The following is a 72,089-nucleotide window of genomic DNA, read 5'->3' as shown; positions in this document are numbered from 1 at the left end:
TCAATCGAAAATATGCTTCCTGGAGAAAAATTATGTCCAATTATATGTGGAGTGTGAGTTTGCGATTATTAATACAAAACGAACCTTCGTCAGTCATTCGTCACTGTCGAAGGAGCAACGGGGGGCAGCGATCAGGACTTCCTCCTCATGGCGCTTGCCCGTTTCGTGAGCACCGCACGATGTTATTTTTCGCAGGAAATTACCCACTTTCCTCTCCTCATTCACCGCAAGTATACCGTGCAGTCGCGTGTACATACACGTCGCTGAAATAAATCAGCTGGCACGTTGATCGTATCGCAGCACGAATCGCGATTCCATCGCGTCGATATTACTTCGTTTACCGCCAAAACCGCCTCTCTGAAACAAAAGCTAATTTTCGCCCTTTCTTCTTTGCCTTATCTTTTACCCTTTAAAGTTAATTTCGCCGGTTACTTCCCAGTCTCTATCCAACCCTGCTATCTTTACGACGCGATTCGTGCCGATTTACGCGTGCCTCAGGCGCGCTATCTACCTAAGGACGGACGCATAAAATACGGAAAGGTACAGATAAGAACACGCCGATCGATCCCATGGGTAAGGATCTTCGAAAAAAATTAGGGGAGTGTATAGCGGAATGTAAAAACAGAAAAGAAAGCACCCATTTTATTGCATGGCTGGATCCTTTCGAATCGCCCTTGAACAATGAGTTCGTTCTTACGAGAGCGAAATTTCGTCTATATTTTCTAGAAGTTTACGAGCCGATCTCGATCGGGGAATATGAACCACAGCTTTCTGTATTAAGTCTCGGGAAACTTATAACTAAACTTGATATTTCAGCATATCTTATTAACCTGTGATCTATCTTATGACTAATACAATTCTTCCTGTGATTTACAGTATACATTAAAAACTATGAAAAAATATTACATTTAAATTGCATCAATATTTATATTGCTTATAATATTACTAAGAGAATTTAATAATAGATTAACTATTATACGATCGTTTATATTATAAGATCTTGTTGTTATACGATCAGTATTAGTTATTACAAATAAAACTATTTTTAAATATAAAATAAAATAAAATTAATTAAATAGATTTAATTAGATCTGACTATCTTTATATTAAGTGATAGCAAAATACGAAAAATTTGAAAAACAAATGAATGTAAAGTCTAAAATACGCTTTTTATCAAAAAGATTATAAAAAGCAACCGAATCATCGAGCGTTAAACCGTGACTTCAAACAGATGCAATAAAATCCAATGGATATCATCCTCTGCTCGCCGAGGGGGATATTATACGGAGGTTTTCGCGAACTGTGAGAGAAAGAGATGAAGAGAGAGGGTCCTCCGTAGCCCTTTCGGCTAAAGGACTTGCCGCAGCTTAACCTTTGACCGATGTACCCTTCAGTTACGCCGAAAACCGAAAGCCGAAAGCCGTCGAAAACCGAAAGGCGCGTTTTATATTCGTTTCTTCTCCAACGTTTCTCGCCGGCGGCGGCGGTAACGAGAACGAGACTTATCCGGCTTCAAAATCTCCGGCGCGAAATTGCGAAAGGCGGACACAAAGAGGCTGCGTGCAACCGGCACCGGACGAGAAGAAGATCGTATCTTCTCGTTTCTGTCATGTCAGCGGCCGAAACGCAAAGAACTAACGGACAACAGGACTGGCACGAAATGCACTGCGTGAGTGCATCATGCACACGGCATTCTTGCTGTTAAGTCATCGATCTCTCCTCTCGCTGAGTACAGCGGATTGCGCGTTCCAGAGGATGTGCAGACTCATCCAACGGATACGAGAATCAACTGCAATCGCCGATTTCAACGAGACTTCCGTCATGTGTGCGATGGACTAGTAAGGACCGCTTTGATATTGAAAAGTCTCATTGAAACGACGACTCTCACAAAGATGAAATTACTATCTTTTTGTGTTCTGTGATGTATATTTTATGGACTATATTCAAAAGTATGAGCGAGACGTTCGATATAAAACTTTCACAGGCAGAATTAAAGTCCATTAGGCTACGCAAACCAAGTTTTGAGAGAGAATTCGCTTTCTTCAGAGGGAAAAATTTTAATTGTGAAAGCAATTCCTTTTTATTCTCTAAATTGCCATTGTTTTCACCTTCTTCTCTGTAAAAGTATTTCATACGTGGTACGACTTTTCTTACCATATTTTGTGTGACTGAATTTTTGGTTTCTTTTAAAGATTCGCGTTTGTCTCGCGGAACTTTTCCTTTACAGTTTCACATTTAGAAGATGATACTAAAAATTTTCTTGATATCGAATATCCCGCTTTCCTTAACAGCTACAACAGGGAAGCATCTTTTTCATGTACATGTACGCGATCTTCGCTTTTCCAAATCCATACAGAGGACAAATTTAAACTTTTTCTATTCTTCCACATCTAATTTTTCGTTGCGATATTACGTAACTGTAACAGACTTCGATGTCGCTCACAATTATGCACATTTCACAATTTTATATTTCACAAATATTCTTACGTTGCATCATAAAAATTTTGAACATTTTTAGATCAATTTCAGAATTCTTTTATAACGCGACAACAATGATAAATTATATTTATTATTTGATAACGAATAATTAAAATACAACTATTAATTTGAGAATTTGGTAGGGTGGATAACGACATGGAAATTCTATAATTGTGACCATTTCACTAAAAACATAATTCGCTGAGCTTTCAAGATCAATCTGGGACCGCACGAATGTAATCTGCAGGAAATTATCTTTGTATGCAAACAAACACATTTAGTACGTATGAGACAACGATGACTCACGTTATGAACATTTGCGTGGTGTGATAGAGTTCCGAGAATTTACAGCCATCTCGTAATTGAATACGACGGTCTCTGAATATCTAACTTTAAACGTTTTTACGATGTCTCCGAGACTTTTGCATTGCTCGGATGTTTATTTCAGTACTTACAAGAAACAAATAGAGACACGGCGCAGCGGTTGCAAATGAATCGTTAGAAAATAATCCATTTCCGTTTATAAAACTGCCAGGAACAGAATTTACCGGTGCGCCATGGATTCGCACTATCTTCTTATTCCGCTTATCATTCTCTTTATACCTCAGCGCATCGCATTTATACCTCCGAGGTTTCCAGTTTGGCATCCATCAAGCTCGCTATTTTTCTCGTTCTCCGGCACAACGGAACCTCCGCGAACACATGAGACAATATGTGTATATCTTCGGTCGGGATAATCCGCTGAACAAAATAATCGATCCTCACCACGTCTCTTTCTCTCTGTGTGTGTGTGTGCGTGTGTGTGTATGTGTGTGACAAGGATATATCTCTTTTCCTTACTCATTTGGGAATTTATATTAATGTCGCTGGTACACATCGTATAACTCGTGACACTGGTGCGCAGCGATCCGTACAGAAGAACCGAAGTCTTTTTCACAGAGACGCGCATACAGCATCCGTCTGTCTGTCACATATATCAACATAATTACAGAGCATTTGCTGTCAGATTATTAATGGAAAGGGGTTTAAGTTTAAAAGATTCATTTAGGGCGGAGGCTGGGAAAGACAGAGTGCAAAAATTATTTTCAGGAAATTACCACAGTCATCACATTATTTTGGACAAAGAAAGAACGAATCGCCATCGTTAACTTGAAGATCAATTAACGAGCTGAATAATGAATAGAAATCGAATAGATATCAAGCTTCTGCTAGCAACATACATATATTCTTGAAACTTCCATCTCGTTCAGTGAATATATTACAAAATTACATTTAATTAGAAAGCAAAATAATTAAAATAATCTTTTCACGTAGATCCGTCGTAGAATTATGACTCGGGACTCGGACGTTATTTGTAGCGTTTAACATTTCTGCCAACGATAAATTTTCTCTATATCGGTCGAGGACCGATATAACGAAAGTAATGGCCATATAATTTTTAGGCACTCCGTACGACAGCAAATTGGTGCAAAGTACCATTGATAATAAAGTACACTGAATAGCCTGGCGCAATTTCAAGCGTTTGGAGAAGAATCCCAGGATATCCAACACCCGGGCGAAGATATCTTTCGACGTGGAGCGCTTTAACGGCGCCGTCCTTCGTCGGACATATCGCCGACCGTCGGGACCGTCCCCGAGAATTCTGGTCCTGACGTTAATCTCACTGGTGATTTTTCTGTTTCAAGGAGCCGAGCACAGTGTCGACGACTGCCCGCAGGATAGTATGCCGAACGAGAATGGCGGTGGTTGCAAATGTGCGGATTGTCCACCCCACAAGTGTCGACCGGGTCAGCAGGCGGTGCTGGTGAGGGGGTCATTTTCCGGGACCCCCGGTAACTGCTGCCCGCGCTACAACTGCGTTCCCTCAGGTAATAGAATCCATAAAAGGGGCCGTGTTCGCAGCGGAAAATAATGTTTACCGAGTGTAACGAATGGCCGTGTGCACGGGGAAGATCGGACTGTGTTGGCGGAACTGAGAAAATGATACGACGGTGGTGGTGGTGATGGTGGTGGTGTAAATATCATGCTTTTCCTTTGATTAAACCGTACCGTTTGAAAAACATCAGGTTGATGATAACGTTGATTTTAAACAACCGACACGGAACACTTTATATAAGATAGCACTTACATGTTTTACCGAAAATAAATAAAATCTTGGAAATAAAAGTTTCATTGCCGTTGGCACACAACGTTGACTTGATCGCTTATAAAGTTATAAAAATACAATTCTCTCACGCGAACGTAAAATACCGATAATTAAGAAATACAAGTATAATTACCATATAATAATTAGCGGGACAAGCATAGAAATAGAATGCGTCTTTTTATTTAACGAGTACCGAGTCGGTAACACAAGTCGATGGCGTCCAATCACACCGATTTTGCAGATCACCATCACCGGACCGAGTCGTTCTGTCCCGAGGACAGCGTCCTGACGGACGATGGCATCTGCAAGTGCGTCCCGACGTGTCCGCCGCCCAAGTGCCGATCTGGTCAACGGCCGGTCGAGGTCCGGGTGGCCAAGCCGGAGACACCCGGTAGCTGTTGCCCCCTTCACGACTGCAGACCCTCAGGTAATTACGTAAGGTCGTAATCGAGGTTGGCTCCTGTCAGGCGATAGGAACGGCGCGCGGCGTGCGGAATACTCCGCGCCGTATATCGGATCGATATCTCGGGGATATCTGCTTTTCTCTCTCCCGGCCCTTTCTCTTTCTCGCTCGCTGCTCTCGCGCTCCGAATGCTCCGATACGTCCTCTCTTCCCTTCCCTCCGTCTCTTTCTCCATCTCTATCTCTTTCTTTCTCTCGGATGCTCGAATTGCAATCTGGCGAGGCAAGCTCGTTCGTTGAGTTTGTAGCCTCAATGTACTTCAGATATCGGCACGAAGGACTTCCTCAATCGTAATCAACGCATTTCCTGTGGACGCACGGCATTCCGTTACCGAAAGAGAGAGGAAGGGCTGAGGGAAATAAAGTGTGTATACGTTATATATGTGACGGAATTACATATATATACATATATATATATATATATATATATATATATATATATATATATATATATATATATAATGAGGTTCTGAAAGAGCGAAGAGATTTTTACGACAAAATGAAGAAGATTTCCCCCCTCTCTCTCTCTCTCTCTCTCTCTCTCTCTCTCTCTCTCTCTCTCTCTCTCTTTCATCGTTTAAAATCCACCAAGACGTTTTCAGAACTTTTCACTTCGATTACTCAAAAGTGTATCTTTTAATTCGCCGATCCTATTACTTTCAATTATCGGTGTCACATATAAAAAAATATTTAGCACATAAATTTCTACGTAGTTTTTATAAAATTACGTGGAAATTAAATAGCCTTCTAAATACCAATGCTACCATTATTTTCTGAAATTCGTTCTAGAATCTACTGGCATTATAAATGCTAGTCGCGCAGATTGTAAGCAGAGATAATGCTCAAATGCGATATTTCAGCGAGCGGCGGTTTTTAAGTTACGACGTTTAAAGTTACACCATCGCCGTTCTTGCTGGAACTTTCGATCTACCTGTTGAATTTTAATGAAGTCATTCTTATCTCGCGAAATCGTTCTCTCTCTCTCTCTCTCTCTCTCTTTCTTTCTCTCTCTTTCTTCCTCTATCTCTCTTTGTTAAAATTTAATAGTGCTCCGTGCTTGTTTTTAAATTTAATAACATTTCTACCCCAAGTACTCTATGGACAGCTACAAATCATTACACTAGAAATATTATTATCGCGGCCAAGAGATTATTCTTCGTGGCTCTCTTAATGATATCGATTTATTGTGCTCGATTATACTTCATTTTCGCATTTGGAAGTGAACGCGTTGCCTCGATGTATCACACTCAATGAATGCTGAATTTAAGCAGCAAAATTTTACGAGAGAAATGATTAAAATATTCGATTGCGTCAGGAAATAAAAAATTAAGTACGCGTAATATTTAAATACGTTTAAATATATTTCGATCGATTAAATAGGTCTCGGACATCGCGGATCTCTTTCAATCGATCAAATTCTCGACAACTAAATACCAGCATTTTACATCATACGGTAAATTCATTCCAGTTCTGTGTACAGGACGGTGTTTAAACAGCTATGCGACAGTTAAACAGCGTTCTACCTTGTTAACAATATTCATTAGCTTATAGTCCGCATTATCGTTCACGCGTACATAGTTGTTGCCTCGTTTAATTAATACGCTTTCGTCGAAAAGTACACGCGATAATAAATATTGACGTAAACCCTGATACCGCGTTGAGGTAAATAGCGATACAATCGGATTAAATTATACAGATAAATGTTCTCACACACCGGTTTTCGCTGTAAAAGTGTATTTTACATGTTAATTACAAAAATAATTTAATTATACTTCGTCAACGATTTGATGTCCTAATCGAAGCTGTTAACGATATTTACAATTGATTTGCCGTAAATGTTTTTCTAGATGTGTACAATTATCTTCCGTTCAATTTGTCCGGAATATTAATTCGAGCGTAATTTTTCCTATTATCTTTACGATATTGGATCGGATATTCGTTTCGCAGCTCGTAGAACTTACAATTCTTCATTTAACACATCTTTCTTTTTCCTCTCGTTCTTCTCGAACTCCCATTCTCTTTGCTAAGAGAGATTATATCTTTAATATTTTCTACAAAAGCGCGCGCGCGCGCGCGCTTTTATTATTGCCCTCAATTTCGGCCGTCGATATCGTCCCCTCGCCGCAGTGCAGATTACAAAGAGTAATGAAACATCCAGAATAATGAAACGAAATAAAAAAAAAAAGTTCTTCGGGCACATAAAGGGAACACCCGCTCTTTCATATTTCTTACAAAAGCTCACGAATTTAGTTTTTTTCCGGCGGTGTAAGCTATATGTGGAACGGTGGGGAAAAGATATTACGCGAGGGACCATCGACAGCCAGTCAGCCAGTCAGTCAGCCAGCCAGCCAGCCAGCCAGCCAGACAACCAGTCGGTGAACGATGTATCCGATGAAAAAAATTCGTGCAAATTTTTCCCCTTTCAACGCGAACGTACGTCCGTACGTGTGTCGCGACAAGGAAATAATGGGGAACTATATACGAGAGTACGTCGAGTACGAGCTCGACCGGCCGACCGCGCGTCAGCGGAGGCTCGCGAAAGTTGTTTTTGCCTCTTTGCGTTACCGAGTCAATTTTTCACGGGAACGCGCCACTTTAAAGTTCGGGAGGCGTTATGAATGAACGCTCGCAAATGAGACGCAGCTGGGGATAGAAATAATATACCCGCATCTACGGTCGACCGCCTGACCCACATGTCTCTTTCCACGATGCCGCGATGTAGAATTGTAGAGAGCAGACGCGTGCTAAAATCGACGTCAATAGCGAGATAATAATCAAGGTAATAATTGAGGATTTTTTGTCTCGGGCGGCGACACGTGGGCGGAGATCGCAAAAGCAGCGCCTAATATAACTTGTATTTACAGCCGGTTAAGTTGCGTTAAAAAAATGGAATTCTTTATAGAACGGAACAATGCACTTGCCTGATTATAATGCACATACCATTTTCAGCGCGACGACAAATTCATCTGTTATATCAGTGCTGACGCGGCGATGCGAACGTGGCGACTTAAAAGCAGCGCGCGTATAGAATTGTCTCATGCAGAAAAGATCAGCGCTCAAGGGTTTACTATCCAGCTGGAGCGTACTTGGGCATGTAAATTTCACGTACAGGCACTCGGTTGTGTAAAGAGGGGGGGAAGGAGAGGAGAAGAGCGCATAAATAAAAGCGCTCTAAGCGAAATACGACGCGCGACGCTCGCGTGAATAGCCAAGTCATCCCGAGAAGCTTAATCGCGTGTTTTACATCAAGAACGCTCGACAGCTTTAATGCCAGCGATACCATCCTCCCCGATCGTCCGTGTAACGAAATAATGTCGCAGATAATTAGATTTTCGCGAGTTATTAACGGCGACGAGAGGCGTAAGACGGCTTTGTGGCAGGCGTGTTAAGGGCGCTATGAATATTAAGCGAGATTGCAAATCTTTGTGAAATTCTGCAATTTCCGGCGCTTTGATGATTACCGGACGAGCGCTTGTCGCCGCTGGAAAATCGTCGAATAATGACTTGATCGTCGAAGAGGAGCGCGTAAACGCGCGCGGTTGCCGACTATACGCGCTCGTAATCTCGTATGCATAATTAACCGGTTGCCTCGCTAATAATACGGCGATTCTTCGTCAAGATTGAAGGATATCTTAAAAACGTGATCGCGTTTGCGCGTGGAGCGAACGAGATTGTGCCAATGACGCGCTCAGTGCGACGTTGAAAAATCCGTTGCAACAGTTTTATGCAAAAGTTCGCTAACTCCGGGAACACCGAGACACTCGCCCAAGTTTTCCCTCGTTCGCTCGCAAAACTACCATATTTGGGTTAGCGACTCTTCCCGGCGGCGGTACTCCCCGTGAGTTATTTATAAACTGTCTTCAGAAAATATTTCTTATATTTTTTAGCGTATCATCAAAATCTCAGTGCGATGGAACGATGTTGGTACGATTTAATAGTCTTGTCAAGAAAATGTCCTTAAATATTTTTTTTCATCCGATAGTTAAATGACATTTCAATATACCTACGTGACGCTGTGATAAGGAATACTCCAAGTTTTCTACTCTTGCTCCTTCTCTAATAGGGTATATAAATTAAATCCGTATATAAATTTCAATTCTTCATTTTTCTTTATATCTCACGGAAATTTTTTTAACCGCTAATCCCATTTAGTTCCGTTGAAAAATAAAATGTATTCCTACGTATATGTATATAATATATGTATAAGTTAAAGTGTCAATGTATGCCGATTCATCTAACTTTCTTTTTATTCGTCTCGTCCTTTCTAGATCCGATCTCCTGGGCAAAGGTTGAAGAGAAACCGCAAAACTGCATTCACGAGGGTGTCTCGAGGAAACTCGGTGAGGAATGGAAACAGAACGACTGTATCACTTGCATCTGCAACGAGGACGGAATCGCGTCCTGCCAAACGACCATGTGCAAGTCCTGCGAGAACGCGATACCACCTGATCCGGGCGAATGCTGCCCTCACTGCCCACAGCTGACGAATAGCACCTTCGATCACCGTCCTGACGAGTCCTGTAAGATGTCTCTAGACGATTGCAAGATGAAATGCTACCACGGCTTCCGAACGGATAAGAATAACTGCCCGATCTGCGAGTGCGCCGATGACTTGGTAAGGGTTAAGAATATGGAAAAGCCATGTTACTTAACGTTGAAGATATAATACAAATAGGAAACACAAAACTACAAAGAATTGCGTTAAAACAATTACACCTACTTTTATATTTAATCAACATTTTAATTTGAAAAATTGAATAAATTTGGAAATAATTTTCGAATTAATAGGCTGTAGACTTGTAATATCCAACATATTACAATGCAAACACAAAACTATGCAATCTAGAATATGATATGACGAACAAGACCTGCTCCGGGTTAGCCGACGATTACCTACGATAAGAATACAATCTCCCGCGTAGTATCTGCTCGTCCACCACGAAACGTTCTCTGTCAACCTTAGCTAAATGCAACCGTCTGCAACAACGTCCGCCGCGCGGATTTTTAGTCGTGAATGTCGTGATCTAGCTAGGAGGTAGAGACACAGTTCCCTTATCTCTGAAACGCGCGCGTACCTACCTGCAACTGAAGACGTTTTCTTCTCGGAATCTTCACGCGCAAAGCGAACTTGGCGAATAAGAGGAATTCCGGTGGTTTCCTCTCAGCAACGCTGCTCCTAGCTTCTATCTCGCGAACTGACGACTCTACTCTCGTCTTCTCTAGGAGGTCGACCTCGCGCCGGATGTGCTACCGGAAGATTACAAAGTTTGCCCGGAACTGCCGCACTGCGGGCTCAACTGCGACCTCGTCAAGGACGAGGACGGCTGTCCGGTGTGCGCCTGTCAGACGCCGAATGTCACCGCCCTGGACACCACGGACGACAAAAGAATCTGCCCCGAGGTCAAGTGCGACCTTCACTGCGAGCTCGTCATGGACGAGAACGACTGCACCTTCTGCGAGTGCAAGCCGCCCACTGCCGGCTGTCCGCCGCTCGTCGGATGCAGGAAGAGGTGCAATTTCGGTTACAAGACGAACAAGCGCGGCTGTCCCGTAAGTACGACGATCGGAACTCCGTTATACTATTTCACGAGAGGTATAAATAAAAAAATAGAAGAATGGAATAAATGAATTAAAAAAACTGAAATGCAAGAATATCAGAATAAAAAAACTGCACCTTTTGAAATATCCTACGGCAATAAACGAACTTATTTTAATTGGACACTGATGGGATTTCTCCTTGCAGATATGCCGCTGTCGAGCTTCGTGCATGGACCATTTGAACGAGACGCATCCGGAGGGATCGACTTGGCATCCAAACAGCTGCACCACATGCACTTGCGAGTCCGGTGGGCGACTTAATTGTAAAGAAACCATCTGTTCGGTGGCCTGCAGTAATCCGCTGCCACCGAAACTGGGCACTTGTTGCCCCACATGCCCGATTACAGTGAGTTTTATGTTTTATGTATAACGTATTTCTTTAACCCATACTTATCGTTAGTACCACATTATACGATATATTAATTATACGCATTTTGACAAAGTAACTTGTAAGTTTTTTCAACTATGTATATCGGAAATATTTGCGAACGCTTGAGTTGCTCTCGAATCGCGAAAAATGGTATTATTAACAAACTTATCGAAAGAAAAAGCAATCTAAGAGTTACCATTATCACGTTTGTTCCAGACGATCAAGGAGAACGATATGATTAATCAGATCACCAGCCGGGGCTGGGGCACAGTGCCGATTACGTTAATCGTCGTACTCGCGCTACTGTGTCTGCTACTGATAATCCATATCGTGCGCAGCCGATTTCGCGGCCGTCTGTCACCCTCGGAAGCGTCGTATGCATCGTATCCACCGCAATATTACAAGTGTGTGCCCGTGTACGATACCCCGGTACATCGGAACGAGAAGATCGTACCTTTGTAAAAGACTGTTATTGTGATCCCCAAAGAGAGCGCGCGTTTGTCGACGAGCAATGCGCAAAAGCAACTTTTCAGTTTGCCAAGACTGTTTTATATACGATCGTCAATGAGATTTCGCGAAACTTACAAGACGATCATGATTACATTGATTACGTAACGTCAATCGTTAACTCTTAAATAAATCTTTTATTTAAGAGTGTAAATTCAGATTGATTATTTATGGACGGAAAAATCTGGCAAAATATTTCGTATCGTATAAAAAATTGTAGAAATTTTTCAAAAATTTTTCAAAAATTATTTAAAGTTTTATTAAGAATCAGAATTATATTAAATATCTCTTATTCTTATGAATGAAAAAGATTCCTTTAAGAGTTAATAGCAGAGGACGATCTGCAACTCATCGATAATCTTACAAGGAAAATTAATTGCCAGACATACGCACGTGAAACTGCTAACATCTCGCTAATTCGACGTCGAAGCGAATACCGACACGAGCGGAGAAGGTTGTGGAATATTGCGCACGATACTGCATAAGGATGTGTGTGTCTCTCTTTGGGTGCGGCTGAAAATACTTGGAGTAGATTCAGTATTATTTGTAAGCGGCAGTGAGTGTTATAAACTTTGGAAGGGAGAATGAGAAAAAGAGAAGCAAGAGAGAACCAATTCGCACCAACCTCGTACTACGTTTGCCGAATCTTCTTGAATCCCTTAACTTAATATGACACATTGCGTAACTTGTAAATTATAACATAATTAAAAGCGTAGTGTAATTACGATTAATTAAGATATAAAATATAAGAATAAATGTATTAATGTTAACCCATCGTAGGACTAACTTAAATGAAAAATCATAAAAGAGACAGGTCTACACCATAGTATTAGTTTCCTTGATCTCTGGACCATCATTATTATCTCGTATTATATTAGTGAATGTTTGTACGAAGTAAAAAGTATTCATTTTTTGCATGCGGATATTTTCAAGTTCGGAGCGATTTGAAGTGATTATTGAATATATCTTATCAAGTTAAAAGATATTTTTTCTATTAGTTTTTTTTTATTCTTATCTATTATTAAAAATTCTCGTTCGACGCTATTTCATTTTTCATATGTTTCTCCAAAATTGTGTATTTTTGTCTTTTTAGCTACTAATTCGCAATTTATCTAAAGTTTATTTAAATCGCCTTGCCGCGGTGAGAACAAGTTTATATAGACTTAATCGTAGATTAGCTGTTAACAACTGTGTTATTAGACTGTTCCTATATTATACGTTTTTATTTTATTAATATAAATTCTCGTTCTCTTACTCGTCGCGAGTACAACGTGTAATATTTATATTTGACGAGAATTCCTGATTCAGTTGTCATAGAGATGAAGCAATCGCACCCGCGACCGTACCACGCGAAGGGAGAAGGAAGGGACATGTACATATACCATAAAAGTCTAGATTAAGGTGAAATTGAAATGACACGAGACCCCCTCGGTTTCTTCGAAACTCTGTCGCATAGTACGATCAACCGATTTTAAGATTTATATTCGGCGCGATGCAAGCGACAAATATCCCAGTGCGCGGGTCGCGGATAACGTTACATAATACATAAATACATGATTACGTTCAGTAAATTCTCGGTTGCTTGTACATACACGCCTGGACATTCATTCTCCGGCAGCTTGCAAATTCTCGGGTGGTAAACCCGAATTATATTTTCAAATGCTAACTAACGGCACGCTTAAATAGACGCATATCTCTCCTGTTCGCACATATTTCACGCTGCGGTGGAGCGTGCGACAACAATGATCGATGACAAGATAATGTAGCGCTTGATAGAAACGCTTGTGAATGCGTGTAAACAGAGATAAAGAAAAGAAGGACGGAAATATAAGGAAACAAATTCGAGAGATAAAAACGAATAGAAAAAAAGCTGAAATGAGAATGATGTAAATGTGATTAAAATTCGAGAATTATATCAAAGGAGAGAAGTTACTTCGAACTCGAACGACGTCTTTTTGCACGGCCGAACAATTGATTCCTCGCCACCGTTAATGAACCATACATATCCATGTGCTTACACAAACGCACGTAGCTTACCCTCTTCTTCCTCTCCCTAATTAAAACACATACATATATTTTTTCAATGTAACTTGTCCTATATATTGTATCTTGTATCTCGTATGTATAACCGTATAGCCTATATATTAGATTTATTTATACACACACGTGTAATCGTGTAAAACACGTGCGCGCATACCATACGTTTATTGTCTATAAACTGCAGGCTGTATTTCGCACGTGTGTATATGTACTTGAGAGACAATATGTACGTAGTATATCGATGAGACAGACCCGGATAGCGTATATATATCTGTAAGAATTATTTCTTTCATTGTTATCGTACGCAGGATGTTAACAATAATAATAACGTCGACAGTAACAATAACAATTAATGATAACAATAGTAGTAATAATTTAGCACACAGCGGCAGTCAGTTCTTGGCGATGATCCCAAGCGGACAATGCATACAATAAAATTTGTGATAAACGGGAATTGGATATTCGTCTGCGCTTCGCAAAGAAGAAAAAAAGAAAAAGATTCGTAATCTTCTCGAAAAATTTTATAACGTATACGCGCCCACGGAATATGTGATCTAGTATTGCGACGCCGGTCCAACGTATTCGAATTTATCCCTGACTTCCAGTTTCGACCCTCCGCGGGGAGGTAAATGACGCCGTTTAATCAATCGTGCCGGGAAGGAGCGGATTAAACGTGGCTTGCTTTTTTGTCGAGCACGTGGGACAAAAAGACGAGGCAAATCGCGGTCGTTTGCGGCAAAAAATTATGAGGAACATAAATGTCACGTTTGACGTCGATCGATTCCATTGGTATAAAATCTGCCAGTTAAACGAATTGAAATTTCAAATTATTTACATCATTGTTATTCGTATCGTTTAAAAACAAAGGTAAAATGTCCTTCACGTAAAAATTGAAGTACGTCATATTTATATAGAAAATTTTTATCTTAAGACATCACACGAATGTACGATGGGGAACATATTTTATATCCCGTGCTAGATATCCGCAATTGTTCGCATAAAAGATAACGAAGCCTAACGCATAGGGTGTCCTGAACAAGATATACAGAATAATTATTAAAATATTATTATAATTATTAAAAAATGCAGATGATTTTACTTATTTTGACAGAAGAAATACAATTTGTTCTTAAGTCAAAAATTAATTTTATTTTTACAAAAATTTAAACCAACCTTTTATTCCTTGAATTTTTTGGCATTGAATATTTTAAATACGCGATACGATCAGATCTTGAGAATATTTATTATTACAAAATGTATCGATACTTCAGAGATTTGATTTATTCAAATAAGGAAAATGATGAAAAAAATACTAAAGTTATTCGCGTACGTTTCTTCGTGATTACATCCTCCAGAAGGACATCAGGATCATTATCGCTACGACGTAAAGAATAGATGAAATGACTAACAGTTTTTTTAATCGAACGTTATTACCGGTTTTTGAATGCAGTTACGAACAAATCGAGTAGTTGTACTTGTGCGCTCTTTGTACAAATACCCCGGCGTAACGCGATCATATCAATGTAACTTAGATTTACTTATAACATATACGTATGTACATTATACAGCTATACATACTGGACGCGCAACGTTAAGAAACAGCTCTTGTACGTTAAATAAACCGAGATTAAATAAAATTGTTGATTATGTGACGTTGTGAACGGAAATTTGATGCAAAACAGGAAACTTTTCGTCATCTTTCTTTTTTTTTCTGTGGACGCATATTGGAATTATGTATACATTGCCGTATCACTAATAAAAATAAATATAATACGGCTTTCTTATCAAATATATTTCATTTATTTATCCATTTCTAATTTTATATATATATATAAAACTACCGCAAGATCTGTCTACATTAAAAAAGAAAATATTAAAATATAAGTTGCCGATGAAATAATATTAAAATCAATCATAAAAAAAATGTTTTTGACTCACCAACTTGATGCGCAACGGACGGAGTTTTGCAGCCAAGTAGCTACGGAGATGACACTGTAACGTACAAACTTAAGATTCAAATTTAAAAAATGCTCAAAATAATCAACATTTCAAAAGATAATTTTTACGCCTCTCTAATTTGTCTTTTAATGAGATTAATTAGCAATAATTAGTTATTTACCGGAAAATATTTTTACAAGAATAAAATTTTGAATAATTTCTCTTTTTGTAATTATTTCTAATTTATCGAGATAACAATTCGAATAAATAAAAAAAAACTATTAATTTTTATCAGATATAATGGATGATACTCACACCCCAAGGTTGCTCCGGCGATGCTCGATGCCTCCCTAGGGGCCTCCTCCTTCTTCTCCTCTCGCCGCACAAGACACTCGCGGATAATAAATAACAATCGCGCGCGGACTAATTTCAGTAAACGTCTTTCTCGCGCGATACTGTACGGCACTCCCGTTTAAAAAAGTTCTTTAGTCCGATTATTATACTTGAACGGCACTCCCGAAGCAAACGCGACGAACCGGCTGCGGTTCGTTCATTCAATTAAATCGGCGGACGAGGGTACACACGGTACGTTATTAGCTTCCCCGTCTTTGGATTTTTATCCAAGTAGAACAAGAGTTTTGCTTGGGTAAAAAAATCCATGGGCCTTCCCATCTCGCCAAGGTCGTACCCGCATGGGAAGGAAGTACTTTGTCAAGCACGTAAATAAGTATTATTATTTATCAATACATATGCTTTGCACAACGAGGAGTCGCGATTACGCGGCACGAAATACACGAAAATAAGAAATATTCATGCGTTGTACATGTTGTGTCACAGCGCGCTATTACTTGAATCACGATACGATTTCACGTTGTCACTCGGCCCTCTTTCCGCTCTTCGAAAAGAAATCGGAGATAATCGCACGACAATTCCGCGACGGCAGCAAAGCACGACACGATTCGAGATATGCTGCGCAAATGAATGCCATAATTGCCGTGCACATTCGATAGTCCAGACATATGGCGGCTCGGGGCGGGACGAGCGATTATCGCCCGCGAATATCATCACGATAAAAATGAATATCACTCACAACTCACATTTGCCGTACCAGGTACCTTCGCCTCGACATCTCCGCCTCGAGCGAGCGATTCGATTCGCGCGACACTTGATAGATGCAAGATGCAAATTCCCGCGAAACGAGAAGCAGGAATGCCAATCGCGCGAACGAGCGCGCGTTCCGAATACCAGCGCACCCACGGCACGGCGGAGCACGCGCGGCGACGCGCGCGGAGCACGAACACTTGACACCTGTCCGAAATTCATCGGGAGAATGATTGAGTAACATATCCGCGGGTAACGGTATTCCGAGCGTCGACGAAAACAAATATCGAGGCCGTCTCGCCGATAGAAACAATCGTCCGCGCGCCGACTTTGAACGTACGCTGCTCCGAACTCCGAAATTCGCGGATTCATTCAAAGGTCGCGGGTCGCGGCATCGTGACGACGTTAGTGCCGAGACTCGCCGCGTGGCGCGCGCGCGCGCGCGCAAGTAATACGTTACTCGTTGAACGTCGGTACGAGTCGCGGCGCGGCGAGACGTTGTCGCTCGTACCTATAAGTAATAATTTCTTTCTCGTGAACGAAAAGAAATCCTCCGGTTACAAAGTGTGTGTGTGTGTGTGCGTGTGCGCGTGTGCGTGTGCGTTGCAAGCGGAATGTACATACGCCGAATATTCTGTATTCCGTTTCTTCTCGTGTCGACCGCAACGTCTGCGACGAGTGGGATGGCCGAAAGGACACCCGTACGTATCACCCTCCCGTTCTTCCCGGCTGTGATTTGACGGGTCTCCCGCAATGTGCCGTGACCGGTAAGTGAATTTTTCATGATAGACAAATGATTCGAAGCGCGATACATTCGAATCTTTAATAGAATCCTTGTCCCGCGTGTCGCGGTGAGACGATAACCTCGGAATTCGTGTCGCGTCTCTTGCCTCCGTTTCGAATGAGTGAATCGCGTGGAAAGACGCTTCGGTGAATAGCTCGAATCTCTCATTGAGCACGGGAATTAATTATCTATTGAGTAATTAAACATAAGACGTCTAAAAGACATCTTGTAGATGTCGTGCGAAAAGATGGCTAAAAGACGTCTTATTGTGTCTCGATTTTGGACATTGTTTTGTCTGGCAAGTGTGAAAGTGAAAGAAGAGAAAAAGAGAGAGAGGGAGAGAGGGCTATTAATATTTATCGATACACGTAAGATATAAATATTAAACTGATGAAAACCTCAACCAATTACAATCGAGAATCCTCGAGAACGAATAGAAACCGCTATTGTAAAACCTCGATGACGATTGATTGATTACTTACGCTTCTTTGTGCGTGCATCGTCTTCAGCCTGTCTGAGAGAGGCCATTCCGGCCTTTTTCGTGGGAACGTAAGTATGTACGTCGAAAGCTCCTGTACGCTAAAGCCAGTACATCCATTTTCGAAATTGATACTTACTACGTGTGTAGCCACGTTCATTTTCGACCCTACTAATAAAACATCATTCTGGATTCTGGTGCGCATTCGCACTACATCTGCAGATGTATTGGTGTTATACGTATGTATAACACTGTAACATTTTTGCAGATGTAGGCACGGACGGACGCGCATCAAAATGATATGTTTTATCGACGATACATTATACAAAATAATAAAGCACTCATTGAAGGTACCTACTATATCGACTGTTAATACGTTTTCAATATTCTCTCATGTTTTTTGAACAGAACACAAAGAACTTTTTAATGTCTAGGCCGGTATTCACGGTCAAATCTTATTACGCGTATATTTTTATGTATGTAACGGTTATAAAAAAGACTTAAGGAAATGTAATTTTGGAAAAGAACTTGGAACTACTCCAAATTTAGTAAATGAAAATTGAGGTTTGAAAAAAATGCGCAATGTTTGGCGGAATATGTATTTTACATATAGCATCTATAATATATTTGTGTGTGTGTGTGTGTGTGTGTGTGTGTGTGTGTATGTATGTATGTGTGTGTGTGTGTGTGTGTGTGTGTGTGTGTGTGTGTATATATATATATAATATATATATATTTTTTTATAATTATATAGCTTTGTGTGCATTTCTTATAAAATAAAGTAAGGAAGAAACATCACTCGCGTACGATTTATGTGTATATGTTGCGTGCGCGTAGTGTGCATATACATGCGTGTTTGTTGTGTACATACGTATGTGTGAACGCAGGTCTATTTATTAAAAACCAGCAATCCACGATACATTGTTATTTTTTAGCAATATATACATTACATACATAATCCGTATAATAATCTATATACAATTGTGGAAAAGGAAAAGTAGGCAGCATAAATTTTCTCAGCTGCGTTGCACGCTACGTGCTTTTTCTTTGTCACACTTTTCACGATAATTCACCGTAATCTGTCAGAAGCTTCATTGTAGACAAATTCTGTGAGTTTATCGCAATAATTTACAATACATAATATGCCATAATATGTCGTCGTACGCAACGTCAAAAAATATCGCGCACCTAACAAAATAAGCATCTTTCTTACATTCACGGGTTGTTTTCGCTCGCATACCCGAAATTTTATAAAAAATATAAGATATTAAATTAAAACAAATTAAGAAATATCGTGAAATGGTATTCGATCCTCGAAATTAGAGATTGATATATTTCACAATGAATTACGTATTATATAGTTTGATAGTTTCTATTTTAAGAAAACGATTAATCTGGCACTGGTGCGAGAAGGAAGTATATTACAAAAAATTAACTTTACTAAAATTCTTACAATTATGTCTTGAAGTCTTTGGATTCACAAGCATATAAAAACGTAATTTTATTTTTTATAAAATACAAAATTTAATTTTTGGGAGAGGGGAATCATTAAATGTTCGAATATGTGAATAAACTGAATAGTGGTATTTACGTGAGAAAAATTTTGGTACGAAAAGCTAGATCACACTTTGAAGAAAAGTGCGCGAAATAAAACCAGACATAATATTCTCGTCTTTTCATTGATTAGATTCGCTCGTTTCATGGTTTTGTGATATAGCGCTCGGTTGCATTTAGAAATTTGCACGCATAACGCGATCTCGTTACATAGATTATTTTCATTCGAAAAGACATATTTAGAGCTGATATTAAAAGTGGAAAACGACGACAGATTAATATAAACATCGATTTATATTCCATTTCATAGTTGTGATTTTATAATTGCTATGTCATATGCAGTTATATATTAACATTGTTATTAATATTAATAACAATATTAATATTATAAAACTATTAATAATTAATTGATATTAATTAACAAAAATTAATTAATAAAAATTTAACCTCGTATCTGACATATGTTTGATATAAGTTATCTATCTTTTTTTATCTCGTTTTAGTCAATGGACATATAAATTGCTTGAAAAGATCACCAAAAAAGCCATCGTACATCTTGCCATCTTTTAAAATCGTTTCAAGAGTATATCAGCTCATAAATTCTTCGAGTTTTAGAATTAAAAAAATTTGTTTTCGTTCAAATGTTTATAAACATTTAAATGTTTAAACGTCAATATATGTATATCGTTCACATAATGCGTGTAGTAAAAAAAAGATTCGATATCTTTTTTAAATAAACATGTTTCAGGCAAAAAGTTACAAACAATTGTGTCGTCTGCTTTATGAAACAATTATTTCGCCACACGGACATGCTGTTCTTTATTGCGTACGATTGGAATCGAGACGAAAGAAGAAACGGAGAGATCAGGCGAAGGCGTGTATACGTGTCACCACGTCGTCGGTCTGGCCGCGAAGACCTTGATTACTTCGGTCATCCTCGTAATCTGTTAGTCACATGGAAGGTGGTGGTAGCATGATCTCGTAACCGGCCGGCACGCTCTGCTGATGATGATGATGATGATGATGATGGGAGCTAGACATCATCTGATGGTGGGTCTGTTGATAATACTGGTGGTGCATACTGGAATGGCTGGAGTAATAAACCGAGCTCTGCTCCACGTCTTTACCTTATGGATTTAGAATATAAAAAATTAGAATAATAAAAATCCAAAATAGGATAATTTGAATAACACAAATTCGTACGTAATAACGTTCCGTCAACCACTGATATTTTGCAAAATCGTAATATAATTTTCTTTTATATACAAAACTAAATATACTATGGATTATGTAAAGTTAAAAAATTCGGAATTAAGTAGTTGAGTTTTATAAATATGTCTTAAATTGATATTACACGATATAAAGTTAAATTGAAAATACATAAGCACATGAATTCTTGTATGTATAAGCATTCGACAAGATTTGCCCATCTGATATTCTTTGAATGTTTAATAATTTACCTGTGTCATACACACCGCGTCCATAACACAAAGTCTTAACATCGTTCATAGGACTCAATCCGCCATTATGAGGATGCGCGGTATGAACAGATGCCGGGGTAACGGGAGTGGCATAACCATGATGAGGACCCATGGGACTCATGCCCATCGGACTGCATGGATTCATAGTGACCGGCGACATACCCATAGTTGACAGAGGTGACATTGCGAGGTTCGGACTATCGGAATCAATGCTCTGCAAAGATTGAATGCTGCCGCCGTTGCTCACCGAACTGCTAATTGTGCTGTTGGTTGTGCCTTGACAATTCAGTGGTAACATGTCCCTGTAAGTAAATTTATATAGTTTTATGATGTTGTAAGATAATCGATAAATCGATTGAAAAGAATATTTTTTTTGCATATACATTTACATATACATATAATTTCTTGGACAAATAAATATATCTTGATAAATTCCATACAAATGTCTAAATTAATGTCAGATTAATATTTAAATATCCAATTTAATTGCATAAGTATATTTTTGTTTTTTTACATAGATTAATATAGGAAATAAATTAAAATCTATATACAAAGCCACAAAGAATTTTTTTATTAATAGCGGGATAATGATTTTTAACACATTAACTGACGTGCCGGTTACCAATAACTGGCGCTATCAAAAATTCAATAAAAACATATAAAAAATAACATTTATAATTCTGTAAATAGAATTAATATTAAAGTGATAGTCTCTCTCTGAAATGACATACAACGCATTATAATTTTGCGTAACTTAATTATATTATGTAATATTTTATTGAAATGTGGATCTAATAGTGAACATTTTATTCTGGTATAGACTTAGAGAAAAGCGAATTATCTAGAAACCGCATTCAGCATATTAAAATACTTTTGTCTTTAATGAGTCATTTAAAGTTAATGCACCAACAAACGCTTGTTAACGAGGTTTTCAGCAGGGCTAGTAAAAGTCAACGGTCAATAACGAAAGTTAACTATTTTAGAAACAAAAGAAACTCAAATTTCTTGCCAAAAAAATGGACAGTGTACAATAGCTGTGAAACGACCCTCGTAAAGATGTCCATAAATCTCTTTTTTTATGTCTATATAAAAAAATATCTGGTTGTTCTCACACATGATGCAAATGTGGGCATCATTATCTTAAGAGGGTGTAAAAAATTGGAAAATGAAAAATCATTGACTCTGAGAGCTGAAAAGGATACGGTATATGTGCGTATTAATGCGAAACATATTTTTGTCGCAGCATGCCAAAGCAAAGGTACGACCAAAGTATAACCGGACGGACGAAGAAAGGGTCCAACGATGGTCTACCTTATTCCGCTGGGTATTGTTCGGCAACGACGTTGCCGCTGTGGAAATGAACCGCGAAAGCCGCGTACGAGCGCGCGTGTGCGTACGCGCTATACACGATACACGGATCACACGGTGGTCCATGTGTGACCACCACTCCGCCCATGACCATGGTTGCTGCACGGTTGCTGGTAACACTCTCTCCCGCACCCTCGCGTCCTCTGTCTAACGCGAACGTCGGACCGCGCATTTTTATGGTCGCGCCTCAAGGTCCGGATTTAAAGGAATACGCCCTACGTGTACCCCAACGCCCTGCATCTCCGGTCCCTTTCTCCGTCCGGACGAATAAGAGTCTAGACCATGGGATGGATGGAAGAGAGGGACATTTTAGAGGACTTGTTTAGAGCTTGCCGATAATATTTTGAAAAGGCTATTAATGTCGCCTACGTTACGATATAATGGGCGCACGCATAACTGGGAAGACTAATTTTTTCTAGAAATTAGAAATAGAATTTCTAAGTGAATTATATACTAGATATTTAGATATACTAGTTTTATAAATGTGTAAACATAAGAGATCAATTGAAATATTATCAACAATTTTGTATTAGCGTTAGTCGACACTTGGAACTCCATATTAAACTGTTCTTATTGTAGATGAACATGAGAGAAAATTGAATCATACAATGATATTTAGAAGATATAATTGTATTTAGCACTATCGATGTCATCGAACATCGCGATGTCAATGTGTTTTCACATCTCTCTTGGTAGCTGCCATATTCTTCGATCTAACGAGGAAGAAGGCGCGTCCTCGTTCTTGCGCGGCACACGCGAAGATAAATCGAGGTAGCGGCGGAGGGCCGGCCGTGGCCTTTATGTAGTAAACTATTGGTAGTGCGAACAGCTCAATGGTGAAACGGGAGATGTAACCGAAGCTGCGTCATAAAACGGTAATGGGGCGTCGCGTTTCCTTTTCCTAGGGCCTTCGGCGAGAGGCAAGAGAACGTTAAGGACGAGAAAAGGGGAGGAAGTTCAACTTGGTCTTCTGCCACCAAGAAAAGAATTGTTTTCTCGAAAGCAAGGGAGAGGAGAGCTGGATGCTACGAGAATCTTATCGAACGTACGATCTCGCTCGAATCTAAAAATCGTTCAGCTTACGGTGAGAAGCGTGGTGAGAAGTGAGACAAGTTATATTGAACACATCTTTTTTTACGTTCAGTTTTCAGTTAGTTTTTGAAATCTTTTCTCAGCAAGCACAAATGCATTGACTTGTAAATAAATAATTTAAACGGAGAAATTTTATTAATTAACATTGTCTATTTTACATATTCATCATCACAGATCATGCCTAAAACTTTTAAGTCTACCGACTTTGTCTGTTATCTTCTGGAAACCTGAATAAGTAAAAATCACGTATATATAAAAAGTCTGCAACATTTTTTTTTCCCCATTTCAAAAAGCTTGCTTTAGCTGAAAAATATTGCACACAAGTTCCTTGTGTGGAGTAAAAAAAATGAATATGTATGAGTAATGAACACTAGCGAAATCGATTAGAACGGCCGCGGCAACGGCGACGGGCGGATAGGTTTGACCAGTCGAATATCTCTTGGCGCGGGAGCGATGGCGACGCCATGCATATTACGCACGTATCCCTCGCGCGCGAGAGGGGCATGGTACGTGGTATGCGTGCTCGCGTGAATTTCTGGCGGTGCGCGCTACACGCAGTTTCTACGTGCGCTCAAAGAAAGGAGCGGACCAGTCACCAGAGAGCGAACAGCGAACGCAGCGTTGTTATGGCTACGACGGAGCCGCGGTCACGGCTCGGTCTCTGGCGGGCCGGCCTTCCATTCTGACGGGCTCATTCCGAGGAACCCCGCGTCAATTTCGCTCCTCTCATCTCAAAAACGCTTGAGAAATGTCCTACGTCTTAGCATTTAAATTACTAAGCTGATTACTAATTAGTTTAGGTCAATTCGTATACATCTTGGGATATGTATCCTGGAAAAACTATTTTTATGAAAAAATTTTCAAGAGTTATCTTGTCGCAAATAGTTATCTTTCTACGTACTTAAAAGCGGAATAGCTTCTACATAGATAAGTATATACTCTCCGTGAAAATGATTACGAAAAGTAACAGGCAAAATTCGGAAATGACACAACGTATTTACACATATGTGTATTATAGTTCAAACGCTTATTCTTTTATAAATAAAATTTTTTTATTTTTTATGCTTTACCAAATTATATTATCATACACATGTATGTATGTGGGCGAATAATCTCGTTTAACTTATCTACTATTATTATTTATATAACATTAAGTTATTATTATAATATTATATACGATATTAAATAAACAGAGAGGGGGGGGAGAGAGGGAGAGAGAGACTTCTTGGCCCGACGGGTTTTATGCATCGCTCCGATAATTTTGCCCTCAATGCCGTGCGTCTTAATCGAGAGATTAAGTCTATGCTGCCTGATCTTATCGTAATTTGCGGCCTCTGTTATGTCAATAAACGGCTGAACACGCGTCCGGCATTATCTAAGCGTGACTCCGTCTACATTTTTTTTTCTACGTCCCTCCCGCTGCTTTTCTCCCGAGTGCGAGTGTATCGTTTACCAATGAACCTCGCGCATAACATAACAACCCCAGTGTTACGTAGAGCTGCCAGCACCTTATCCCCCTACACATAATCGTCACAAAGGACGTCAACACGACGCAGACATTAATTAGATAAGCACGCGGATTAGATAATCACCCGAGCGGAAAAGAGAACCGAATAACACTGGCTCTCTGAAGAATGTCTCACGATTATATCATCGCTCGGTTATTATTTCGAGTATACTTTCTGTGGATGCAAAACGAGCATTAAGAATCTTAAACTGAATAATTTAATCTCCTTATTCGAGAGGGGAAAGGTATATATATATTATTTAACGTTTTCTCGAATACAAAATTTATTAATAAATTTCTTTTAATGTTATTTTTATCATGATTTATATGTATGCATCCCCATTAATATAATACTGAAAATAACATAATTTACATAGTTTTCACGGTCATAATTACTTTTATTGCGAAAAACGTTATGGAATTATATTTTTCTCTCAACTGATCCATATAATAGACGAAATTTTTATAATATCAAATTTCTTGAGTTTTGCAAAAGTTATATTTCTTGAGTTATATCGTGACCCGGTGCAACTTCTAAATTGCATTATTAGCATATAAAGATTTCAAGTTTTACCCAAAAGACAATCATTTGAAAAGTCAGTCAGCGAAGCAGGTATAAGGTATAAGTAAATGATTTATGCATCCGGAAAATTTGGAAAAGGACACATGTTGGAAACACTTGTTGCATTTCTGAGAAGAATAGGGAGACCCCCCGACCCCACGTCAACGCATATGCTCGTGTTCAGACAATGTGAAAAAAAATTCGATATGTTCTTCGTCATTAGTGAATATCGAAAAAATATCGAAAATATCGTGGGAACGTGTAAAAAATAAAAACAAACAGCTCTAAAGAAATAATGAAGATGATTACGTAAAAATAACTGAAGTAAAATATGCGCCGCGCCGCTTTGTTTTCAAATTATAAGTATCTGTTAAATAGGTATCTCACCAAACAAAAAACAAAAAAACCCCGGCAGAAAATTTCATAAAATTATAAGTGCGAAAATGTACAGATCAGAAAACTCTGAAGCTTTATTACGAAAGATGCGAATGACTTATATATAAGCATAAAGATGATTGCTGAACGAGGTTCGGTTAATTCGATTAATTCTAATTTTCGAAAGAAAAACCTTTCCGGATTAAATAGTTCCATATGTAACCACGTATTTGAATATTTGCAATTTAAGTGTTCCAATTTTTGACATTCTCAAGAAAATTTGTATAAATTTACAAAGAAAATAAAACAAAACTCACGTTCTAGTTTGCGGTGTGCGATCTCGCTGTCGGCGATTCTTGAACCAATTGGACACCTGAGTCAGCGTCAAGCCAGTTTTCTTTGCAAGATTCTTCTTCTCGTCCGGCGTAGGATATCGATTCCTCATATAGCATTCCTTCAAAGCGTTCCTCGATCGTTCCTTAAAGCAGTACACAGTCTCTTCGCCGTCCCAGATCGTTTTCGGCAGCGGATACTTCTTGCGTAGTCGATATTTATCCACGGCGCCCAATGGTCGGCCCCGGATTTTTTCAGCTTCGCGATAATGCGATTTGAACCACATCTGCTGGAGTTCGGGGTGTCGACGTGGCGAGAAAGCATGGCTCTCCAGGATCGAGTAAAGCTCGTGATATGCTCCGCGGTAAAAGGCAACGGCGGCACGCGCCATTAGCACGCTCTCGCCTCCGCGCAACAGTTCTCCAGGCGGTAGGGACCAAAGAAATCTGGTACGAAAATAATTTTTTAACAGATATAGAATAAAAGTAATTTTGCATAACCTTAGAATTTTGTAAAAAGAACAGAACTTAAAGAAATATTACATATACATAATATTTAAGTAAATAAGTTAAGGATACTTAGGGTTATTATTTCCAACGTCTGTTAACTTCTAACCGACCGTTAACTTTTCAGAATAGCTAATATAGGATTTGACTATTTCGATGGTTAACGGTCGGTTAGAAGTTAACAGACGTTGGAAATAGTGGCCCTTAGTAAGTTGAAATACGGTTCTTTTCAGTTACCTGGACAGTTTCTCAATGTCCTGGCTTTGCGACAGCGCTTCACACATGCAAGATATCTGCTCGGGTGTGAAGTCATTGGTACTGCTGTTAAGGGAGAGACCGCCGATGTTCCCAATGTTAGTGTTTACGCTGACAGAATTGCAGGAGGAAAGCTCCTGTGAATACTGAGGACTGCCATTCGACGTCGGCGTCAGATTTTGAGGATGATGAGTCAGCCCGAGACCGGACATCGACGATGTGTTGCTGTATTGTGCGGTTGCGTTGCGATGCACGACGCCCATTTGGCTATTGCAGTCGCTGTTCGGTGATGACAGCTGATCCGAACTATCCGACATCCTTGGTTGGTGGCTGCGTTCCTCTCATGAACCCAGGTGTCGGACAGGAGACAGAATTCTGTACTCATTCGCCGATCCCAACCGCGAGAAATTTTCCAAAACGCAATTCTTTTCCGCGATTCCTTTTTCGAAATTCCAAAGTTAGTTCAACAATCGCACTTATCTTGAATTACAAACTGAATTACTTTATTTATCTTAGTCAAATCTTAAATGAAACGTCGACAATTTATCGCCCAACTTGTCTACATCGAACAAGTTCGAAAAATTTCTCTGGAATTTAGGCATAATATATATTTTATATATTTTATTATATATATATATTTCATTATACAGATGTTTGTCTATCATCCATACATTCTTGCCTCTGGATTTTCTACCGCAAGCAGGATTTTTATCGTAAAATCTTTAGTCTGGAGATTACAGCCAACGTTTTTGCGAGGAATTTACTTTCCCGCTTTTTTCCATTCGGCAAATTGAGATATCGTCGCAGTATCGATATGTCTTATAGATTGACCGGATGAATAACTGATGACGAAAGTAAGCATCCGTTATTCGCACGTTCAAGTCGACGCGACGGTTGTTTAATCACGCGCGTTTCATTCATGTCGATGTCCGATTCCATTCCCATTCATCAAGGCTTACTCCAATAAAGTTGTGACATTTTTTAAGTCACGAGTTAAAAAACTATTCGCAAACTTTAATTTTGAAGCAAATTTATTTTTGAATAAATTTTTTCACGTATGATAATTATATATATCAAACAATCATTGTACTTTCACAATACATCCGATGGTCCGTACATTGCACTTCATTGCAGAAGAGTAACCCGAACGCGCAATGATTATTTTTCAATCATTACGATAAACTATTATTTAGTTTTTAATGTAAATTCTTATTTTTATATTTACACTTTGATAGATACAATCCTATAAACGGCAATCATTTTTCTTTCCAATAATTTTAAAATGTTCTTTACGCGTACGATTATTTATTTGTCTTTGAAAATCGTGTTTGATTATCGCACTGTAAGCACATAACTTTGAAGTTGAGTTCCGTCGGTGTTTGAGACTAAGTTTAAACTCTTCGATTTCGACGATGGTTCATAACAAATTATGTAATCATAATGAGATACTTCTCACATCCACATTAATCCTCCGAGAAAGCTCAGTCCTTTCCAAAGATCCCAATTGCTCGTTCATTCGTCATCAGGTGCGAGTTCTGAAAATCCGCTACCTGAACTCTTAATCCTTGTGACTAACCACTACTAACGTTCAACCACCCGCGGCGAAGGCATTGAACCCATCATAGGGAAAGAAGTAGAAATAATCTTCTCGAACACACCACCGCGCGTGTAGTACCGGTGCACTGTGCTGGATCTCGTAGCGACCACCTCTCGTATCGAGTGTCCACAACCACCCCCGTTTCTACTTTCGGAGAACAGTTGGAGTTTATGTGAAGTAGTCGATAAGCGCGATTGCGCGAGCAAACAACCGATTGCGTAACCGATATCTTCTAAGGAGGATGCCTTTGACCGCGGCAGACGTTCTCACTGAGTGACCAAGTCACCAAGTTAGTAAGGCGATCACGGTCGTCGCGTTCGCGGTGCGGCTGGCGGCAGCCGTTGTCCCGCTGGCTTCCGTCGTTGAATTGTGGTCGTACGGCCGTCTCCGACGACGGTTGTGGTGGTGCTCGGTGGCAATGCTGACGATGCCGATGCCGATGCCGATATCGTCGTTCCCTCTATCTCTCTCTCTCTCGCTCTCTTTTTCTCATTCTCCTCTCTTCCCCCATCTCACTCTTCTTCTTTCCTTCTCCCTCCTCGATCTCCTGTTCGTCCTCCTCTTTTATTTCGGCAGCAGAATCGTGCGATGAGCGAGGAACGGCACGGCCACCACCCGGCGATTGGTCGCCGTGCGACGTACCGCTCCATTCCATTGGTGGAACTCGGGGGCGGTGCGATCTTCTACCCCCTACCGACCGCGGGCTTCACCCCGTCCGAGTCGCCGCCGGCCCCGTGACGCTTCCGATTCCTCCGTACACGGTGCTGGATTCTCACCTGGCGACCTCCGCGACAGACCGATTACCTGGATATATCGAATTTCGGCGATTCCTTCTTCGAGTCGGACTCGCGTAATTTCTTTTGTTATGTTAGTTATGTAACTGAAGTGACGAATTATGATATTGTGCATCGTCCCCTTGCCCTCATACTCTATTCTTGCTTTATACATATGTTTACTTTCTAATGTTGAGAGAATATCCCTAATAAAATTCCTGTTTTTCTATAGCTACAGTTGTATATATATTCTCGAAAGAATAGTTAAAGATAAATCTCTATTTTAATTGGCGAGAGATTGTTTTTTCTATTATCTTGTTTATTTTGCAAAATTTAAAAGTTTAAAATAAAAATTCGGAGCGCGTAGATAGCGAAAGAAAAATTTGCTTATCGCGGATTATATTTTATTTATATCCTTATTGTGCATAGCTTTCTAATTTACGACATTCAGCAATTTTTGTGCAATTTTTTCGTGTGGTAGATACTGTTTTCCACTATCGCGGAGCTATCGAGGAATCACGAAATACGCGTGTGGCCAATAAACACCGGAAGTGGAACGTATCAACGTTACCGTACACCGTGTTGTGATCCCACGCAACGCTATCGCACCTTGTGTTTGATTAATTTCACAACAACCGGCAATAATCGTTCACCCTTCGTCGGTAGATTTGACGAAAGGAAATCTATCATAAATTTGTTTATGGATCATTTATAGACGTCATCACATTTTGGATAATTTATTACAAGTAACGCATGCGCGACACGAGATGAATAATAATACATAAAATTCAATAGTGCAATTTCGCAATTTTTGCGCCAAAATTTGTATACCTGTAATAGCATAAAAAATATATATGTACCTATATAACTTAATACGAAGCATATTAAAACGTAAAAGTTGAAAATATAAAACAACCGTCGAATTATTTTATCACTATAATATCGTCTCAAATTTTATACACGTGTTATAATAATTTGTTATACTAATAGTTGTTTTACTTTAGATTTGAGAATAATATCGACAGACGACGTAACGAGGAAGATATCATTCTTTTTAGAGTGCTTACTTTTCGCGATAAGATTTCCACCCCCTCGCGAAGGTCGCCGGCTCATCTCTGGAGTCGTATTATGATACACATTTCTGCAAATATGATCCAACGACAAACGTAACTTTAGCTGTAGATCGGTCCGAATACGAACTCGTACACGCCCAAGGATCGGTTTCGTTCATTCACGACTATCGCGTATATCGTTTACCGTTACGTGTGTTTTGTACACGCATGTATTTCGATCGTTTACCTCCGTTTTATAATTTAAATGAAATCTTACATCACGTGTTATTACTTATTACGCACGAGTTAATTGAATTAACTATTGTCAAGTATATTTTTAAAAACACATCGTTGAACACAGCATTGCGTATACTTATGTATGTGTATGATAAAAACTTTTACACATAAAATATAAATAAAACCTTTTGTACATGATTTAGTAGATATGTCAAATTCTTATTAAATAATTTATTTTTTGATTATGGTAAAAATGTACAGTATATACAATTGAAAGTATAAAAATATAAATAATCTAAATCTCTCTCTCTCGTCTCTCTTTCTCTCACCTCCTAAAAAAATATCTGTTGATATTATGAGAGACATTATTTGATATAATCCTTTCTTTATAGAATATATTTGAAAATTGATTAAATCAAGTAGAAATATATTTAAATAGCACCAATTCAGGATGTCACGTGCGACGGAAATCTGGTGGTTGAAAATATCGGAAGGTCTGGCGGTGTTGTGTAGATCAAGAGAACCGATGCATCACAGTAGATGAGAGAAGACGTCTTTTCTCGGCACGCCTTGCCAATCCTTTGAATTTGCTCCGCCTTTTTCAACTAATTGCCGTTTGTACGTCATGCGATGTAGGCGTAGCGTAACATACTTTGGAGTTGTAAAAGGCGCTCAAATTTTAAGTAAAGAATTTGTAAACTTGTTCGAAAAAAACCGAGATAATTTAATCGCGAAAGATATTGCCTTATGTAGTAAATCAATTGATTAAATATTGATAAAATATAAGTAATAAGCCTAAAATTCTGTTTATTTTTCGCCAACAATTAACACTCCAGATTTGTTAGTTATTTTTTAAATAAGTTCCACCTGTGTGTGTGTTACAATAATGCAACCGGCATAGTGCTGTAATTAATATCGCTGTGATACGGAAAAAGGGAAGAGATTTTTCGATGCATGAGGCGCAAGTAAAATTATGATAATTATTCTGATTTGGTTGCGCGCTCGAGCTTATGGGCTCGAGGATGACACCGTGCCGAAGCCAAGACCCAGTGATAAAGGGGCGGCGCCGCGCTTTGCGATGGCGTCTCCTTCGATTTGGTGTCGGATTTCCCTCTGGTCCGCCATTTTCTCTCCTCCTCTCTGTCTCTCTCACCCTCTTCCTCCGTACGTCCTCCCATTCCCGACCCTTGGGATAGGGATGATGCTCTTCCTTATCAAAACGATCCCGGGGACGACCGATTTCATCGTCCCTCCTTCATTCCTATTAAATCTAAGGGCGCACTCGACAATTCGATATTCGCTCGAGTATATGTCATTTACAGGCAATTGGTCCTCGAAAATAAGTGGCTTGGTTGAAATTTGGTTGCAGCTATTAATATGAAAAAGGGGTAGAAAAATGGGGAGACTCAAATGATCTTTTTTATCTGAAAGATGTGAATATTATATAATTAAAATATAACTATAGAAAGAGCATGTTGATTTCAATACAAAATATATTATTTAATTTCATTAATCTCACATGTAACTTGAATTTATTTACTTGACTATATTCGTAAGCGTTTTATAATATACAATGATGTAAATATTACCTATATCATTTTCACATATTATGCGCGTTATTTCATACACAAGTTTATTATATTTTTTATCTTATATAATTATACATAAATTATAACATACAAATTTATTTTTATACTCTGTAAAAATTCTTATATAAAATGATTCTTTGCGATACAGTAAATTTGCGAATCGTCGCTAATTAAGTACGCTGCAATATTAACATAAGTACAATAAAATTTCGTCTCAAAGTATTTATTCGTCATAGGTCATCCAGCGCGTCACACCGCGCGGCAGGACGATAATGCTCCAACGAAGTAATTCTCGAATTAAATCTGCTCGGCGTACGACGAAAGGGCTTTGAAGCGACGAAATGCATTTCGCCGAGACGAAGCGCGAATCCACTTTACGCCTCATCAGGACTTGTCCGTTCGGAAAGCATCCTGTTTGTTGTATCTGGGCACATCAAGGCATTCGAGTACGAGGCAAAGAGCACCGGCAGGTGCTACGCGAGAGAGGAGGAGGGAGGAAGGTGAGGGGAGACAGAACATAGCAGGGGTTGCGGAGAAGGGAAGCAGTAGCAGCAACAGCAATAGCAACAGCAACAGCAGCAGCGGCGACGGCGGCGGTGGCGGCGCGGCGGTGGCGGCGGCATCGTGTTTCACTGTACTGCGTTTAATTGCATTCCAAAATGGCTCTGTGCAAAATCCTCCCCCCCCCCTCCATCTACCACTCTCGCAATTCTCCTCCTCCAGCCGGGCACAGACGGCGAGGCATCTTCAGCGCCGTAAATCCAGATAAATTAAACCGGCGCCAGCAATTCTCCCCCTCTCTCTCCCTGCCTCCCCCTTCTCTCCTCTCTCCTCTCCTCTTTTCCCTTGCTCTCTCGTAGATTTCAACGCGTCCTCGTTTACCTTCCGCTTCGCTTCGGCTGTTTGTTCCGGGTCATGTCGGGTCGTCCTCTCGCAGTCGTGGATGAATCTACGGTTTCACGTAAAGCGACGTGACGATAAAGAGCCGGCGAGCCGTTTGTAATGACGGATTCGCAAGTGCTGTGAAATCGCGCGCAAAGGACACCGGTGCGGGGGAGGAGAGTACGAGATGCATAAACTTTCCATAGACGTGACAACAACGACGCGAAACAGTATTCCAATGACATTTAGAAACGAGTAACTCGCTCGATTTTCAATACTTTTTATTTATCACTCGTCAATAGTCGAGGTGTGTGTCTTCTCTTGAGATACATAATTTCATCACGTTTTAAGTAATAAATATGGAAATTATAAGCCATATGTACAAATAAATGACTTCGACAGATAATTTAGGTAATACGCAGTTGGTCAATTTACAAAATTGATTAAAATCGATAATAAAATGTAAACTAGATAAAATGAAATACGTTATCGCATAAAACAGTATTAAATTGCGCGCGTGCGCGCGCTAACGGCACGTAGAAATAAAAATTTTCCAGGAAAAGCGGCGAAATTTAAAGAACCGGTTTTAACTCGAGCAAAATCCTGTGACGACGCTGCATCGGCTGGATCGCCTGCATCGCCAGGTGCGTCTCGTGTTCTCGCGGTGTCATTGTCCGGCGTATCTACGCGCCGTTAAAATTAATATCGGCGAACAATAAGCCGGGTCGAGAGGTGACGAAAGGAGCTCGTTCGTAACGACGCGACGCGTTGGTAGCCGGACACCGGACACCGCCTCCGTCGCCGCACCGGTCAAGAGATAGCGCGGCGGCTATCTTCGTGCACACGTTACACGTTACACGTTACTCTGCTCGGCTCCGTCACTCTCCCCGGACTCGCTCACTGACAATCGGCGCGCAGCGAGCAGCGGTGTGTATTGCGTGCGACCAGATTTATTTTTAGCAGCCGACATTCTCGATGCGCGCACCTGAGGAGGCGAAAGAGCGACGTCTCGGATTGTCGGGACGGAAATATACACACGATAGACACTTAACAGCGTAATTTAATGTCGTACATTGCTTCCTCTCTTCCTTTCTTTCAAATTTTTATGATAGACAATGGAAATTGTACAGATTCTTCTCGACAATTTATGACGCAAACTATATGTTTGGAAAATGTCTGAGCTGTTCTCAACGAGATTTTCAAAGTGGTCGAGCTCGATAAGACATTTTAAGACGCGCGAGAAGATGTTCCTGTCGTCGCGATCTGCGCGCGATCCCGAAAATGAACGAGAACAAAATACTCATACTCGGTTGTCCCCCTCTCGCCAATGCGATCGCATCGATGAGCGGATTAGGCGACATAATCTGTCGGTTATTTTCCCATTAGCACCACTGCTTGACGTAGATCGGCGCGAGAGATTTTTGTCCTATCCGGGTGAACGGTGAGCGAACAGGCGTGAACACAGGTAGCCATTCATAGGGCCCACGAGGGCCCACGAGGGTCCTCGGCCTAATACCCGAAAATATGCTCTTTATGTGTCACTGGCCACTTTATGCTGCGATTCACCGTGTCGACCGGTCCATACGTAGATCCGGAGATGCGATAATTTCTCCCCGCCCGCGCCGTGTGATACACAGATACATAACAAAAATTATTCATATAGCTAGCTTCATTATGTACGAAACAAGAATAACTTAACGAACATAAAATTTCATGAACCTACTAATATTTGCATAATGCGAGACATGACTTTTTCCGTAACGAAGTAATTATATTATTAATATAGATATTACGTAAAATTACTTTCCTTGAACGTGACACATTATATTTTCGAGTCACTAGCTATTGATTCAATAATCTATAAAAGATTTAAATTAGTAAGTTGCGTTAATAATAATTATTATTACTTCGTACAAGGTCAACCAAGCATGCAGTCTATACTTTATTAGGGACTGCATAGCGCCCTAGGGCGTCGTAATAGGTCGAAATTGTCGATTACACGGCTAGTTAGATGCGCTTCGTGATTTGAGGGTAGCACGTGAGCGACGTACTGTCATCATCCCTCCTGTAATTGTTTGTATGCATATCCTTATATTCTCTTAGGAAACCTCACGGTCCACGTGTTTCCAAATTAAAGACACGATAGAAAAAGAAGCGCGGATATACAATAGGCGGAATGATATAGGCGATGTGTTTCAAGACAAGAAAAAATTCTCGTAAAATGTACGCACGTAACGAAATAATACGTATATAAGGCGAGAAATTTTTGACATTGTAACTGTCGTTTTTATAACACGTCACACGATTAAATTTGTTTTAATTTAATTTATCTTTAAGTAATTTTTTAATCGAAATGCGTCACAAAAAAATTTTTACTTAACGATAGTATACATTTATGAGAAATTATTTTTTAATTACAGTATAAAAGGAGATCAAATAAGAATATATCGAAACCGTAAATCACGCGTAACGACGAACTGATGGACGACGCGCATGAACGATCATATTGCACATTGCGCACGCCTATGCAACTGCACACGTCTGGTATGCATACGACGCAAAGCCTCGTGTCAAAGATCCGTCAACTGGAAAATTTTACTTTATATATTCACAGATATATTTTTTAAATCACAATATTTGCTAACTGGTGCTTTACGAACAGATTGTTGCGGTATTAAAACGTTCGAGTAAATCGCTCATTAATTGCACATGTATAACAAATTAAAAATGTACAATAATTTAAGATCAATTTCATAAAATGTGAAAATAAAATACTGCCCCACAATTGTTTCAAAACTATTTTTCTTTCGGCGTTAGAAAAAGAATTTTAAAAAACGTTTACCTCTGTAACAGCCGACATGGATAAACCAATCAAGAACGCTCTCCATGGCATTTTTTTTACAGGTTTTACCAGAATACACGAAGGTGAGAGAAAACTATCAGTAAATTCTCTCTGTAATAAATAACAACGCATTCTGGTTTTGTAAAAAACGACAAGCAACGAAGAACTCGATGTTTAATGATGTGGACTGCTCTGTGGTGGCGAGATTTATAGTTGCGGCTAATTATTATCGGTATACGAGGGAAGAAGCGCGACATGTGCTCGGCGGAGAAGCATAATGGCGTAACCCTTAAGATGGAGAAGGGTATAGGGAGATATGGATGTTACGCCAATTATAACGATCTCTGATAGATCTGCTGAGGGCTGAAACGGTGATGCTTATTGCTTATTAAGCTTGATGCTCACATCGGCTAATAGACGCATATGGTGAAATCTTTCACACGCGCTGCATAGCTATAACAGATACAAAATTGTCTCCGTCTCGATCAATTGCAAAATATTTTGATAATAATGTATCATGTCGTAAATATCTGACAAATACTTGACAAAACTGTGACACTTGTACAAAGAATATTCAGAATATAGTTTAATTAGTAAATTAATACAATTAATAAAATTATTATACTAACAAGTGTTGGTACTTCTGATATTCTAGAATTTATTAAATGTTTTTTTTATATTTAGCATTAATATGTATATTTTAACAATTGTAGCATAACATGTATATACGTGAACATGTAATTCTTAAATTAATTGTTAAAATGGTTAAAATTGCTATAATTGTTAAAATAAAAGTGCTAAATTTTATTTACAGATTTTAATGAATTTTACTATGACATAAATTAGTAAAAACTAATAACATTTTTTATCATTTTAGATAAATATTATTATAATCGTAAATTTGTCGTTATTTGGAGACATCGCGAACAATTCCTCATATGCGACTCTTCTTAATGTGCCACTTCGCACTTTCTATGTTCTCTTATCAGTGGAACCTGTGTCAGGTGAGTTTTGTGGGAAAAAAAGCTAGACATAGTTTCGCGCGCCGGATCGTCTTACGCCAACTCGCACGATTTATCTGCAGGTACATCGCGACGCTCGAATCGTCGCGAAACGTTGCAGCGCCTGATGCAAGGAAGGTTCTCGCAATCACTTTACGTAATTCGACGATAATAAAAAAAAGAAAGGTGTCACGAACTTTGACAAAACACGAAACGAGGTACTTTTCTATGAAATCGACTCTCGGAGATCTCACCCGTTCAATCAGAAATTAGAGAAGTCGCGAGACTTTCAGTCCGAATTTTCTGCAAAAAAACCTAAAATCTCTCTTGTATTCTTCTTTTACTTCTTTCATCATAAAAATTTGGAAAATTCTTTTAAAATGTTTCACAAAATATATAGTAATATTCAAGATTTCTTATCTTTCAATAAATAAAAGAGATAGGTACCTATGCTATCAAAAAATATTTCTAAATCACGTTTTTATTCTTATTATCTACTAAAATATGAAAATGTGAAGAGATATACATAGCAGAACTAGTCCTAATATCAAGTTTAAAAGTAACATTGGCTATATTCTTTATAAGCTAAAATTAAATTATACGGACACATAAAAATACAAAGAACAGGAATAACATTTTTCAACGATCTTCTTTAAGAGTTCCATCGTGACCACGTTGCTCCATTTTCTCAACTTCCGTCGAAAATGTTCGTCCCGCATTTCCTACGATACGCGTCTACCCTCCCACAGTGCGTGTACCGAATGAAGGGCTTGACGCCATAATGCGGTGTCGTCGCTGTTGTATCGACAATATGTTCCGGATCCTTAATAACGACAGCGAAGCGGTATTAAGAGGCATTACAAAGCAGCGGACACTTGAATGCGCGTCGAGGAGGGTTCGCACTCTTGAAAAGAGCATCTGAACACGAGGAACGCTGTTGGCCCCTTCCCTACCCTCGGACGTTATTATGAACGCCCTTCTTTCTATCCCGCGTTACCGTGTCTTCGTCCCACTCTGTCACCTCCGGCGACACCTTTCTCTTCCTCTTCAGCTGAGACACCCCTATTCGCAACGCTGCGCGCTCTGTTCGACTACCAAATGCTCGTAACCGCGCATACACTTTTGATTCACTTATATTCAATAATTGAGAGGATTCTATATATATAGTCTTAGCGATGCAGAATTCTCTATCTCATTTCATTTGTTTCAAAAATTATTATATATATTTTTTTAGTTTTATACGTTTAGCAGTAATCGTAAAACCACAAGATCAAATTGATTTGCTATTAATTTTTTTTCTTTTCAAAATATAATTAAACATAGAGAGATAAGTCTCTTTTGGCACACAACTTATATATTTTAAATATACATTTATCGAGCCAATTTGTCGAGGAATGTAATATTTTCTACTGCAAGCATTGAAATTTAATACTCTTTGCTGAATTGAAACACGCGGAATAAAAATGCAATGTTAATACGAGCGAATAAAGCTCCGAATTTACGTTTATGGCGGACAGAAAAAGGGGAGTGAGAAAAGTTTTGCAGGTTTCGCGTTACATCATTGTCACCCTGGAGCACCCCAATAGGCAGCTATACCATGTATATATATAGGTAGGTGGCGAATGTGCGCGCCAACCCCACGAAAATCCCCGTTTACGTGTCTGTGTCGTCATATTCTTTGTTAGAGGGTGGTTTTCAAACGATGAAATCGCTCGATTGCGACGACCTCGCAATCGAGATTTATTCAATTAAAGTTGAAACACCACGTTCTCTCTCAATCCTTTCCTCTGTATGCCGTGTATAAAAAGAAATATTTAATATAAAATGCCCATATTTAAATTCTGCAAGATTTATTATGCATTATATTTAATCGTTACTTTTTATTCTTTATCTTCTATCGTTAAAAAGAAAATCTCATAAAGATCGCAGTAAAACAAAAAGGTCTTGAATTTTTATCACATATCTAACATTCAATCAGAAGTATTTTATATATAAACGTTTTGTATAATATACAATTTTTTACATCGCTTCCATTGAATATGGCATTTTCTATTCTTTAATTTTGCTAAATATACGTAAAAGACGTATGTCTGAAATGTTTCAGAATGTTGCTTCGGCGAATTTTTCTAATCCGCGCGTGGCAAGCGACGCCGATATTAGTCGGCTAATTTTTTCACGCTACACGCGTACGAAGATGACGTTTTCACGAAGACGAAGACGAAACGCTGCCTACGACGATTCTTCGAGCTGACCGTGCAGACTCGTCAAGGCCGCGTTGCTTTTTATCGGCTTATCAAGACGTTGATTGCATCGAGTTGCTCGTCCATGCTGTGAGAACTATAAGAAATCATCGCGTCATACATCTAGGAGGTGTATTTATAGCGTCTCCAGGAAGGATCTCCTCAACGGGTCCACGTGCGAGACTGATTACAACGCGATTGAGAGTGCAGACTGCTGCATCGACGTTTTCCCGTCGCCGTCGACCAGCAATAAATTAAAAGAAAAATTATTGTATTTTCAAACTCTATTGCTTTTAAGAGTAAATTATATAGCAAATTGAGAAAAAGAAAAAGAAGAAAAAGCAGAGACGGAGATATTAAAACAATTGCAAAAATACATGTTTTTACAAAGCTAATTTTTTATTGCAAAACATGTAATGACTCTATAAGATTCTTCAAAAATTTTATTTGCAAAAAGTATAAATTGTATGAAGGGTACCATTGTTAAGTTTTTGTCAAATACATATTATCTAAGGAAATAACTTTGTTTGTTTGTAAAAAGATTGAATTGACACAAGTTCTACATTAACTTGATGATCTTTGCAACAATATTTATCGATCGGCGTATTATAATGTGAATGCATTTATATCTCTAGACTATCAAGATGATACATAACAAAAGTAAACATAAAGTCAAATATTTCCTCCAGTCGATTCAAACTGTTCGATGAAACCTAAAATAATATTTGCTTAGGTATATTTGATTAGGTACCTGATAATGCTTATATATATATATATATATATATATATATATATATATATCTAAAATTCTATATGGACAAACCCACAAGTCTGTCAAAATAGAAACGTAATCCATCAACTTTCAACAAAAGTACTCTTCAGGTAGCTCGGGAATCATTGTATGGTACTCACTCAAATGGGCTGTCCACGAATCCACGCCGCGGCGAAGTAGGTATATTGCTCTTTATGCTTATGCTAACAACATGTGTGATTCTGACAAGTAGATTCTGACTAAAGTACGGAACTTATTTCTGCGTAAAATTATTGTCATAAAAATCATAATTAATAATATAATATACACAACTTGTGGTTACATCGTAAAATTATCACAGGAAATTAATTTAGATGATGCGATCATTTATCATTGACATATAAAATCATCAAAGTAACGATTACAGTTGCGCACAATTAATTCAATTATATTATCAAGTATATTTTCGAAAATAATTAACGAATCGTCTATCCTTCGCTTCGGTCTAAACGACATCGCGCTCTCGACACTCGAAGCTAACGAGTTCGAAGGACGAAAGGCGGCGGTGGTGGGCTGGTGGGCGATTCGCTGCAACCGCGGTCGTTTATTAACTCAACCCTCGGCGGTGAGATATCACGCGCGACATAACTTATGCTTGGACAGGGTTGCAAACTATACTATATATACACATACAGAACAGGGATTACCGTACGTAACGACGCTACGGTTATGGTGTTACACGCGGATGGTGGAGCGGCACCGGTGTCCAGTGACTCCCATGTCGGCTTGTTATCCGGACCGCCCCGTCGTTATCTGCAATTACCCCAAAACAGCCCCTAGTTTATAAATTATAGGTCGTACCTCCGTACCCCGCTACCGCGCGTCGTACCTTCCGTCCCCCTCAGCTCCACGCTCACCCTGTCCTCGCGTCCTCCCTTCTCCGCTCTTCGCGCGCGCGAACCATCTCTGTCGAATCCAGCCGTACATCTGTCATCAAACGTGGTCAATTACGTTCAATTATCCCGGTCACCACCACCGCCGCCGCCACCGCCGCCGTGTTATCGCCCGATGCACGAAGAATAAATTTCTGGCCAATTAAGCGAAACTGTGCCGCGGTAATTGCTAATTAGGCGTGCGTCGCGTCGGCGTCGGCCAATTACAAACGCGATTGGATCAGGCGAAATAAACTCCTCTCCCGCGAACGGTTTCTTCCTTTTTGTTTTTCGACGGTCATGATTTATTACTTATAATATTTATAAATTGTATACCAAGTGCAGCGACACGTGCTACTTTTCTTTTGCTGCGATTCATCTCGCGATTGCGTTTCCTCGAGCATTTTTCGCGGACTCGTTTAATTAGATACTAAATTGGCGGAATAATCGCGCGTCGCTATATAATCCGCGCCACGAGGGGTAATTCTCGATGACAGGAGCCGAGAGCGGCGATTTCTTCGGTCGCAGGCACCCGCAGGCGCAAAAGGCCCGAGATGCTCTCGCAGGCGACCCGCGACAATACGATCGTCTTGTCGCGCGCCATTGTTGTGAGAGATTTCAATGGACATTGCAACAATGAGTCGCTGACGACGGTGCGTCGTGTTGCGCAAAGGGAACCATGCCGGGCTCCCCACGGCTAGCATAAGCCTGCTTGACTGTACTTTTCACGCCCTTTCCACGACGCGAGATTATTATATCTCCGACCCTCCGCCCCGTGAACACCAAATAGACATCTGCTTTCGAAAGGCGTAATGTCCATGTATATAAAATAAAACATGATTACGAGAGCTATATATATTTTGCAAGTTTGCAACGTCAAATATCACCGTTTTTTTTTTCTTAAAAATTTTATCGACAATTATTTTCGTAAATAGTACAAAATTATTTGAAACAAACAAGAAGATCGGTTATATGTTTACTATCTGAAATAGAGAATAATAGTAATTGGTTATTACCTTAAACATAGTTTTTCAAATGATCAATTATCTGCCTTTGTTGGTTTCTTCAAAAACGTGATATGCAACAGCTGCAAAAATAATGTGTTATTTTTCTGAGATTGCGAGATTATCGTAATTCGAAAAATTTTGACATAAATCATCGTGGACACGATGCACGATTAAGTGAACTTGTATAACAGCCTTTATTTTATCGATATGATACAATTTTAATAGACGATATGATACACTACGATACGTGAAACCGGAATCCATCTCCCTGTTTCCGCGATCTCCACGGTAATGCGTTATAATAATTGTTACAAGACTTAACGCTGCGGCTATAGGTCAAGCGATATGATACATAATTTGACGCCATTTCACCGTAAAAACGTCGCGATTCAGCAATTTAATCACTGCGCGTTGCTTTCATATACGTATCTCCGTGTTGTTTTGCAAATGCAAAAAAAATGCGCAAAATCGTTAAGAGATTCACCGAATGTAATTTATCGTATTACTGTGCGAGACATAAACCGCTAAATCGCGCCGCTAACTATCTTAATCGCTACTATCGGTTAATATCTATGGTATAAGATTGACTTTAGCACAAAAATACATTTTTATAATTACAGCTAGACCTCCTTCGTGTTAATATCACGATACCGCGAGCATGCATGATATTCATTCGATCTTTCCAGTTTTTGGTTCAGACTAATTTTTTGAAATTATAATTGAGATAGCGACAAATGTGTAACTGAATTATATAGCGTACTTTTTATATGACAGGCAATATGGTTGCTTCAAAAGCGAAGTCTATCCCAGTCTAGATTTATCGTAATATACATTTTTTTTTTAAATTAGGGAATGCATGTTTATCGCATTTGCTGCAAAGTATCGAAAAATTGATTAAAGACCATTTAACGATAATTCAAATCTTATTTGAGATCTTGTGAATCGTCATGATACTCGCACAACGCTGCCGGCTACATTCACGAATCGACGATTGACAAATCTTGGAAATACGACATACGATATCCGTAATATATTTACATACGAAGTAACTTTAATATGCACTTGGAAGACAGAGGTTTATATGTTATGCATATATCGATAACGTAGGTTTTTCTATATATATCTATACTACATAGATGTAATATGCGCGTAAATATATTTAGCGCATAATTATGTAATATAATTTTTAATCCATGCACGCGCGGACGCATACGTTTTACATTTAGATATGTTAACTTGCTAATAATTATATTATTCATCGTGCGCCGTCGCCAGCGATCAGCTATTTTCAATGTATAAATAAACTGTCCTTTATCATCGTAATCATTGCACCCATCATATCTTATATAAATGATTGAAAAGCTCGCAATATCATAACTATTTAACATCGCACAATTTGAATAAATATAAAATTACAGTAACTTGGAGTTTTATACGCCAGGATATCATCAAAATAAGTTATTTGTAGTTTCCTAATGAATGCACGTTTGCGAAACTTTACAGATCCAGATACTTGGAAAAATCCAATATAAAAATAGAATACAAGAATAGAAAAAGTCCTGCGCGAGAAGAGATCAAAAGAAGATTCCGTATATATGAGTAACAAAAAATTTTTAAATTATTTTTGTTTATAAAGTAAACGTTTCATTCATAATACATAATCGTGGTTTCAGCGCTCACATATTTATACGGTATATTATACGTGTTTGTGCGCGCATGCACCGACAAAAGTAATAAGTGAAATAAAAATATTTTTATGGGCGTTTTCGTAATACCACTCTCTTATTACAAAGTTTATTATATTTCTTAAATTGACATATTCATATAAATATTCCGAAGAAGATTTGACAACATATACAGCAAGTATATGTATATGTACATGTGTGTGTGTGTGTGTGTGTGTGTGTGTGTGTGTGTGTGTGTGTGTGCGTGCGCGTATTTATATCCACACATATCCATACACAATTTCTTACTTTGTATTATGTAAAGTCAAGCGAATGATGTTTAAGATCAAATTGTAACCTAGTTCAGATCCATCTCCACTTAAGACACAAACAACAACAAAGAAAATGACCAACTAATTAAATTTCATATTTACAGTTAAATATCTTAGATTTGCTAAAACTTGTAAACCGGTAAACTTACGAAACTACGTTATAAAGAGTAAAGCATAATTAAATAGAGTACAACTGGTGTAAAAAATGGGAAAAAATCTGTAAATTATAGATTGCTATGTACAAGATAATTAAGGCGTTACATTGAAATGTATTAACAGTTTTAATACATTCTCATTAATTATAATCTAATTATAATATACCCGTCTATCTAACATTGTTAGCTGCCGAAAAGGACCTTCTCACGTCTCCGAATGTCGAAGTTTTATTTCGATTTCTTTATATGAATTAACCAAATATTATCTCATTATATGTATTATTACTATATGTATATATATAGTTGTTACTCCTATATACATATAATAATGTTCATGAAGAATAAAGATACATTATATTGTAAGAGTTACGCCGAGAGAAACAATTCAATTATCTTAATTGTATATATTGCAAGTATTTCGCGGGAGATTAAAATATATATTTTTTGTGTATTCTAGAAAATTATGCAAAATTTAAAGAACTTGTAATCAACAAAACTATCGTAATGATAAAATATGTACGCGATTAATAAGATTTCAAAGTACTTTTCTTCAATGCTCATATAAATATGACGATGTGTAGATCAAAATCTACGAATTGGAAAGCCTATTGATACAACCATCCGAGTTTGCGATTACGAATGTCATTTTTTTTTAATCTCAAGCGAATATGTTGACATTCGATACGATTGACATAAATATGTCGCGCATATACTAGCAATGAAAGTTTCATTACATATCATTTATCAACACTTTTATAATACCACATGAGTCGATGATATCTAATTCCGTATGTATATAATAATGCATTAATACGCGATTGACTGTTTTAATTATAAAATTGATAAACGTCATGATCGTTATAAACATCAAAACTTTTTTCTAATTTTAAAGACAAATAATCCATATTATAAAGAGAAAATATAAAACAAAGATTTCTTTTAAAATAATTTTGAAGTATAATTATTATTTGACATTTGTAAGATAATTAAATTAAATGACGATAAAACTTTGTTAAAAGACAATAAGATAAATTGCTAATTAATAAAAATCAATATTACTTTTATAACATATTCAGATTGATATATTTTTTAAGTAATAAAAAACTATTTTAAAATATCTTTTAATGTTTACGGTAGGGTATCCTGGATATGTATTCAGATATGTCTATCTAGAAGATTTCTATGCGCGATATCTTGTCTCGCGGAGTCCGCTCTAAGCCGGACTTTAATTTAATTGTTAATCGGCTCATTTATTAGGTATCTTCGGAGATCATCGCGGATTCTTTCCGTGATAATTACAAGATACGTCGATATGTGTCGATATGCTATGTTCATGTCTAACAAAAAAAAATATCCAAAAAGTAAAATTTCAGAAAGAAACACACCTGATTCTTTTCCAGGAACGACTAGGGCGTAGTGTTGAGAAAAATTATGTGTCGCTCACACTCGCGAACGGCGTCAATTTTTGGCGATACGTGCTTCTTTGGCATCGACGTGACAGTGGGATCCCCGGATATTCTTTACTCCATCGTGTCGTACTGAACCTTCTTCACTTTGAAATATCGGTAGGCCGCATAGCCGGTGATTGTTAAGAGAACCGCAGCGGCCAACGTGGAGCCGACCGCAACTGGCGCAGTCTCGTCTCTGTTGGCCCGCGCGCTTAGCGAGGTGCACGAAAATTCGGCAGCAAACTCGTTGTTCTTGAACTTGAACGGTTGCAGCTTCATGTCTCTGAAATTTTTCATTTTCATGACAATCTAATAAATTCTCTATTTACGCAGTTTACAAGAATTTGCCTAACACTATATCGTATTATGTAGCTATACATATTAAGTCACTTTCGATATTGGTTTGACTTTCATATAAATCTATTTTTAGTTTCAAATATGAGGTAAAATTAAAAATGTACTTTAGCTAAATTAGAACTTTTCCATTATGTCCGATTTACTGTTTATAACTTAAACACAACTTTGGTTGCTAAAATTAAATCGATAATATGTTATTGGGATACCTCAAAAGTACGCTGGCATGATTTTTGCCGTCGGTGAGCGAAATCTCGGTTTCTTCGGAACAAGCGTACGATTTTCCGACCGGTGTGGGAAACAGCATGGAGCTATGTTTCTGGCCGGTACTCAGTCGAATAGTCTTGTCTAAAATATTAATAAAATAATCAATTTGACTTTTATAATTAACAATATATTATTTCTCTCGAAAATGTATGTCAAGTGTATCTAATAGTTTTTAATTTACAATAAACTGTATTCAATAGCTTAATTTATTTTTAGTACAAAGTTGATAGTTTTTAGCTATTAAAAATAACGTGACTTAATACTATTGCATTTTCTCAAACGCAAAAACATTTCGCACGAAATAGCAAAATTGTGCAAAAACTAATAAGATTGACACTTACTTGGCTGAGCAATATGTTCAAAATGTTTGTCACTGGAGTTATAGGTCAGTTCGATTTTCTCGACATACCAGCGTTCACCACCTGGTGTCTGGAAAATAAAATCGTATGTCTCGTTATAAGCATATTATAGGGAGGAGAAATCTGACAAGGTTTATCATTCCTTCATATAAAAATCAAGATTACTAGGATTGTGCTAAGAGATCAAATACAATATAGCAAGACATACTCCTAGATATAATTTTGGTATACGTATAAGTAATATCTCATCAATCGATACCTGCGTTTTGTTCTAGAATATCATTTTTAATGAAATTTCTACTATTTTTATCCCACATGTGGTAGTTACTCAAATCGAGATGTTAATTCGTGGAGTTAATTCGAGACATTATCTCGTGATAGTTTCTAACGCGCAATCAGCGATATGAAGGTGAAAATCAAATGAACTATATCTCGGTAAAAGGGTCACGTATCGATTTTCACAAAAAGCAGTACCGTGTCTGGCAATTAAAATGATTTATCTTTCGTATAATTGCCTCTTGATCGGCGCAAGACTTTATCTCACGACACAACTGTGAAAGTATCTCAAGACTACACGATGTTATATATAAAAGATTACCTTAGCGAAACTCCAAGATAGTACAAAGGCTTCCCATTTCAATGACATTGTCACCGTGTTTTCGTTATCACAATTTCCGGTCACAATTGCATCGTTAGGTACGTAGATATCCGCTTCCTAGAGATATCAATATCAATTTTATAATTATCCGTCACTGTGCTCATTGATCCAAGATTTCCTGTTTCTTTCGGAATTTAATTCATATGCATTTCTTACTTGATCCTCGCCGAGTTTTGTGCGATATTTAACAGTGATGAGTGCATCTACTTGAAGAAGAATGCAAGCTTGTCCGTTGCTTCCATCCAGCCGATACAAGGGTTCTTCGGTGGAAAACGATTTGTGTGTGGTCGATGTGGTTGAGGGCACGATCGTGGTTGTTTTGAGTTCAGAATTGACTATCGGCTAAAAAAAAATTATATTTACTTATAAAATAAAATAATAAATTTGTACATATTGACTCATGAAAAATTATTAATAAAAATTGTTCGATAGATTTTGCACTTTCGATAGAAATTGCTCTCTCTCTCTCTCTCAATAAAATTTTCATTTATAGTTTGTTGTTATATTCTAGAAAAGTAACTTCCGCTCAAAAGCTTATGACATGACCTTCTATAGAAGGTCGTCTGTTATTGTAACATAAATGTACGAGTTTTGCAATAACAATTTTTTGTTGCAATAACAACTCTATGTGTAACAAATCATTAATATAGAAACATAAGTCAACGTTATACGATATGTATAAATTTGCAATTACAAAGCATAAGAAGGAACATAAGCCGATGCGGGCGGCAATAGTAAAAGTTTCCATTAGACTGTCGCAAAGCGTTTGCACGATGACGTCACATAATATCATCGAAATGTCAAGGAGTGCAGTAAAAGCAGCTATCGGATGTTATAAAAGCTTAACGCCAAAGAGGTCAACAAATCCACTGTAAATATGTTTTGAGTCTAAGCGCACAAGCGTGTGGAAACTCAGAAAAAACACAGAATTTAATAAAGTTCTAAAATTTATTAAGTTTGAACTTAGCAAACGGAATTTGCAAAGCTTAACGACTTTTCATCTTCCCAACATTGAGAGTTAACTTCAGAATTACTGGGTCTCATTAATAAACAATCATAACATTTTTCATGATGGTGAGAAATTATTTGAGAATGCCCCAGAACTTTATATCATAATTTCACGGTTTAATAGTTCAAGTGATTCTGACATCGCAACACTTTACATAAGAAAATATTAATGGAAGTCTGAACACACAAATAAGTTATTGATATATATTTAAAATTTCATCAGTTGTCTAATACTTTAGCGTATCTGAATGCACTAACATATTTGTAATTTTGTAGTACTATATGGTATAATGTCTTCTGCAAACTATGTTTTATCTCTGCATTCTTTAATCAAGAAGAGAGCTGATTCCTTCTTAACAAAAATTTATTTTATGAAAAAAACAAGTTTTTAATTGCAACAATAAATATTTTAATTAATATATGTAAAATTTGATAATATATAGAAAAAAATCTATATATATATATATATAAATAGAGAGAGAGAGAGAGAGAGAGAGAGAGATTTATATGTTTTATACATATAAAATACATAAATCTCTTTAAAAATAAGCATTTCTTTACCCTCATTTTAATTGTCACATTGCGAAATGTCGCATTAGTAAAATCTTCGTTTAGAGATCATAACAGCGCTAGATGGCATTTACAGCTAGGAAGTTATAAGACTATCATGCAACAGCGATGAAATGTAAATTTCACAACGCGTATAGTTCAACGAAATATTTGCAAGCAGCAACAGGCTACCTACGTTCAGCGGAAATGATAAACAGTATGAGGAATCATGCTCGATCAAGACGATTTCGTTTCCTTCTTGACACTTTACAGCTGGAGCGAATCGAGCTAATCTGACGACGATAATTTATGAAGATTGATACAAAAAATTGTAAATATTACGTCTCTAAAGTTATATTTTAAAAAGATTTTGTTTGACAAATATTAGCTACGATGTTATCATAATAAATAGAAAATTAGCCTTCTCTTGTTTCAATTTTAATTTTAACATTGCAGCCTTTTTTGTACGTGTAAGTTATGATTAGCGTCAAATGTGGAGATTAAAATATAAAAATGGATTAAGGGGTAGCAGAAATAAAGTCAAGGTCTGGCCAAGAGTTGTATGAAAATTGATAAGATTGCTTTACGTATAACACAGTGCTCCTTTATGAATTCCACGCATTATCATACGTTATAGCGATGGCGTAAAACCGCCATTGTATATCCGCCCGACGTAAGGTCAGCCTTGAAAAAGCATAGATCCTTACCGCGGTGGAGATTTTCAAACTTTTTTGAAAACGGGAACACACATAATTGCGCCGTATCATATAATCGAATAATAATGTTCGAAGCTTTCTCGGGGGGCGTTACTTATCGGATTTAAACCTTAGGTTAAATAGGCCCCTGTAATAAGCGGTAATACGATTACGCGCAGATTTAGTAATGCAGCTTGCGTATGTAGGAGCGGTCGCCGCCCACTACTGTAAGGACATTAGCATGTAGACGTATATGTACGGATATACACGATCCAATGTGGTGTTTTTTCCCCTTCAACTGTATTAGCGTAACGTTCCACGAATCCATTTAAATAATTACTCCTATGCGTATAGGCATCTATAACGCGCTGCATGTATTTCTAAAAGTGCGTATTGGTCGCTGAAAAAAAGTACTGTACACGTTTATTCGGAATTATAATTGCAAGAAAAAAAATTGAGAGAGCTTGCGAACAGCCATTTAATACGGCAATAAAATTTTAAAAAGTTTAGCTGTAGTTATTGTGAAAAAACAGAGAGAGAGAGAGAGAGAAAGAGAGAGAGAATCCTGTAATATGAATGAATATATAAAGAGTGGAAATATCGAATATATAAAATTTGTTTACCAAGGGCAATCTCGTCTTCGGAGTAGGATATTCCAGGAAGATTTTCGACATTCTCCGCGTGGTATAACGTTGCTCTTCCACTTGTCGCGGCATCGGCGAAGGAAGGGGGATACTAAACGCTATGCCCGTGACACACCCTGCCAAAAATTATTTTTATAAAAAGGAATGTCGCGATATCGCCATACACACTGTAGTTTTGTCAAGTTTAAAAGCAAATTAAAAAAATTTAAAAAAAAATTGTTATATGAAAAGTCCATTATCTAATTTACAACGTCCGTGTTGTCCCTTGCTTGGAAGACAGTTTCCTCTTTCCTCGCGTTCCCTTTAAATTACGGAAGTTAGGTTTAAGGAGAAATTAGGGTGAATATTAAACGCGTGTAAAATTTGAAAAGTATGCCTTAAGACTTAAGAAAATACAAGATAGAAGTTAAATTTGTATCTTTGATCGTAAAGAAGAGCCCCGCTCACACACATCATTTATCTAAAAGTTTTACATCACTCTCGTGAGATTTTATTAGAATGACATTTATCGCGTCGAAGTCACGTCATTTGTCATCTTCCTCTCACACACACACACACATTCATATATTTGAAGCAATAGTATGTCTATAATTAATATTATAATCGCGTAATTACAGGATTGAAATATCAAGAAAATAAGATTCGAAAAACTATTCGTTGTAAAAATTCTAATTAAAGTCAAGTATATCGATACGTAGATAAAAGCACACGACCAATTTTTATGATTCTTTTCCGCGATAAATATATGACGTAAAACACAGTTTCGACGAGCTTTCTCACGTATCGTTATTGACATTTGCCACTATAAACCTTTGACATACTATGTGTATCAAGAAATAATCCTGTACATAATATCTCTTATCACTTCCTATATATATATATATCTTAAACACTCGAGTAATCGTGAGAAGACTCGCTCACGTAAATCGTCTTATTGTTAGTAGAACTTTTTCCATTAGAATGATAACGTCACCAACGGATCTAACATAAGAATTAAATGGCGCGGTTCGGTAATAATATACTTGACGCAATTCCCGTGATCACAACGTATATATATATATAAGAATTAAATGGCACGACTCGCTTCTCGCGGAAACGAGGAATGATAATAACGGAAACGCGTATCGGAGCACTCTTTTCCCCGAGCAGAAAGATGTCGCTCGACTTTCTCTCTTCCTTTCGGAAAACTCACACAGTAGGAAAATCGCCCTGCGGTGTTCGCCCCGACGTGCCATAACGCTGCCGCTGTTGTATCCTACTTCCTAGGGCACTCGTTAATTGCCAATCAAATTAGACGGAAGAACGAGGAAGGATATGTTTTTTTGTTACGCGGAAATATTATATATATATAAAATCGCGCCCGATACGCGCGCGTATGCTCGGCAACAGAACGGTTGCTCGGTGGCGACGTTCGCGAGGCTTGTGAGGCTGAAGCGAGAGAAAGCTCGGGACCGTGGACGGATCGATAGCGGGGCGGTTTTCAGCATGCGCTACTACGCGGCTGCCGTTCCGCACAACCCGGTGGAAAAAGCACTACTCCGGCCACCGGTGCCACCACCGCCGCCGCCGCCGCCGCCGTCGCTTCCCCGCCAATGACGTCGACGTCGACGTCGGCGTCGGCGCCGGCATCAGCCGTCTCGTTGTCAGAGACTGTTCATTCACATTAAACGTGCATCGAATCTAGCCGGGAGTTTGCACCGTGATATACTTCGCGCAAGCATAAGTATATAAAAACGAAGCAAAATTAAGAAGCTCGCAATTTTTCTCCCTTCGACATATAAAAAAAAATTACTCGATAGCTTTCCCGACTCCTTTTGCAAATAGAAAAATTAAAATCTTTACTTTTTATTATAATCAGCTCCCTCGTTTTGCCACACATCGACATCGACATCGACAACAAATTTTACTTGAAGATATATTAGATATAAATCGAGAATGTACAATATCTGCCTCAGTCCAACAATTAATTTTCATATTCGCGTATGCTCGTTATTAATGAAAGAGATCTAACAAAAGACGCGTACTTATCTTTTCTCACAATCAGAAAAGATTAAAGGAAGTTAACCGAGAAAAGTTCAAGGAGTTTTTGAAGAATGACACTTTTATCTTTCTATTTTCTCAAGGACTTGACAAAGGACCACAAATCACGGTCGAAATGTTGGATACTTGAATATTATATTAATAAATGGCCAGTCGGGTCGAATTAAACCATCTTCTTTGTCAATTATTGCCGACGAAGGCGAAGAAATAAAGATTTTTTTCTTTTTATTCGCACACACAAGTTTCCCCGCTGAGAAGAAAGACCCGCCGTGTAATCTCGCGTAGTTCATTCCTCAATATATTTCAAAACTTTTCTAATCATAAACACACCGGGTATCATATATAATAACTCGGTGTGCAAGCAGCACACGCAAGCTCCGACAAGAACTTCCGCCACTTTTTCATTCTCGCTATACGGGCTAACGGGCGAAGATACGTGACGCAGCACACACAGCACAGGCGCAACGCGGTGTGGTGCAACCGTTAAGTCCTGCTATATGGACGAATACATATGCGGGATCGCAGAGGTCATATTTCGGTGACCCGACGTGGGCGGCTCGCGGCTCGTTATTCGAAAGTTGGAAATATACCGTCGAACCGTCAATCTCTCCTCAAACTGGATAAAAACGCGCGGCTTCTACAGAATATATACATATATTTATTACGCACAGCGTAACGCCAATATTGCCAATGCAACGAATCGAATCTGTAACCTGTCAGCGTAATTTCAGAAATTCAGACGTCCAACGTAATTACGCGATGGATTTTCTTTCTCTTATATTTTGTTTGAGCTATATATATTATATGTTATAAGCCTCACTCTCTTAACGAAGAAACAGCAAAAAAGTATATTTTAGAATTTAGGGCAAAACGTAAAACAATAAGACATAACAAAAAACCCATAGGTAACGTTTATAAAATATCGTGATTTGTGCACGTAAAAGTTATACGTATAGCGTACAAAGAAATATATTCGAAAAAACATTGAAATAAACTGGATATTTTCAATAATTTGCGGAAAAATGCGCGAAATACGTAACCAAGCTACATTTTTTACACGCAACCCTTGCAATTGTAAACTCGATCTTAAAGTAGAGCAAATTTCTCGCAGAAACCTTTCGCCCTTTTTCGTGGATGGGATTTTGTGTCGAAGAGTGGAAGCAACCGCAACCGGTTTAGTCATGAAGCACAAAACTATGGCATTTACGTGACTGCGCCAAGAGCGAGAACGACATATATCAAATGGGACGGATTAACGTCTGCTCTGTGCTGAAGGCATATTTTCGTACGAATGCCCACGAATGAGTACGCCCGCGCAAATCTCGATTCATTCCAGCTTGATTCATATAAACCGCAGTAAAATTATCTACGTGCATCGTTCGCGTCAATCGATGCATAATTAGACCGCATAATTTTACCGATTTTACGTGATATATATACCTAATGTGCATACGTTACACCGATGGTCTGTATTTCTAGCGAACGCTGGTAAATTGAGCCGAAACTTATTGCCACGGTTCATTTACGACTGATATCGATCTGTTGTCGCGAACAGTCGTTGACCGTCTATTTATTTTATTCCAACGGTTCTTCGCTCTATATCGACTTTCACCCACTTTTCTCTCATCGATCTCTGTACAAGTACAAGTTATGCGGACGGATATCTAACGATTCTCCAATGGTCCTTGTCACATATATATTACAAAAGTCATCCTCTCAGTAATCTTCAAAAGGTTTTAACCGTCGCTCGCTGTTTACTAAAAAGACAAAAAGTTATTAATAAAATATATTTAACGAACAGAACGTAATTTTCGAATGTACGTTTAAGAAGGTATTTATATAGATACGTGTTATACAATGATGGACCTTGTAGAGAATTGGTAAATATATTTTTTACAACAAGGTTTATTATTGTACGGTTCGCGTAGAAATTAAACTGGAAACCCATGCGCGACCAATGCACGTGTGCGTATGTATGCATAACTCTGTCACACAGTAATACACAAGTTGGGTTTGGGTTTTTTAGAGTAAGAATGCAGGGGGGAAGGGGGGTCCTCGCTTATACACGCGTGTATATTATTTTCACATACATATATTAATCATTTAATTATGTCTTTCAATACTGAGAATAATTCAGTGTTATATTTTTCAAACTTATTTCGTTATCAGCTTTTTTAATTAATAACGATTCGAGCGACGGTTGAAATCTTTAGGTTACTTTAGAAGGATGATCTATATATGTATATGAAAAAGACGAGGTCATTAGTAGTGCCTCCCGTAAACAGGAAAGAACCCAGGACGTCTAAAGACGTTTCAATGACATTTTATTGACGTCAGACACGTCATTATTATGAGACGTTATTATACGTCACTTGACGTCACTCCGCTACCTGGAACGTGCTTAATATATTTACACAAAAGTCAATACTCTTTAGTTTCATTTTTCTACGCTTTCTCGGGGTTCTATAATAGATTGGAGTTCTGAAAAATTTTAACGCTCGCGACAAATTTTCTACCGATCGCGATCTTTCCATTACGGAAGACATTACCATCGGGTAATTACCCACGTGCAAAAAATTCTCAACGTGTAAAACGTTGCTCGTTGCTTCCAGATGGCGACAGCAGTCCTATCGCCGGACGCGCCGGATGCCGATCGAGAGCTGATTCGGCTGAACTTGTTTGGTTACACGGCGCACGGTTCATCTTTTTTCTTTTTCTCTCCAACACGAAAAGAAAAAGAAAGAAAGATAAACCGTGCAACCTTGGTCAGCTGTCAGCTGAAAAGAAGAGTGCGGTAAGCTTCGAGCCGTATAATCACGGTCAAACGCGAGGAGAATAATCGACCGTGCGTGGTCCAAAGCTCGCTACACCTGGTTGTAGTCGTAGACACACGGCCTTTCAAACAATTGAAAAATATAGAAACGTTTTCCGAAACTCGCTTTTACTACTACTAAACCGAAGCCGCATTTGACGCGCATGCGCGAAAAAACCGGCGTTGACAACACTGACTGGAAACTGGAATCGCTCGTGACGCTCGTCACTCGTCGTCACGTTTCATCGCAATCGCGAGTCGCGAGTATCGTAACGATTCGCCCGAGATACACGACACACGGCAAAATTTGCGACGACCCTGGAATCTGCACGCCGCGCGGCTCGCGTCGCTCGCACGTTCGTTCGTGGGATGGGAACGCGACGCGTCGACGATTGACGGGATCTCTCGGAGTTCGGAGCGATGCCGACGTCGAAAGTAAGGCGGAAGAGCACGTCTGAACTCTTCGACGAACTCGCGTGACTTTCGAGAGTCGCGACAACGCTGCTTTTGGTTTCCAGGCGACCGTCGTTCGTTGCTTCTTCAGGCTTAGACGCGCTCGTGTCCTTGAGAATTTCTTGCCGAGACGAACGAGGGGCAGTTCCGCTTCCGTCGAGTCCGAAGGAAAGATGTCGTTCGAAGACGAGAAACGTAAGGAATCGCTTCCAACAGTTCCAACGACCGATCAATCGAATAGAGAACGATCCAAGGGCCGTAGGGTATCTTAATATTTTTCCGTTATTTCCGTAAATAGAAAAATTCTTGAACGCGTCGCCAGAGGAAAAGAGGAACTTTTACGAGGCAAAGGTAACGACTCTCGATCAGATTCCCACGTGGTCGGAGTATTGGGACAAAAACAAATCCAATATCGCCAAAACTGTTGAAAAAGTTGAAAAAGTCGACGAGGCCGTGGCCGAGAAGGTGTCGATGTGGCAAGGAGACGTAACGTCGCTCGAGATAGACGCGATCGTCAATGCCGCTAATTCGAGTCTTTTGGGAGGTGGTGGAGTCGACGGAGCTATTCACCGAGCGGCAGGACCAACGTTGAGGAAAGAATGCGCAACGTTGGGAGGATGTAGAGTCGGCGAGGCTAAAATCTCGGGAGGTTATATGCTGCCAGCTAAATGTGAGCGTAACGCGCAATACGCACGCGCGAGAGCTCGACTCAACGCGCGTTACATAACTTTATTAAACGCGTAACGTTTAAATAACTTTGTTTCAGATATTATCCATACCGTCGGTCCGCAAGGTGAAAAGCCGGATAAATTGAGAGAATGTTACGAGAACAGTCTGATTCTGGCTAAAGAAAATCATCTGCGTACTATCGCATTTCCATGCATATCCACTGGAATTTACGGATATCCGCAAAGACCAGCGGCCAAAGTGGCTTTATCGACGGTCAAGAAGTTTCTTCTCGACAATAAAGATGCTGTAAGACTGCATATATATATATATATATATATATATATATATATATATATATATATATATATATATATATTCAACAACGCGCTATTTTACGACCAAAAATGAAGCACGTGAAATTTTTATTATTTTTCAGGTAGACAGAATCATCTTTTGCTTATTTCTGGAAAGCGACAAATATATATATGAGGAGCTGTTGCAAAAATACTTTGCAACTTAATTAAATATTTGTTGACGGACGAGTTTCTACTTGTGCGAAATAAAATTCTTCGCGAGGTTCAGTACGTAATCTTATATATATCGTGTTTGAAAAATAAAAATTCGTGCGGAGTAACGTAACCCTAGGTATTTTAAGCGTCAGGTTATTCCCTTTTCTCTCAACTTTCCTTTATTTTCAAATCTAAAATGAATCGATAACGCCGCCAGCCGCTGGACGGCTGGACGACGACTCGAGCAGCTCGAGCTCGAGGTGAACGACGGCGTCGAATTTAAATGACGCGCGGCCAGCTGGATCGCTGGAAATGACTGGTGGCGGGCCTGGCGGCGCGCGCCGCCATCTTGAAAAGTCCAAGTGCCATGATTCCGCTCGTGGTGCGTGTGCGTGGCGATTAGGTGAGGGCGCGAGGGACGGTCGGTCGTTAACGCGCGGGCGCGGGGCATCTCGGAGTTCGGAGTAATCGGGAAAGTTGTCAACTTGTCACAAATGGGCGAATATCCCTGAGCGTCGAGGCGAGGACCGGGGACCGGGGACCGAGCCGCGCGCGATTCGCGATTCGCGGTTGTGTCGCGCGTTTGTCGTTGGTCGGATTGGTCGGAATCGTCGCTGTCGTCGCTGTGGCCGTCGTTGCCGCTACGCGCTACACCGCGGCTCGCCGCCTTTCGAGAGTTTCGAGCTCGAGCGCACCCAACGACCCAACCGAAGCCGAAGGAGCAGGGGAGCTCGCGGCTCGCGCGCTCACGGTTCACCCTGTTCGGCTCGCTCCGCTCCTCGTTGGTGCGCGCTGTGGCCGCTGTGCGATCGCGATCGCGATCGTACGCCCAGTGACCAGTGAGCAGAGTGACTAGAGTGAGTACGGTCAACGGCGTGCGCGCCGCGAGAGAAAGAGGGACGGAGAAGAAGAGAAGACGAGAAGAAAGGAGTAGCGCGCCGCGCGGTGTCGATAGTAGAGCGGCGTGGTCGCCGGTCCGACCGCTCCGAGCGTCGCTGGTCGCGAGTCCGCGAGCGCCTCGCGTCCGTCCGCCGCGCCGTCCGCGTGGAAGAATCTCGTCGACCTCGTCGGGTCGGAGTCGTAGCCTACGCCCGCTCGGAGTCGATTCGTCGTCGCGCGACGCGAACGTGCGTGCGCTCGCGGCGTGAGCACAGCAGCGTCGTCTATTCGTCTTCGCGTCCTCGGGCCTCGGACGCGGGCGGAACGCGGAGAAATCGCGTGCGCGAAATTTCGCTGGGTAGAGAGAGAACGACCGAAGACGAGAGAGGGAGAGGGAGAGAGAGCCCCGTCGCCCCGTCGCCCCGTCGCTTGAGGAGGTGGACGGACGGACGGACGGACGGAGGTCCCGTGTCCCGTAATCCTGAATGGCCGCCGCGGCCGCGCGCGGCCGCTTTCTAGGTTACTGACGGACAGGCAGGAGAGCGCGGCGAACGCGCGCGAGAGAGAAAGAGACGGGGAGAGAGACGCACGGCCGAGTGACGGAAACGGCGATCGGAAGAGTTGAAACCGCGAAGAAAGAAAGGAAGTGAGAAACGAAGCTGGTAGGAGTGCGCGAGTGAGAGCTAACGACGCCCGTCCGAGAGAGGGACAGACGCGCGCCGAACGACCGTGAGCGTTCTCGCGCGGACGCGCGCACCCCCGCCCCCGTCTCCGCCATCTCCGCCGATGTACGGCCACCGAGGAGGCAACCCGCGAACGCCGTGTTCCGGACGTCTCTCTCGCGCCCGTCGGCGAAGTCTTGCCGTCACCGTCGCCGTCGCCGTCGTCCGCGAGTCGTCGCCCGCGCCGACGGAAGTCTGAGCCGTCGGTGCCGCTGCCACGTTCGCGGACATCTCTCGGGGTATCCGCGACGATCGACGTCGCCGCTGCTACCGTACACCGTTACGACCGCTACCACCTACCACCGCACCGCCCCGACCATCGCGACGATTCCTACCGCTGTCGTCGATCGCCGCCGTCGCCGCCTTGTTCCTCGTGCGTCCTCGTAGCCGCCAACGTCGTCGCCGAGGCTTAGCTCTCGCATGTATGCATCTCGACGCGTAAGTATGTATTTATTGTCCGGAGTATTCGGAGTACGAAAGGATGGCGAGGGAAAAGGAGAGAGAGAGAGAAAGAGAGAGGGAAACTCGCGCGTAACGTTTCTATACGTGCGTGCGCGTGTGTGCGTACTGCGTGTACGTACACATGTGGGTAGCGTGCGAGAGAGTTGCGTGTGCGTAGGTGAGTGCGCGATGTCCTAAGTGTCCAAAAAAACAGAGCGAGAGACGAGGGAGGGGTAACCAGTCGAGTTTGCCGCGAGGAGTCACTTGGCTTTTCTTGCTCTTCTCTTTCTCTCTCTCTCTCCGTTCGTCTCTCCTCCTCTCTCGATTTGGCTTCGAGGAGGTTTTCTGCCCCCGCTCTCTATTTTCGTCTCTTTCTCTCCCCCCCCATTTCGCTCTCTTTCTTCCTCCGCGTATTTCAAGTATTTCAACCGGTGTGCGTGCACGGTGCTTGCTTTTAAAATCCTGCATTTTCGTCCATCGCCACTTCTCGAACGAGAGGAAGGAAGATCCTCCTCCCTTTTGGGAGCGGCTTTCCCGACCCCGTCGCTCCGGGATCGATCCGCGGGCTGTGTATCCATATTTGTTAATTTCCTCTTTACGCGATTTGCTCAAATGCTCGATGAACGTGGCAATCGATTTCCGAATCTCCAAATTTTAGTCTTTTAACGTTAAGATTCGGTTTACCGGCATATCGGTATACGCCGTGAGGGTTCTGCTGTCAAGTATAAAACATTAAAAAATCCAGAGAGAAAATTAAACATGAAATTGTTCGCGACGTCGTACCTATATCCCTCGTTAAAGATCGGTGCTCCATCGCGCGTCGGCGAAATCGATGCCGTTTTTCATCGTCTGAAACGTGAATCGTGAATCATCCGACGCATTTGATGTAGTCGGAGAGTATAGACGCGAGAAATGTGCCAACGCGGACTGCTATTCGTGAAAAAATTTCTCGCTCGAGAAGTAAATTCTAGAATAGATCTTAATTCTGTGCGAATATTAATCGAGAGGATATTTGCTTGTCTAATTTCAACGCGTGAGGATCGCATACGCGAACAAAGGGTGCAAGTTTTCAAGTCGAACGAAACTTCCGTTTCCGTCGCATGCGCGTCGATTCGTTCGATCTCTGGAATACCAGCGCGCGTGATTATCGAGCGTTTCGTATCTCAACTATCGCGGTGGCGTGTCGCTGTACCGTCTGAGGCGATGTCGAGGCACGTGTGTTAAAAGCTCGTTAAATGACTCAATTTCGAAAAGAAAAAAAAACGAATCGTGGACTTGCATGGAACTGTAATATACTGTAAAGAATAGTTTGTTTGTTTTTTTTTTTAATTATATTTTGTTATATTTTATGAGTTTAATCGTTATTGAGTGCCTCGTATTGTCTCGATACGATATAATTTATCCACTAACCAAACGACCAAACCGTAAACTTTAAGACGCTTCTCGTGTATCTTCGATGTACGAGACATCTGCTATTTTTGCAATAGTTGAAATCAGGTATCGTTCGAATCAATAATATAATTCAAAAGCGGTTTAAAGTTAACGGATGATGCTCCGTAATGTTTTATTGGAAAACGGTTTAACAATTTTTTCTTTTTGTATATAATTTGTCCGTTAATTTTAATTTTAGCTGCAGATTATTACGATAATATTTACAATTAACGAATAAATTGGAGTAAAGCGCAATTGAATTGAGCAATCACGCCTAAAAACGCGTAACGGGTAATCTGTTATAAAACAGAATAACGGATTTCTCTCATGGCCAAGGTATCAAAAGCGTCATGGCGTGTGCATCGAAATGTGTCGCGATAAAGAATAAATAGCATCTGCTTTCCATAATTACGTATAGAAAGCTGCAGTTCAGGCAATCCGCTCGTGTGCTATTGTTTACGCATTGACGCTCAACGATTTCATATCGTCGTATAATCGATGCGTGGTAAACGTATAGCTTCGCGCAGGGTTGTGATGAAATAAAACTTTTCGCATTCACAAGGCCACACAAAGTAACGAAAGTTCAATTAAGCTTATACAAATCACTTTCATGCGATACGGACAAAAGTTTATTCCTAGTTTAAATTTTACTCACCGAAATACGCAAAATGGAAATCTAATTTTAATTATGTTTAATTATCTTAATGTTTAAGAACGCCCAACCTTTTCTTTGTGAAATGCATCCTGAGTTGCGATACCTGCGTTCGTTTTGTCCGAAACTTCTCGAACGATATTGACCACTCACCGTAAAGTATGCACGTACGGCTTTGGTATATTTATTGTATCGGAAACATGTCGTTGCAAAAAGTTTCTATCGTGGCAACGCGTTGCCGTCCCATTGAGTGGCTCGGAAACGTGTTGCATGACCGCCCATTTCCTTGTAGTCGGCCAGCATCGGTCACTCTCTTGCCGATCGAAACAGTTTTTTATTACTTGTCTGGCTCCCCGTCCATTCCTTTCTCTCCCTCGAAAGAGTATGCTGACCTCTCCGTCGATTGATCGTAGAAAAATTTTACTTCAGCCCTTTAGCAAATATCTACCGATCATAAATGAATTTTAATACTTCGATATTAGGTTCGATTCAAGTTGAACTTTTAAGGAAATATATTTTCATAAAAGAACCTGTTAGTTATGGTTGTTGACATGCGAATAATTTAATTTATACAATTCGCACTTTTTTATTATAGTTTAGGAATAACAATAATCTAAACAAAGTTCCACTTAATAGAGGGAATAATGACTCTAAAATTCACGAGACTGCGTTTCTCGTGACTGAAAGTTTTATGTATAAAAATAGTAAAGAAACAAGTATATAATAAAAGAACGGTATAATTACAAAAGTAATATACGGTATACATGCGGTGAGGATTTATCGTCATCGGGAAATATCCCTCGCTCGTTCTGCACATTATACGTTCTACTTTATAATTGCTTTTTGTACTTTCGCGTACAAGCGCGTACACGCCGCAATCGGCATTTGATACGCGCGACGCCGCTCGCGTTACGTCGTCATTGTTCTCCTAATGATACACCTAATGATAAACTAACTCGCCGCGCCGGAACAACTCTTTAATGCCGTGTTCCCGTAGGTGTCGCGTCGCACGACACCGCGATGTAATTATCGCGTACTTACTCGTCGACGTATTATAGGGTGTACAGCACTCACTGCAAGCGTGGTTACCTAACTTTGACGATATCTTATTCTATTTATAATTGCACCTAACAAGGACTATCTAAAATATCAAATTTCTTGACCGCTGGGAAACTTACTTTTATTTTCATTTTTATTAGAGATATATTTTTTTTTATTTCGATATATTTTATCGTAAAACTTCTTACAATAAAAAAAAGCCAAATATGATCTTTTTGAACTCCCATTATTAATTCATCTGTATTTAACACACATTTTTTACATCAGATCGATTTATCGTCGTTTACATTGACTAAATGAGCGAAGGGCGCTTTCAAAGACGGCATCTGCGTCCATAGAGACGGGGCGGCGGGATCGAAAGTAATCTTCTTAGCGCGAGAGGACCCGCCGCCCGGCGACGATTTATTCTTGGATTACGCTACGGAAGCCGGGCTTCTAGCTTTATGTAATACCTTTCCTCGTGTGCCGTCACAATTTTGCCCACTGGCAAAAAGCCGCGGGAATTGCTCGAGAAATACACGCGCTCGAGAAGGCACGGCGGAACTGGCGATGTATTGTCCGATAACGGTACAATGGCATTTTGACACGTAGGTCGCCGAACAGACCCGATGAAAGACCAACTATTCATATCTACGTTTGATACGATATTGTGTGATAATGTTTTGGATAATCCCTACACCAAAGTATTACTAATATCAGCCTAGTGTTTACATTACACGTGATATTTGGATATACGAAAAATGATAAGAATTAAATTTGTATTCGGGTCTTGCGCTAGTTCCAACGGAATCTGTAGCCGCTCCTGTTTGCGTGTCCTATCTGCGCGTGTGCCGATGACCTAGTTCACATAGGGATATATGCTGGTCTAGGACCTAATTTTGCGTGACTCCAAATACACTCTATATTTTTACTTGCATCTGTGAGCACATTATCTTGACGCGTCTAGAACGTTTTACGAGAAATTTGCATTTCGCACAAGTTTCAACTTTCTACAGATGGTTCCAAATCAAAAACTTACCCCTTACCACATTTCCGTACCGTATAAACGATTGAAGTTGGCGTAATATTGATCACGATGATTACATATATGATTCTGTCACATCATATGTTACGTGTTTGAATGTGAAATAATTATAGAAGAATTTAACTTATTTCTTTTGATTATTACGGATATGTGTGTGTCGATGCTTCCGGAGCATCAGGAACAACAACGTTCGTCTGCTGATATTGGTCTACAATTTTTTATATTGTTCAAATGTTAAACAACGAGGACAGCAAATATCGTCAATGTCATTTCATAGCAATCGATTTAGTCATAACGTTATAATTACGCGCGTGCACAATTACATCATTGATTGAACGCAACCTCTTTATCATACGTGCTTTATCGCGATACAAATTACAATAGATATATACTTAGAAAAATTACATACGCCCCACCCGAAATACTTTCGGACAATTTCGAGGCTTGCTTCGCTCTATAATTAGCGGCTAATGTTTCGCAGGTGGCCGCGGAACGAAAGTATATATTATTCGAAACACCTTTTTGCCAGTGAAACAACGTCGCCGCGAACATTTTCTTAAGACCGCGACAATTCGTCCCGCGATGTCCCGCAGCTGTTATCACTGACATCGCCTATGGTCATCTATCAAACGCCCGTTTACGTCATCATTGCGCTGCACGCGCGCGAACGTACCCTGCATGAGCACGCACTTCCGCATGCGTGCGGCGATTCTCATCGCGTAATCTTCTAGTCGGGATTTTATCGCGCTTAATCTTGAAGACACTCCAGCACAATGGCATCTTTAATTAAGCGCGTGAATTCACTGCATTCTCGCGCGCACGATTCCTTATATAATGCGCAGATCTCATATATATTTAAAAAATATATTATAAATTTTTAAAAAATGTTTTTAACAGTATACATCTGCGATTAAAATTTAATTAAAAATCTCATTGTATTTGTCCGAAAATCAGCTGCAAAATAACCGAGATAGGTACTCCAATTTATGCATTTTATATTGTACATATATGTACATTAAATCACATTCGTCATTTATCATTCGTATAGTGACGTAACGTAATAATTCAGTATCGTAGCATATTCAAGTGACAAAATTGCATATCGGAATATTGAGCAGAGAACTTTCCAATGCTTCTTTGCTTTTTTTAAACTGACGAACCGCATGATTTTGCTTTCGAATCATCGAGTTTTTATTCGCTAGCCTGTTTCGTGTCACACGCGTAGCGCTAAAAACGTGCAGTTGTTTAAATTTTTTTGGAGATAATTTGTGCCTAGTTAGAGATAACATCTCTGAAAAAAGCACGGAAAAGTAAAACGGAATCAGCGTTAAATGCTATAGGATTACATAATATATATTTTTAATATTTTAGATGGGAGGGGTTGTTTGATAAAGGCGGAAATGTGTTGATCTTACTTTTAAGTGTTCATATACCTAAAAACAGTACGCATTGCACGATCTCGGGATTGTATCAAAATGCGCCTATATTTATCGAACTAAAAAATACATAAATACGTTTTTCGTAAGCGAGCAGGACACCGCATTTTTATGTATAACGTCGTGTGTCACATGAGTTACCATTTTTTAATATGTTTATTTGTGAGGTAATAAAATATTTACTTGCTCGTAAAGAGGTGTTTGTCTTGTGAACTTTACGATTTCAATGGTCTGCCGGAATGGGAATCGTTATCTTTACCGGCGCTTGCGGTTCGTGTCATTTCGTTGTTTCTCACCGTTTACGCGTGTTTGAACGGTACCGCGCTTTTCAAGTATAGGTATTATTTTTTCAGCATGTCTATAAACGGATGCTGAATATGCACGTTTTAATCTTACCGATATAAATTTTCATTTTTATCTTCAATAATTTAACATTTTTAACGATTAGCTTCAATTTCTGGACACCTATTGCTTCATGTCGGATAATATGGAGAATATGAATAATTATTATTTCTTTACGTTAGATACTTACATATTTTTTAATTTAGTCATTCTGCGATTCCCTTAGTCTTGTAAAGAAAACTCTTTCCGCAATTTCTTTTTTTAATTCCTTGTTCCTGGTTACGCGTCGCTGCACAAAATGCGCATAAAATATGCAGGGAGACTATTTCGCTTTCTCAAACGCGTTAATTTAATATTCATCAGTTTCTATAAACGTGCGCGCGTACAAATTATTGTTTGCGCGAGATATGGAAACAGGAATTGTTCAAATATCGACTTTTTTGGCCAACGATTCTTACCGAACGTTGTTTATCGTATCAAAAGTAAACGTTTACGTTAACAAAGATTTATGAATAAAAAAAATTAGAAAATATTGTAATCCATAAATTACATTTTTGTTAAAATTTTTTACTACTTGATTTTTAATGAAATTATTTGATATATATATGTAATTTTTATTTCAAAATATTAATTATATTATTTCATTATCTACGATTTTCGCGCAATGATAAAAAAAACCCCATTATGCGACTTAAATCGTGAAATTGACTGGATTTTATGGCAATATCGATCGTCCTTCTCGTACGGTCACGTAGCGAAGGAGATAATGTCCACCGGGATTATTAATCTCAATGCTGAGGGACGACTTTCGCCAACCTTGTTTCACCCAACCAATCCCGAGAGATACAAACTTCACAAGCACGCTTACGCTATCAAATGTATGTACTGCATAAGGTGATTCACGTAACGTCACATGCGATCTCGATCTTTGAACCCAATGTTAGACGTGACCAAAATTTTAAGAAAAGATATATATATACATGTATGTAACAGAAAAATTCGACGACAGGGTATTTATAGTAGATAGATTAAATTAGGAATTAATAGTTTATTATTTGTCGACGCATTTTACATAATTAATGAAATTTTTGTGAAAAGGATGCAAATTGTTTCGATAAAGTATTTTTAATTCTAGTTATCAATAACTATAGGATAACTATGAAGGATAAGACTCTACATTTGAATATCAATTTATAAATTATATAAATTATACTTAAAAAGCTGTATTTCAGATTAGTATTTCTGAATCTATGATTATTTTTCTACGGAAACATTTCTATAATATTAATTTGTTTAGATTTTTTTCCACGCAAACTTACATAATGCCGTCATCGTGAGTAAGCACGGGTCACCCGGCATACACGTATCTTTTTCTTTACGACTTACGTTCGTTTTTTTTTCTGCTGCCGACGTTTCTCCTTTTCAACTATTTCCGCAGATTTCTTGTTCCGCTCGATTAGATAGAAACTTTAGGTAAAACCGAAACTATGCACAGTGTCGTTAGGATAATTGATTTTATCTTTTATTGGTTTGCACCTTTTAATATGATGCGATAGTTATATTATTTTAAATTAAATTTTTTTCTAAGCTTGATAATATGGACATAACATTTTACTTGTTTAGTCACAGATGATAAAATAAGTAATTTTTTTGTACAATCAAGAAGCTCTTCTCATTTCTAGAAATATTTGTAATAATTAAAATAAACCTTGAAGAGATTTTGAATTGATTTATTGGTCAATTAAAGCGATATAATATAATCACTTTTAACTATATATATATATATATATATATATATATATATATATATAGTTATATATATATATATATATATATATATATATATATATATATATATATATATATATATCGGTGACGTCAATAAATACAAAGTGGAAAGTCTATTTCCAAGGTGTTAATTTTAAATATTTTTTTCACGATTGTAGATATTTTTATAAGAGTAATTTGTCGTAGTTCGTCGTGCGGCAATTTCAGTAAATTTCCTCATTTCTTTTGACATCATCGGTATATACGGCTCAGCTATCACGCTGTATTAAGATAAATCGCAAACATTCGATAGTGTATCTAATGTTGCGTTGCAAAAGCAATTTTAACACGGTTAATTTTTCGACTTGCGACTCAGAATATAGACATCGGTAACGTATTTTGCGCGGAAATATGGTCGCACACTTGTCGTGTATATATATAAATAGAATTGTAATATACGAACGTATCGCCTTGCCGTGGGTCAGCAGACATATAAGAGCCCAAGTTGGCCCGATGTTACATTCCGTCTGTATCCGTTGCTATACGAGGTATGATTCACGCTCGCCTACTTGTGTAAGCTCGACCTGTTTCGGCGTGAGGGATCGTATCCTTTTTAGCCCTTTCCAGACCAACGCGACCACATGTATATAACCCAACAGTAACGTAAAATTTGAAATTGAAAGAACAAGTTGGTGTTGTATGTTAACCGGTCGCTGAACACGTTATTATTCAATATTTCTTGTAAAATTTTTAACAACTCTATCCACATGAGTTTATTTGAAATATAAAAATATTGTTTTAAGGTGATGCTGGAGCCGTCTGTATAACCGACAAAATTACCATTTTCTATATGTTATCGACTATATCTCGGACTATATCTGTCCTTGTACAGACAAAGATATATTATAGACAAGGATAGCACATTGCACGCACACATACGCATGATGCACATCGACATTATACTTTTATATTACGCTTCCAAATCTTGATTTGGATGATTTATCGATGTTTTTCTTGTTGTGCAATTCGGGGGAACTTGTTTTCGCATTCGTGTACCAATGGTATATTTCTTATATGAAATACATTTTGTGACGAGCTGACAGCTCGCCGCAACTCGAGACGCCGTATTGTGATAAAAGTAGGATAAGGAAATATGTACTTCCGTAATTTTTTCTCGTTTTCTATATAAAGTCGGAGTTCCCCCGAATCATTAATGTATGTACTGCAATTCTGGAGAAGAATTTTTAATTCTGTCAAATTAATACAACGCTACGTGACGACAAAAAATGCCGGTAAAACAGACGGCTCCAGCATCCCCTTAAGCTAGAACGCGAATAAAAAGTTTCCAAAATTGACTAATATGACTACACACACACGTTTTGCATAGTTAACGTACTAAGATAGAATACATGCGCGTTTTAAGAAGTTATTTTAAATATATGCAAATATACGCTAATTAATAATAATTACGATACGCGCATTGGCTTGTTGCATGACAATCGCGAAAACTCATTAGCGCAGATATTTTCGTTGCCCTTTGCCGCGAGTAGCATCACATCATTCCCTTGATCACTCACATTATGCCTCTCCGTATATAAACAGCGTCGCGCGTAGTGTCGTTTTACGGTTTGGTCGACCGCGCGCAACACATATGTGAAACAATCGGATGATAGGTGTGCGTAGTGCGTACGCCACCGGCACCGCACGCATCGGCACCACACGGATACCGCACTGGCGGCACCGGCGCGGCGCGGGCGTGGTAATTGAAGCCCACGGTTTACCATACATACCAATTAATAAAGCACACTTTGTCAATCAGTGCGATTGCGTCGCTATATCGGGCGCCGTGTTCAGGTAAGATCGATCTTGCGCTCGGCTAAATTGGGTGAAAATGAGATTATCGATTCTACCTAGCTTGGTTAAGGATGGTCCTAATGTCAATGAATGTTGGTAATTACTAACCGAAGATATTTTGCGATAAATACTTTTGCATAAAAAATTTTAATACACTTTAAGTACGTGTGTATTGTTTATATATATCCTAGATTTGCAAGATATGTCGGGATTTATTAAAAATGCTTCTATAATACTCTCTCGCTTCATCTAATTCTTCAGCAAAAGCTATTAGGCGAATAACGATACCTACTCGCCTATTGACTTTCCCGTTGACATTATAATCTTTTTTTATGTCAAGTCATACATGCATAATTAATAACTCAGATGACCGTATCTTTCGACCGTAATTTTTTTGTTTTTAAATGAAATGTATGAAAAAGGGCCGAAAGCCCTGTTGGTGGACCTTATAATCTCACGGATTTGAAAATTACCTTGAACGTCTTTCCTTTATTCCAGGCGTGAGGAGAGAAGAGGGTGCATCGACACAGCGTTGGAGAAAGGTCTAAGGCTGGCCTACAATGTCCGCTAGCATGCGGAGCACCCTGCAAACCGTTCCGGAATCCGTGCCTGCCGACCACGTCACAAACTCCAAAGTAAGTTGTCCAAAATCCGATTAACTACGAGTATTTCCTTCCGCAAACTATGGCGGAGGATCGTGCTCGTTGTCCTTTGTGTCTCACATTCTCATCCAGAACGACCGCAACTCTTTTCATCTCGGAGACAATGAGAGATTTTAACTTAATGCGCTTCCCGAGATTTCTATAGTTCGGAAATGTTTCTGATTTTCTGAACTAAATTTATATTTCTCGTGTGTGTTACTGAAGATTAAATTCGATTAAATCAATGACTAAAAATATATGTTCTAAATTATATTATACTTTAAATTAAAATTTGTTTATGTTTATTATATATAAAGCGATAAGTGTCTCGAGACTTTTTGTCACAAGAGTTTTATTTATTTTAATATAGCATTGATAGCAGAAGAACAGAGGTACTTGTCTTAAATTCGTCTTAAAAATATTTATATAATAATTACAATATTTCTTGGTATGATTTTAGTATAATTTTTTTTAATATCTACATCTTGTGAAAAATGAAGCTTTTGTATTCTATACTACACATTTTTAAAAGATATCAAATATTATGTTTTTATATGAAAAAATATTATATATATAGATCTTATCCATTCTTTCTACTAATTAAATCGGCTAAAGGACCGACTTCGGCTTCGTTAAAAACTTCTTCTCGGGAAATGCAGTTGAAATCGTAGCGGAGGTGAATGGGCTGCTAAATTGAAAGAGAAGTTCGGAAGACACCGTATGCTTTTTTTAAAATATCGCGTGTTATATACGTGCTTGGTGGTGCCGCCCGCAGACACTCCTCGACCTTTGAACCTTTCCTTACCGAACGAACGAGGGTTGAAAATGTCACGGGTGCAAGTCGCACCTCTTGCAAGTACATACGTTACGATTGACCCTGGCTGATCGACTATACGCGCGATGACATAACGCCACGGTTGATTTACTCGGCAAATTCAATTTACCGACGATGAACTTTTTTTTACGCGATTTTGTGACGTTTCCCTAATTGCCGGTTGCGTAATGCAACACGTTGCAAAATTTGGCGAAAAAATAAGTTGTACGGACATTCGCGTTTCTGACTGAAAAATGATCCGACGAAAAGCTTACGTAAAGTTTATATGGATTATAGTCATAATCTCGTTGCTATAATCAAAGTAGTCTTAATTTAAATTCGACTAATTTACAATCGCAACAATGTAATGTAAATTGCATGCAAAGGTCATTTATTAATTCCGAGACTTCTATTCATTACAACTGCATAAAACATGCGTGCATATAGAGAGAATCGTTCGTGCAACATACGCTCATTATTGTGTAAACAATAGGCAGACATTTTTTAAACGCTTTAGGCACAACAGTTAAAATACATGTTTATTTAATGTCTTTTTTTTCCTCGATAATTCTATATTCGTTTAACGTGGAATATTTTTATTAGCATTATGATAAAAAAGTGCTAAAATACATTTAATCGACATTTAATTAAGGCGTGAATACATACCTATAAGAAAAGCCCATAGCAATATTATCCACTTTGGATGGAACGAGTCCCTTATTGTTAGACACGCGGAATCATCGTTCTCTCTATCATGCCTCATTGTCTCCGGGTCTGGAATGTTTCGCTGTCGTTCGTAGGTCGATCAACATGTGCCTCGTCACGCGTAATATATGTTAAGCCTATGGGTCGACGCTCGCAGACGGAAGAAAGTATCCGATAAAAATGACGTAGTCGCAATGCGTTTTTCAAGGTTCATTGAAGCGAGTTTAGGAGGCTGACTATACAGCCAACTATATAATAAACTCTTGCGAACCTCGCGTCCTAGCGAACTCTCGAAACCTATATCGTTGAGTGCATTAAATTCTTATCAAACCGTGTGTTATCGTTCTTGCGACCTCCAGATACTTTGAGTACGTTCTTCCTGTTGCGCGCGTCCTTACGTCGCGCAGAAGGCGAAATGTTGCTCCCTTGTGATATTACACGTATCGCAAAGTTGCTTCGTGACGTCTCTGATAGGGTGATTGCTTTATATCAACATCCACGCTTTCTTAAGTTAAGAAAGATAATCGTTAAAATTAAAAATTTGCAAAAACGGTTTCTTATATCTCGAAATTTTATCGCGCGGTCATTCAATGATCTAGAACAGATCACTGGACGGTTCAGATATATTTTTTGCACTTTATTATTGAGTACACTGAAAATATGAAAAATGAAATGTTCTTTATTCTTATAAAAAAGGCGTCTTTTATTCTCACTTATTCGGGTTTTAGTTTGACACTGTTGACACGTCATACGAAATCGAATATGATTTGATCGAAAGGTATGTGGACACGTAAATATATAGGCCGGCGAGTCTGGTAGATCTTTTTTGTTCACACGCGTCTAGTCCAGATTTTGTCCCGAATGGGAAAAAACAGGAATCGTATCCGATGACTCGACCGAACAGGTTTTCACGATCGACGGCTTTCGAATTTTCTCTTGGCAGTGGTCGCCAGTGCTTTATCGTCGTCACTGGTATAGGAAGCTTTCACGTTTTCACGCTCGTGAGAGCGTCGATGAGTTATCAAATGAATTAATCCCTCGCTTGTAATTAACGTCGCGGTTATAACTTTCGATTGTGCTGGTTTAATGCTGGTTTGCGCCGCAAACATTATGAATAGCTTATGTGAATTATCTACAATGTGTTGAATGTGTGTAATTGGAGAGATATAGTCTCTCCCTTTCCCTCTTTCCTCTTTCTCTCTCTCTCTCTCTCTCTCTCTCTCTCTCTCTCTCTCTCTCTCTCTCTCAAATAAAACATATAAAGTAGATTTAATCTCTTAAATCGATATTAAACGAAATTATCTTTTGACGAGACGACTCTATAAATTATATACGATCAACTTTATCATTAAAAATCACAAAATATATTACGATGTGATATATATACAGTAATTCTATTTTTGTCTTAATCTTGTGACGTTTATTAAAAACTGTGAGCTTTGATTTTTATCTCTACGACAGACGCGTTATATCTTTACTTAAGGAGGCTCTTACCTCGATCATAATATGACAGATCTTTATGAAATTAATATATGTTGTAAAGTGAACCACAACGGACCGATGCCCAAAACTTGAGCATAGGTTGACGATAAAAACTGTAAAAATATCAGTATTGAAATTCGCATTTTTAACACAGGGCATATGGTAAACACTAAAATTTTTACCGGAAGCGATGTATTTTCTTAGCAAGTTTGCGAGCCAGGTAAACAAAAAACTAAGGAATTGTAGTTAAAATAATAATCTTTCTAATGATAAGAAGAAAACTTGGTGTTGACGATGAGTTATAAAAGATATTGTAGTTTTAATATGACGTACGACAGGTTAGGCAAATGATCTTCCGAGTGTCAAAATCGCGCGAAGTTTCTAAC

General features: G+C 39.1%; 4 protein-coding genes across 12 annotated transcripts in view; 2 read left to right on the top strand and 2 right to left on the bottom strand.

Moving 5' to 3' along the window:
• The window catches only part of Cmpy (crimpy), a 253,083-nt gene extending 238,756 nt beyond the window's left edge, over positions 1 to 14,327 (top strand). For all 9 annotated transcript variants that reach the window (XM_077399403.1, XM_077399237.1, XM_077399148.1 and 6 more), the window contains 6 exons: positions 4,164 to 4,346; positions 4,866 to 5,051; positions 9,355 to 9,701; positions 10,310 to 10,636; positions 10,830 to 11,030; positions 11,271 to 14,327. In XM_077399403.1, the coding sequence (XP_077255529.1) occupies positions 4,164 to 4,346; positions 4,866 to 5,051; positions 9,355 to 9,701; positions 10,310 to 10,636; positions 10,830 to 11,030; positions 11,271 to 11,516 (1,490 nt within the window). In that variant the 3' untranslated portion in view covers positions 11,517 to 14,327. The remainder of the gene's footprint in view (positions 1 to 4,163; positions 4,347 to 4,865; positions 5,052 to 9,354; positions 9,702 to 10,309; positions 10,637 to 10,829; positions 11,031 to 11,270) is intronic.
• A 4,189-nt stretch (positions 14,328 to 18,516) lies between these two features.
• On the bottom strand, positions 18,517 to 28,773 carry Six4 (homeobox protein six4). Its single transcript, XM_077402575.1, has 4 exons — positions 26,918 to 28,773; positions 26,159 to 26,620; positions 20,917 to 21,239; positions 18,517 to 20,583 (listed from the first exon to the last, which is right to left on the bottom strand). Exons 1-4 carry the CDS (start codon positions 27,250 to 27,252, stop codon positions 20,408 to 20,410), a joined length of 1,296 nt encoding a protein of 431 aa, XP_077258701.1. The 5' UTR covers positions 27,253 to 28,773; the 3' UTR covers positions 18,517 to 20,407.
• A 13,240-nt stretch (positions 28,774 to 42,013) lies between these two features.
• Positions 42,014 to 51,512, bottom strand: LOC143897015 (lysosome-associated membrane glycoprotein 5). The gene is made up of 7 exons (XM_077405306.1): positions 51,164 to 51,512; positions 49,951 to 50,087; positions 47,232 to 47,417; positions 47,016 to 47,132; positions 46,400 to 46,487; positions 46,001 to 46,139; positions 42,014 to 45,720 (listed from the first exon to the last, which is right to left on the bottom strand). The coding sequence occupies exons 1-7, from the start codon at positions 51,204 to 51,206 to the stop codon at positions 45,510 to 45,512; spliced, it is 921 nt and encodes a 306-aa protein (XP_077261432.1). The 5' UTR covers positions 51,207 to 51,512; the 3' UTR covers positions 42,014 to 45,509.
• Positions 51,513 to 54,832: 3,320 nt separating this feature from the next.
• On the top strand, positions 54,833 to 56,589 carry LOC143897049 (macro domain-containing protein CT2219). The gene is made up of 5 exons (XM_077405347.1): positions 54,833 to 55,258; positions 55,342 to 55,471; positions 55,575 to 55,946; positions 56,043 to 56,251; positions 56,382 to 56,589. Exons 1-5 carry the CDS (start codon positions 55,244 to 55,246, stop codon positions 56,463 to 56,465), a joined length of 810 nt encoding a protein of 269 aa, XP_077261473.1. The 5' UTR covers positions 54,833 to 55,243; the 3' UTR covers positions 56,466 to 56,589.
• Positions 56,590 to 72,089: the final 15,500 nt, after the last annotated feature.

The sequence above is a fragment of the Temnothorax americanus genome, unplaced genomic scaffold, assembly GCF_048541705.1.
Source record: "Temnothorax americanus isolate GAGA-0224 unplaced genomic scaffold, ASM4854170v1 Scaffold1, whole genome shotgun sequence".
NCBI lineage: Eukaryota > Metazoa > Arthropoda > Insecta > Hymenoptera > Formicidae > Temnothorax > Temnothorax americanus.
The sequence above is the reverse complement of the archived record's forward strand: the minus strand, read 5'-3'. Positions and strand labels throughout refer to the sequence as shown.

Excerpts from the sequence above, each read along its gene's own strand:
- Six4 (XM_077402575.1), bottom strand. The coding sequence starts at position 27,252 with ATGTCGGATAGTTCGGATCAGCTGTCATCACCGAACAGCGACTGCAAT. Across the intron at positions 21,240-26,158 it reads CGCACACCGCAAACTAGAAC|GGACATGTTACCACTGAATT; the intron begins GTGAGTTTTGTT and ends ATTTACTTACAG. Across the intron at positions 20,584-20,916 it reads ACGCGGTGTGTATGACACAG|GTAAAGACGTGGAGCAGAGC; the intron begins GTAAATTATTAA and ends TAAATCCATAAG.
- LOC143897015 (XM_077405306.1), bottom strand. The coding sequence starts at position 51,206 with ATGGCACGTCGGGGCGAACACCGCAGGGCGATTTTCCTACTGT. Across the intron at positions 47,418-49,950 it reads CGAAGACGAGATTGCCCTTG|CCGATAGTCAATTCTGAACT; the intron begins GTAAACAAATTT and ends ATTTTTTTTTAG. Across the intron at positions 46,140-46,399 it reads TGAACATATTGCTCAGCCAA|ACAAGACTATTCGACTGAGT; the intron begins GTAAGTGTCAAT and ends TTAATATTTTAG.
- LOC143897049 (XM_077405347.1), top strand. Across the intron at positions 55,472-55,574 it reads GTCGTTCGAAGACGAGAAAC|AAAAATTCTTGAACGCGTCG; the intron begins GTAAGGAATCGC and ends TTCCGTAAATAG. Across the intron at positions 55,947-56,042 it reads TTATATGCTGCCAGCTAAAT|ATATTATCCATACCGTCGGT; the intron begins GTGAGCGTAACG and ends ACTTTGTTTCAG.